This window comes from Magnolia sinica, chromosome 18 (genome assembly GCF_029962835.1).
Source record: "Magnolia sinica isolate HGM2019 chromosome 18, MsV1, whole genome shotgun sequence".
In the NCBI taxonomy this organism is placed as follows: Eukaryota; Viridiplantae; Streptophyta; class Magnoliopsida; order Magnoliales; family Magnoliaceae; genus Magnolia; species Magnolia sinica.
This window is the reverse complement of record NC_080590.1, coordinates 31,203,591-31,275,679: the sequence shown is the minus strand read 5'-3', so window position 1 is coordinate 31,275,679 and position 72,089 is coordinate 31,203,591. Positions and strand designations below refer to the sequence as shown.

General features: G+C 38.6%; 1 protein-coding gene and 1 long non-coding RNA gene across 5 annotated transcripts; one reads left to right on the top strand and one right to left on the bottom strand.

Annotated features, from left to right (window-relative positions):
- The first annotated feature begins 27,585 nt into the window (after positions 1 to 27,585).
- LOC131233034 (MADS-box protein SOC1-like) lies at positions 27,586 to 71,476 on the top strand. Its single transcript, XM_058229600.1, has 7 exons — positions 27,586 to 27,765; positions 43,480 to 43,561; positions 70,063 to 70,124; positions 70,262 to 70,361; positions 70,457 to 70,498; positions 70,632 to 70,673; positions 71,131 to 71,476. The coding sequence occupies exons 1-7, from the start codon at positions 27,698 to 27,700 to the stop codon at positions 71,272 to 71,274; spliced, it is 540 nt and encodes a 179-aa protein (XP_058085583.1). The 5' UTR covers positions 27,586 to 27,697; the 3' UTR covers positions 71,275 to 71,476.
- Positions 69,424 to 71,349, bottom strand: LOC131233035 (uncharacterized). 4 transcript variants are annotated; one of them, XR_009165045.1, is made up of 4 exons: positions 71,121 to 71,259; positions 70,426 to 70,486; positions 70,252 to 70,304; positions 69,424 to 70,078 (listed from the first exon to the last, which is right to left on the bottom strand). It is a non-coding gene; the product is annotated as an uncharacterized LOC131233035 (long non-coding RNA). The 4 variants fall into 4 exon arrangements; XR_009165044.1 differs by lacking the exon at positions 70,426 to 70,486 and having other exon boundaries at positions 71,252 to 71,349; XR_009165047.1 differs by lacking the exon at positions 70,426 to 70,486 and having other exon boundaries at positions 70,252 to 70,337; positions 71,252 to 71,341.
- Positions 71,477 to 72,089: the final 613 nt, after the last annotated feature.

Here is a 72,089-nt window from a genome sequence, read left to right as displayed (position 1 = left end):
CAACAGATTGGATGTCAAATAAACAATACGGTGGGCCTTAGGAGGATTTTAATGGTGGATATCCAATCATTATTGTTTTCTTTTGGTGTCGTCCACCTGCGATTTATATCCCTATGATTTTTTGTATCAATCCCTAAAATGATCTGTAGAAATGGATGAAACAAATACATTATGGTGCGGCCCACAGAGCACTGACCACCAGCCATGAGGCCGGTGTTAGGGGGAGTAGCCAATCCGTCTCCCCGTGCGCAGAAGATACTGACGGGTTGCATAGCCAGACTCGCTACTGAAGTGACGCACCAAGTTCTGTGGGGCCCACCATGATGTATGTGTTGTATCTACACCGTCCATACATTTGGGTATATCATTTTAAGGCATGAGACAGAATGAGTCAGATCCAAATTTGGAGTGGACCCCACCACAGAAAACAATGGGGAGAGGGACGCCCACCATTGAAACCTTCCTAAGGTCCATTATGATGTTTATCTGAGATGCAGCCTGTTTATAGTTTATAAGTTCAGACAGACATGAAATAAAGGAAAAAACAAATTTCAGCTTGATCGAAAACTTTCGTGGCCCTTACAATTTTTTAATGGTGGGCGTCACTCTCTCCACTGTTTTCTGTGGTGGGGTCCACTCGAGCTTTGGATTTGACTCATTCTTTTTCTCATGGCCTAAAATGATATCTTTAAATGGATGGACGGTGTGGATACAACACATACATCATGGTGGGCCCCACAGAACTTGGTGTGTCACTTCAGGGTCCACCATGTCATTTACTTTCCATCCGACTTGTTGATATGTTCATATACACGCCTGTATGAAGTGAAAACATGCTGGGAATAAAACAGTCACAACTCTATAGGGTAAAACATGCTGTAAATGTAATATCTACTATTCATCCGATGATCCGTACATACAAAATATAAGCTTGATTAAAAAACTATTGTGGGCCACACCAATGGGAACAATGTAAAACTTCTTCCAAATTGATAAGTTCACGTTGTGAGGCCCACCTGAGTTTCTTTTATCAGGATGAATTTTGTACCTTCTCTTTATTTTAATGAGTTACACCTAATTAACGGCTTTGATTGAAGGTCCACATCATTGTGGCCCCTAATTACTAACCTATTGTTGGCATCAAATCTCATTGTTTCATATGGTGTGGCGCATCCGAGTGGTGGATCTATCTGATTTTGATATATTTATAAATATCATGCATTCAATTTAAATCTAGTTGCATTAGTTCAGTTAAACATCGCATAGTTTAGGTCCCTATACAAAGGAAATTTATTATGTGCGTATTTTTTTTAAATTATAAATGTTATGATTTAAAAGTATATATTAAGGGCCTTTTTAATAATCTCCAAAGTTTCATTAAAAAAATTCAACCATTTTCCCAATGTTTCCCCATGTTTCCCAAAAAGTGCGATAAACTGCACGATACAAACGATATATCCCGTGCGATAACCGATACGTATCTGTATCCCAAGGGTGCGATACATTGTGCAATACCGATATTTCGAACACTGTCTACAGTTGATATTCATCAAGATGATATGTTATCTTGCGAGCAGCTTAGCAACAAGAACCAAAAACTGAAAATTTAAGTGATATATAGCTCCCCTTCTCTCTTATTGTTCACATGGAGGAATAAAAGACAAATTTCAAAACCAACTATGGCTCTCATATGTGAGATGACCATTTATCAATAAGATAAATATGAATATCCTTCCAAAGGATTATGTTTATTGATAAAAGACTCTTAACTCTATTAATGAGTCATAAAAATCTTCTTAAGCTATGGAATAATGAAAATGAATATGACAACTAGTAGAAAATACAACGTGTATCCCTTCACACCATCACCACAGACAACAAACATACACTCCTTAACGCTTTGGTCTAACTTATCTCTCTCAATTGGTGGTACATAAGAGTAAGCATCGCCAGCAAAAACTCGTAGGCCCAAGTAATCAACATCATCTTTTTTAAAATAATTTGATTTATATATTGAAACTTTGAGGCAATTATACAAATGCAGGACATTTTGGGTTGGCCCATCGCAAAAAGAAAAAAAGGAGGTTGAGCCAGCCTTTTGTAACCTCTAACTCTGCTTAATTCTCCCTAACCGCCCCTAGCGTCGACTGGTCTAGGACGAGCTCCCCTCAAGAAAGAAGCGGAAGGGCCGAAACCTTAGTAAATTCCCTATCGAACTGATTGGCACTAAGTGGGCTAGGCCATCCGCCACACTATTGGCCTCCCTCGGAATGTGCTCAATCGTGACATGGGCGATGCCTCGAATAGAATCAAAACGTTTCTTCTAGTAGTAGATATTCCATGGGACTCGACCTTCCTTTGAGAACAAGGACACCACCGCTAGCGAGTCACTTTCCACTTCAACTCTGCTGAACCCGCGTTCCGAACGTAGATTCAGCTTGTCCACCACTACTTTAGCTTCGGCTAGAAAGTTGGATCCGACACCATAGCCTTTGTTGAAGGCAAATATAAGATCGCCTCCTTCATCTCTATAAACACGCCCCCGAAGGGCCCGGGTTTCCATGTGAGGACCTGTCTACATTCAATTTCACCCATCGCTCCTTCGGCCTCCTCCATTTGACTATTGACAAGAATGGCCTATTGTTTTTCCTTGTCCGAGTAATCAACATCATGACTACTCCACACTTCTTATAAACTTTTACAACCGATTGGCGTAGCAGGCCGTGTTAACAACCCCGGTATATAATTCCTTAACATAGCATTGCTCAACCTGCTTTGGGTTATCTCCAAGAGATTTTGATTCATCTATTTTGGTACACCACTCTGCTCTAGTGTATACTTGATTGTATTATGCCGCATGATCCCTTTAAATTCATTAGAAGTGAATTTACCTCCATTATCTGTTCTTAACTTTCAACTCCTACCCTCATTATTTTTCCACCATCTCCTTCCATACATTGAAGGTGACAAAAACGTCTAACTTGTACTTTATAAAGTACCTCTACACCTTTCTAGAATAGTAATCTATGAATGATACAAAGAATGATGACCCTCCAAAAATAATGGGTGAAGGCCCCCATACATCTGAATGCACATAATCTAAAGTATCCTTACTAATGGTTTTCCAGACATAATAGATAACCTTGACTATTTAACAAATATACAATGCTCATATATGTTCAAATCAATCCTTTTAAATGCATGAATCAATGAAGGATCAAAAAGTACCTTCATACCGCGCTCGCTCATGTTGCTTAGACGTGCATGCCACAAACGTGTCGATGTGAACGCCACTACAGACACTACAGCTCCACCCAATACAATATTCTAAATTAATTTATGAAGGTTACCATTCCTCTGTGCCTTCATCACTACGAGTGCTCCTTTTGAAACCTTCAAGATACGATTAAAACTGGTGAATTTACACCCAATTGCCTCGAGAGCTTCAAGAGAGATCAAATTCTTCCTTAGGTTAGGAACGTGTCTCACATCCATTAGGATGTGTTTCATCCCATCAGACATCCTGATGTGCACCGATTCATTTCCAATGACGTTATAGATAACATCATTGTCTGTAAGCACCTGGTCACCATCATGCTCGTTGTACGTTGTGAACTAATCCCGATGCGAGGTCATATGATATAACACCCTTGTATCCAAAATCTACTCATCGCTGAGGTTGTTATATTTAGATGCGGTTAGAAAATCACTGGTATCCATATACTCACTCGACTCCACTGCATTGGCCTCTTTCGATGCTTCATTTGCCTCATCTCCCTTTTGGACCTCCGGATTCAAGCAATCCTTCTCTATATGTCCCTGTCTTCCATAGTTCCAACACTTCACCTTTCCCCTGCTCTTATTCTTGGACCGTGAATGCAACAAATTACCCTTCTGCTGCTATGAATTCCTTCCCCTACCTACCAACGCATCTGTGGAGGAACCTGCTCTACTGTCCTTCTTTCTCAACACCCTCAATTGAAGGGCTGAGATGATAGTCTTAAGATTAATGGTCCCTCTACCAAGGCCCATAGTATCTACAAAGCAATCGTAAGACTCTGGAAGGGAGTTCAATAGGATTAGGGCTTGATCTTCCTCTCCCATCTACATCTTCAGATTATAGAATTACTTCTTCAGATATAAAAGATTCAACAACGATTTCGTTATGTACAAGCTATCTAACTTCTTCCAAAGTCCTATGATAGTCTTTTGATATAGGACATTGTGGACATCGTCTGCCAAACATAACTGGACTAAGGTTTTCTCTCCTTTATCCAACTATTTCCATTCTTTATCGCTCATAGACATTGATGCTTCTCAATACCAAGGAGTGCATGTTGTAAACCTTGCTGAGCTAGAAGGCCTCTCGTCTTAACCTTCCATAGTTCGAAGTTGTTTTTCCTGGTGAACATCTCTATTTCATACTTCACATTTAATCCCTTAATCGTCATGATGCCAATCCAAACTCAAATCCCAACGTATGCTCTAATACCACTTGTTGGGAATCCGCGGAAGCAACCTTGAATTTAGATCACACGAGATTAAACAACGTAAACAAGCTATCTTAAAGAACACACTATTTTATGTGAAAAACCCTTGCGGCAAAAAACTACAGTACAAAACGACAACAAATCATAATGAAAGCAAAAATACTAGAGATGGAATCACTTAGAATAATCGAAAAACACTCCTTTTCACCTTCCCCAAGCCCCCAAGAATGATTAGCCCTCCTTAAAATACCTTAGGTTTACTTAGAATTACCCTAATCTCACAATTACACTTATATATAGTGTCACACCTGAAATAGGAAACAATTCCCATAATTTTGCAAAACCGTGCGCTTCTATCGATGGGATCAATTGCCATCGAAGTCTCTTTGATGAGAGCGAGGCCACCTTCGATCAAATCGATTTGGATCCGAAAATAGTCCACTGAGCAATTCGAATAAATCGGGATTTTCTCAATGAAATTGAACGGGCTGTCGATGGGATCGAGGTGTCTGTCAATGCCAATGATAGACCCAGTTATAGACAAAATGTAAGACATCTGATAACATAGGGTTCATACTTGGGAGAGTGCAGCAATAGAAACAAGGAGATATGCATAGATGGTGACCATACCTAAACACACAATCAGTCCGATTGAAATGCCGCAACCTATCCATTCATGACAACACCTCTTATAATTGAAAAAAAAAAAAAAAAACTATAGAAGTCGGAGGGACACATTCCCTCCCACTTGGGTCTCTAAGAGATGTAGTCACCAACTAAGAGTTTACACGCAATATTTGGATAGATTCACATACTAAGCAACGACATCGCCACACAAGATGCCATCCACATGAGGGGCCATTGAAACCACTAGGCCAACAACATTTGTTGATCCTTGTAGCACCCGACTCCACCCTTAACAATCCTAAGGGGTCGTTTATGTGCTTGTAATCCTTTTAGGCCTAACAGGCCTATTAGATCCCGTAATCCACTATATCTTTAGGCCCCATGTTGATGTCGGCATTTTATCCACATTGTCCATCCATATGTACCCTTTTACACATGACACCAGAATTGCTTATGAACATAGGTGATCATAATCATCACATGTGAAATCTGGTCCATTAGTTACAATTCCAATGTCCACCAAATGTTGGTTTCACATAATATTATGTTTTTCCCAAAGGAAGAATTCAATCCCAAACAAGGAATTTGATGGTTAACATACCATGGTAAAGTTGTTTTATAGAAAATTTAGGGATGAATTTCCTTCCCCCTTTTCATTCTTTTACAAATATGGTATGTGTGTTAAGCAAATTTGGTATAAAGGCATATTTGGTAGTATAAATTGTAATAGTGGCCCATAGGACCACACTTGTATACATTAATACTCCCCCTCAAGCTGGAGCATGAATGTCAAACACACCCAACTTGGATACAATGATAAACAGATAAGGCCAAATAACTTCTTTAGTAAATATGTTGGCTAGTTCGTTTGATGATTGGTAAGGTATACAAATAACGCCACTATACAATTTTTCTCGTACAAAATGACAGTTGACCTCAATTGTTTGGTACGTTCATGAAACATGGGGTCGGAGGCAATATGGATGGTCGCTTGATTATCGCAAAATAAAAGAATAGGAGATGAGGTGTCGATGCAAAGTTCTCGAACAAACGAACAAAGCCGAAGAATTTCACTAGTACCATGGCCCATAGAACTATAGTTAGCTTTGGTAGTCGAACGTGCAACAATAGACAGTTTCTTGCTTTTCCATGTTACGAGATTACCTCTAATGAATGTACAAAAGCTGGATACAGACTGGTGATTGGTCGCACCACCTGTCTAGTTAGCATCACAGTAAGCACGAATATTAATATGACCATGATCAGAATACAGAATGGCCTCCCCTAAAGTTGTTTTAAGGTAAAGAAGGATGCGGTAGACTACCTAAAGACGGTGAAAGCATGGTTGTTGCTTGAATTGACTAACAACACCCACAACATAAGTAATATTTGGGCGAGTGATCTTAAATAAATAAGCTTTCCAACGAAGCGTCGATATTGTTCTGGATGATCGAGAGGATGGATTGCGTTACAAACAGTTGATGATTGGCTTCAATTGGAGTCTCTGAGGGACAAAAACCTCACATGCTTATTTCTTAAAGTAGATCTAAAAAGTTCTTTTAAGAGATGTAGATGTCACAGGTAGACCAAGCACTCTTGATGCCAAGAAAGTATCACTAAGCATCCAAATCTTTAATTTCGAAGTCATATGCAAGAAAATGCTTGACTAAGGCTATTTCTATAGAATTACTGCCAATTGTACAATATCATCCACATATACTACAATAATTGTAGTAGAACTTTTTTTTTTTTTTGGCTTTAAAAATATAGAATGGTTAATGGAATATTGAAAAAAAATCTAGTTGAATGATAGAAGCACTAAAGTGGTCAAACCATGAACGTGGAGATTATTTCAGATCATAAAATGGTTTCTTAAGGTGACACATTTTTCCTTGACTACCCTATGGAAGGAATCCAAGAGACAAATGCATATAGATTTATTCATAAAGATTGCCATGGAGAAAGGCATTCTTTGTTGTATTTGAAGTCTTAAATCGAGTAAGATATAAGGTTGAATCTAAAGGATTAGTATAAATGGGAAACACCAAGTATGATATTGAGAAGTACTTGGATAAAAATAAAATTGAGTTATGAAAGGTTAAGATGATTAGCCTATTAACTAAGCAAGGTAAAGATGGGGCTCTTGAGGAGTGACGACTGTCTATGAGTGACGATGATTGGAAAACTCTTGATAAGAAGGCCAAATCCTCTATCCAGTTGTGTTTAACGGATGAGGTTCTTTACAATATTATGAGGGAGAAAACCGCAACGGATATGTAGGCGAAATTATGTCTATGCTGAAACATGCCTAAAAAATAGCTTACACTTGAAGCTACAGTTGTTCAACTTTAGGATGACAGAGGGTGGAGATGTGGAGGTCCACATCAGTAATTTTAATAAGTTGATTTACAAGTTGTTAGACATGGAGGAAGTGGTCAAAGATGAAGATCATGCATGTATTTTGTTGAATTCTCTTTCGACTTTGTATGAGTCATTCAGGGACTCATTGTGCATTGAAAATTCGTCCCTGAGTGTCGACGTTGTTATCTCATCCCTTTAGGGTAAGGCCATGATGAAGATACACGGTACCATAGGGGTCTCTTCTGATGCGCTACTTACGAGAGGCAGGAATATTGAACGAGATACAAGATCTTCAAGGTCGAGATCCAAATCCAAGGGTAAGGGTAAAGGCAAGTTAAAGTGCTGGAACTGTGGGATGACTGGACACATGAAGAAGGATTGCACAAATCCCAAGTCGAAGAGAGAAGACTCTGAGGCTTCTTCCAGGGAGGCTTACGCTACCATGTCTTATGAATATACAAGTGGATGCAACAATGATATTTTGTTTGTGTCTATGATCGGACACTTATACAATGATCATAGAGACCAGTGAATCCTTGACTCCTCATCGGAGTTGGTTCTCCAGTTATAGAGAGTGCGATGGTGGACAAGTGTTTATGGGCAATGATAATGACTGTAACATTGTGGCTATTGGTACGGTGTGTATCAAGATGTTTGATGGGAAAGAGCGTACCTTGACTGAGGTGAGGCATGTTCTCGACATGAAGAAGAGTCTAATTTCTCTCGGTGCACTTGAGACAATAGGATGTAAGTTCACCGGATTTGACGGTGCCCTTAAAGTATTTAAGGGGCACTTGTAATCATGAAAGCACAAAGGCTTAGAAACATTTACAGGATGAAGGGGAGCACTTCAACAGGTGGAGATGCAGTGGCTGTAGCGGATTCCACTTCTGCTCATATGTGGCATGCTCGTCTAGGCCACATGAGTGTGCGGGGCATGAAGGTTGAGACAGATACGCTCATAGAGATACAGAAGCAGGTGAAGCAGCAACCTGTAAGAAGAAACTCACTGCGTGATCACGGCTTACCGGCAAGATACAGGGACGACTCTAATATCGCATATACCCTTGTTACGGATGAGGGGGACTTGCCTACTATTCAAGAGGTGCTTGATGAGCCTGCTGTAGAAAAGTAGAAGGCGATAATAGACGATGAGATGGACTCTTTATACAAGAACCACACATGGGAGCTAGTGGAGCTTCTAGTGGGCCAAAAATCGATCGGATACAAGTAATTATTCAAAAGGAAACAGGATAGATACAAAGCGAGGCTGGTAGCGAAGGGTTATGCTAAAAAAGAATGAATCAACTTTACAGAGATATTTGTGTTTGTGGTTAAGAAGGTGTTTATTGGATTCGTGTTGGTGCTGGTTGCCCAATATGGTCTCGAGCTGGAACAGATAGGATGTCAAGACTGCATTCCTGCACAGGGAGTTGGAAGAGCAGATTTACAAGAAGCAACCAGAGGGCTACAAAGTTAAAGGGGTAGAGAACAAAATTTGCAGGTTAATGAGGTCATTGTACGGCCTGAAACAGTCACCTCGGCAGTGGTATAAAAAATTTAATTCTTTTATGTAGAGTCAAAAATTTACTAAAAGTCAATACGATCACTGTGTCTATTACAAGATACTGAGGAATGGCAAGTTCATCATCCTAGTATTGTATGTTGATGATATGTTGATCGCCTGTCATGACATGTCTAAAATCGATGTAGTAAAGACTCATTTATCAGATACATTCGACATTAAAGATTTGGGGGCTGCGAAGAAGGTTCTCGGCATAGACATTCATAGAGATAGGAATAGGAGCAGGCTTTAGTTATCACAGGTAGAATACCTTGAAAATGTGTTGATCAAGTATGGGATGGACCGGGCAAAGCTAGTGAGCGTTCCTTATGTGGCTCACTTTAAGCTTTCCTCAGAACAATGTCATAAATCAAATGAAGAAAAATAAGTTATGTCTCATGTGCCTTATTCGAATGCAGTTGGTAGTTTAATGTATGTCATGGTCTGTACAAGACCGAATATTTCACAGGTAGTCGGTGTTATAAGTAGATATATGTCAAACCCCGACAAGTAACATTGAGAAGCAGTGAAATGGCTACTTTGATACATTCATGGTACAAAAGATTACGTCTTAACTTTTAAGAAGACTTTCAAAGTTGGTAAGGTATGTGGATTCAGACTACGCAGGCAGTGTGGATTCCAAAAAGTTGACTTCAAGTTACTCATTTATACTAGTGGGTGGAGCAATTAGTTAGATGTCGAAGCTTCAATCTGTGCCGGCTTTTCCCACAATTAAAGCTGAGTATATGGCAGTGATGGAAGTGTTAAAAGGTGTTTGGTTAAAAGGCATGATAAATCAGTTGGGGCTTCGACAGGAGGCCGTGCCGGTTAACTGTGATAGCGAGAGTGCTAGCAATTTGGCTAAAAATTCTGTTTAGCATTCTCGTACTAAACACATTAATGTTCATCACCACCTTATCCGAAATATGCTTAAAGGAAGAGGCGTGACTCTAGAGAAGATTCACACCAGCGTGAATTCGGCGGACATACTCACCAAGGTGGTTCAAGTAGAGAAGTTCAAGTTTTGTACTACTTCTTTAGGCTTGGTGATGGTATAAAAGGAAGATGGAGTGTGCACCAGAATTATTGATGGAGTTATGATGGAAGGCAGAGATAACAGAAGATGACAAGAAGCTACATGTTTGATGATTGAAGACATGGTGGAGATTGTTGTATTTGATGTCTTAAATCGAGTCAGATACACAGTCTATCAATGCCATCGATAGTCTGTTCGATGTCACCTTCGATGGCATTGAATAGTTCTCGATTCCGTCGATATTTTATGGATTTTCTTCAGTTGGTTGTTGGACTAATTGGACACCTTTTCGATGTCATCAAGATTTTTCGAAAAATCATGTTTTGTCTCTGAACAGTTAAGGTGTTAGTTAGATGTCATTGATGCGTGTTTGATGTCATAGAAGGATTAGTTTTGATGTCATCTATGAGTGTTCGATGCCATCAACGGATTCTGCGTAAATTTTTTGTAAAGCTGCGAATTTGCGGGATTTGTTTCCGATTTCCTTTGGGATTCTTTCCAAGGCTATATATATGGGTGTAAACAGGATTAGGAGGTATTATAAAGATTTCTAAATCGTCTTAGGGTTTCAAAGGGTGCAATAAGGGTGAGATTCGAGGTTGTTCGAATTGAGTAAGCTCGTTCTCTTTGTAATTTATGCTTTCATAGTGATCATCTGTCGCTTTGTGTTAGGCTTTTTTTCCTGAAAAGGTTTTTCCATATTAAATCTGTTGTCAAAATAGATGTCTTAAATCCGTCTTGCTCGACCAGGTCGAAGATCTATTCGACCAGTCGAAGCCCGTTCGACTCGAAGTCCAACGACTATGTATTTTGGATGTCCAGGATGCTCGACCAGTCAAGGGACAAGCTTGACCATACGAAGGGGTCCTTCGACCAGTCGAAGCCCTGGCTCGACTAGTCGAGGTTACGCAGACTGCGGAAATTTGAGGCGGTTTTCGGACTTTTCAAAGTCAGTGCGTAAGTGGAGTTTCTTAAACTATAAATAGGGGTCCTAGGGCCATTCTAAAGTATTACAAGGCTTCCTAAAGTTATTCTAAGGGTTTCCAAAAGGGTTTTCGAGTTATCAAAGGGTGTAGCAAGGTTCAGATTTGAGGTTGTTCGAATCGGGTAAGTCCTCTCTCTTTGTAATTTTTATTTTCATAGTGGATTTCTGTCGCTTTGTGCCGTGGTTTTTTCCCGCAAGGGTTTTCCACGTTAAATCTTTGTGTTCTCTTGTGATTGCTTGGCGTTATTGGATTACTATCCTAGATTCATATGTGTGATTTCGTAACACAAATCCCAACAAGTGGTATCAGAGCAATCGTTGGGGCACAGATCTGAATCTGCAGGATTAGTAATAAGTGGAAACAACAAGTTTGATATTGAGAAGTACTTGGAAAAAAATAATTTTGAGTTATGGAAGGTTAAGATGATTAGCCTATTAACCAGGCAAGGTGAGATTAAGGCTCTTGAGGAGCAGAAATCTACCATGAAAGATGAAGAATGGGAAAACCTTGATAGTAATGCTTTAGCCTCTATCCGTTTATGTCTCACGGATGAGGTTCTCTATAATGTTTTGAGGGAGAAAACTGCGGCTAGTGTGGGCGAAGTTAGAGAGCATTTATTCTAAGAAGTCCTCTGAAAATCGCCTACACTTGAAGCTACAGTGTTATACCTTCAAGATGGCAGAGGGTGGAGATCTGGAGGCCCACATTAGCAACTTTAATAAATTGATGTATAAATTGTTGGATATGGAGGAAGTGGTCAAAGATGAGGAACAAGCATGTATATTGTTGAATTCTCTTCCTGCATCGTATGAGTCATTCAGGGACACAATGAGCATTGTAAATAAAACCCTGAGTATCAACACCGTTATGTTAGCCCTTTAAGGGAAGGCTATGAGAAAACTAAACGGCGACATGGGGGCATCTTCCGATGCACTGATTACGAGGGGCAGAGATTCTGAACGAGGTACATGATCTTTAAGACTCAGATCCAAATCCAAGGGCAAGTGAAAATTAAAGTGTTAGAACTGTGGGATGTCTGGACACATGAAGAAGGATTGTAGAAATCCTAAAGCGAAGAAAGAAAATTCAGCGGCTTCTTCCAAGGATGCCCATGTTGTCACATCTGATGAAGAAACAAGTGGTGGTGATGTTCTGTCTATTTCTATAATTGGTCACTTTCACGACCATAATAAAGTCGAGTGGATACTTGACACAGTGGCATTATATCACATCACTCATCGGAGTTAGTTTGCTAGTTACAAGGAATGTGATGGTGGACAGGTTTTTATGGGCAATGACAATGCCTGTAATGTTGTGGCTATTGGTACAGTGAGCATCAAGATGTTTAATGGGATGGAGTGTACCTTGACTGATGTTAGGGATGTTCTCGATATGAAGAAAAGTCTGATTTCTCTTGGTGCACTCGAGGTTATAGGGTGTAAGTTCACCAGTATTAATGGTGTCCTTAAAGTTTCAAAAGGGGTACTTGTGGTTATGAGAGCGCAAAGGTACGGAAACCTTTATAGGTTGATTGGGAGCACTTCAGCAGGTGGAGTAGCAACAGCTATTCCAAACTCCACGTCTCTACGTATGTGGCATGCTCGTCTGGGCCACATGAGCGAGCGGGGCATGAAGGTACTTTCTGATCGATGTTTGATTCTAGCTTTTAAAAATTTTAATTTAGATGTATGCGGGAATTGTATATATGGTAAACAATCTAAATTGTCTTTTAAATCTGGAAAACATGTATGCAAGGGAGTGCTTGATTATGTGCACTCTGACGTATGGGGGCCATCGTCAGAAGTTTTCATTGAGGGGTCATCATGGTTTGTTTCATTCATTGATGACTACTCCAGGAAAGTTTGGGTTTACTTCAGGAAAGTTTGGGTTTACTTTATGAAACGTAAATTTGAAGGTTTCACCATAATCAAATGATGGAAGACAATGATGGAAAAACAGTTAGCTAAAAATAAAGGTTTTAAGGACTGACAATGGTGGAGAATTTACTTCCACTGAGTTTAATAATTATTGCAAGGATGAAGGGATCATCAGGCACAACACAATGCACCACACGTCCGAGTAAAACGGTATGGCTGAGCGAATGAATCGGACTCTCTTGGAGAGGGCCAGATGTGTGTTAAGTAATGCTGCGTTGGGCAAGGACCTATGGATAGAGGCCGTTAACACAGCTTGTTATTTGGTGAACTGGTCTCCTTCAACGACAATTGAATGTAAAATCCTAGAGGAAGTATGGAGTGGTTAGAAAATCGACTACTTAGATCTACGCATATTTGGTTGTGAGGCTTACTCTCATGTTCCGTCAGTTGAGAGAGATAAGCTAGACCATAGAGCCAAAAAGTATATCTTTGTTGGTTATGGAATTGGTGTGAAAGGTTACATGTTATTTGACAAGATCACATGCAAGGTAATCACTAGGCATGACGTCAGATTCGATGAAAGCTCCCTATTCTGTAAGAATGATCAATAGGAGTAACAGGAACCTAAAAGGTTAATCGTAGACGTCCAGATTGATACAGATGATACTCAGGTAGAGAGAGATGCGCAGACAAAGGTATAGGATCAAGTGGAGCAGCCACCTGTGAGAAGAAACTCACCGCGTGATTGTAGGTACCAATAGGATACAGGGACGACTCTAATATTGCATATGCCCTCATTACAGATGAGGGGGACCCGTCTATTATTTAGGAGAAAAGTGGAGGGTGGCTGTGGATGACATGGACTCGTTGCATAAAAATCACACATGAGAGCTGGTGGAGCTTCCAGTGGCCCAAAAAGCGATCGGATGCAAGTGGTTATTTAAAAGGAAACATGATAGATACAAAGCAAGGTTGGTAGCAAAAGGTTATGCTCAGAGAGTAGGTATCGACTTCACAGAGATATTCACACCGGTGGTTAAGCAGGTGTCTATCAGATTCGTGTTGGCGTTGGTTGCCTAATACGATCTCGAGCTGGAACAGATGGATGTCAAGACTGCATTCCTGCATGGGGATTTAGAAGAGCAGATCTACATGAAGCAACCAGAGGGCTACGAAGTTAAAGGGGCAGAGAAAAAGGTTTGTAGGTTAATGAGGTCATTGTATGGCCTGAAACAGTTGCCTAGGCGGTGGTATAAAAATTTTGATTTTTTCATGGTGAGTCAAAAATTTACTCGTAGTGAATACGATCACTGTGTCTATTACAAGGCACTGAGTGATGACAGATTTATCATCCTAGTATTGTATGTTGACGATATGTTGATCGCCAATCATTATCTTTGAAATTGTACTGAAGACTCAGTTATCAGGGACATTCGAGATGAAAGATCTAGGGGCTGCAAAGAGGGTTCTCGGCATAGATATTCATAGAGACAGGAAGAAGAGCATGTTTTGGTTATCACAGGTAGAATACCTTGAAAAGGTGTTGATCAAGTATGGAATGGACCAAGCAAAGCCGGTGAGTGTTCCCCACGCGGCTCACTTCAAGCTTTTTTCATAACAATGTCCTGAATCAAATGAGGAAAAGCAAGTTATGTCTCATGTGCCTTATTTCGAATGCGGTTGGCAGTTTAATGTATGTCATGGTTTGTACGTGAACAGATATTTTACTGGCAGTCAGTGTTGTGAGCAGATACATGTCAAACCTTGGCAAAGAACATTGGGAAGCGGGGAAATGACTACTTTGATACATTCGAGGTACGAAAGAGTACGTCTTAACTTTTGAGAAGATGGATAAAGTTGGTAGGGTTTGTGGATTTCGACTACGCAGGTAGTGTGGATTCCAAAAAGTCTACTTCAGGATACTCGTTTATACTAGCAGGTGGAGCAATTAGTTGGTTGTCGAAGCTTCAGTCCGTGGTGGCTCTTTCCACGACCAAAGTAGAATATGTGGCAGTGACAGAAGCATTTAAAGAAGGTGTGTGGCTTAGAGACATGATAAATCAGTTGGGACTTCAGCAAGAGGTCGTGTCGGTTAACTGTGATAGTGAAAGTGCTATCAATTTGGCTAAAAATTCTGTTTATCACTCACATACTAAACGCATTGATGTTCGTCACCACTTTATCCGACAGGTGATTGAAGGAGGAGGCGTAACACTTGAGAAGATTCACACTTGTATGAATCTAACAGACATGCTCATCAAGGTCATTCCTAAAGAGAAGTTCAAGTTCTGTGCAACTTCTCTGGGCTTGGCGATGGCGTAAAAGATGGTCAGAGTATGCACGGGAAGCATTGATTGAAGCTATGATGCGATGCAAAGATAAGAGAATAGGTTAAGAAGCTACACGGTTAAAGATTAAAGACATGGTGGGGATTGTTGTTAAAATAGATGTCTTAAATCTATCTTGCTCGACCAATTGAGGGGTTGGCTTGACTGGTCGAAGATCCATTCAACCAGTTGAAGCCCGTTCGACTTGAAGTCCAGCAACTATATATTTTCGATGTTCGGGACGCTCGACCAGTTGAGGGACAAGCTCGACCAATCAAAGCTCTGGCTCGACTAGTTGAGGTTGCGCAGACTGCGCACGGACTGCATAAATTTGAGGTGGTTTTCGGACTATTTCAAAGTCGGTGCGTAAGTGGAGTTTTCTAAACCAAAAATAGGGGTCCCTAGGGCCATTCTAAAGTATTCTGAGGCTTCCTAAAGGTATTCCAAGGGTTTCTAAAAGGGTTCTAGGGTTATGAAAGTGTGTAGCAAGGTTGAGATTCAAGGTTGTTCGAATCAGGTAAGTCCTCTCTCTTTGTAATTTCTATTTTCGTAGTGGATTTCTGTCGCTTTGTGCCGTGGTTTTTTCTCGCAAGGGTTTTCCATGTTAAATCTTTGTGTTCTCTTGTTATTGGTTGGCGCTATTGGATTGCTATCCTAAATTCGTATTTGTGTGATTCCACAGCACAAATCCCAGCAAAATCGCCGTGTTCTCTATTTTTGCTTGGTGCTATTAGATTGCTATCCTAGATTCATCTCTGTGTGCTTCTGCGGTCCCCCAACATTCTTGGTGTCTAATTGATGAAGCGGCCAATGTCGTTAAGCAACAAGGGAAAGAGTAATGCGGATTGAGTTGATCTTTACAACAGGGAAGAATATATCTTGATAATTAATTCCTAATTGTTGTGTGAAACTTTTGACAAATAATCATGTCTTATGACGAGCAATAGTATCATCAAGGTTATACTTGTTGGTGAAAACCTATTTATAGCTAATGGCAGATTGACCCTTAGGGAGAGGACCTAACTCCTAAATCCCATGTTGTCCTTTGAGGCTTCTACAACAAAGGATGGAACAGAAGAAGAAGATAGATGAAAGAAAAGCCTGAAAGGATAAAGACAATCAATGATTGGAAACATAATTACCAATTGGATAAGCCACAATAGGATCAGCATGATAATGGGCAAGAGGAATGATTGTGCATTTGTCTTTTCAAATAGCAATGGGAGTGTGAAAAGAAGTTGAATCACTAGGATGTTCTAGAGGTTGTGCTTCGGAAGGTGTGAGATTAGATAGTTTGTTCTATCGTCGAAGTAGATTCTTCTTCTTGTATGTTATCAAGATCCAAAGTTAGAGGGGAGTAACTCTAGCCATGGCCAAAGAGGCGGGTGCTGAAAAGTAAGGAATTTTTTCTATGAAAGTGGCATCTTTTGAGACATACTTGCATTGATTAATAGGAGAGTAACACTTGTAACTCTTTTGAATATTAGAATATCCAAGGAACACACACTGAACTAACTGAGGTTCATGTTTATCATGAGGATTGATGACACGGATATAACAGACACACCCGAAAATATGAGGGAGATTGAAAAAGGTTCAACTTTAATGAAGGTCTGTATTGTGGAAAGGACTTCGGTTTTGATTTTCATAAGGTATAACCATGTAAACTTGGAGTAGTAATTAATAAAAGTAATAAAATATATATAACAAAAAAAAAGTAATGGGAGCAAGTCCCCAAACATCAAAGTGAATCAAATCAAAAGGTAATGCTGAGTTATTTTCATTGGTTGAAAAAGGAGTACAAATATGTTTTGATAATTGACATGCTTCACATTTAAAAGAAATATTATGAAATTTATTTAGAAATGAAAGAGCAATCGATTGTGCTGACATGTCCTAAAAGGGAGTGCCAAGGACTGAGAGACTCCCCTTTATTAGACCTTGATGCGGCTACACAAGATGAAGAGAAGTCACCAACATTAAGTAGATATTAGGGGTCTTTTGGATGCCTATAATTTTTTTAGTTGTAATTTTTAAGGTGTAATGAATTTATGTGCTATTTCGTTTAGCTTTTAAGTGGCAATTTATTTACAGGTAAACAGATTGTGTATTTGGCTAGCTTGTAAAGTATTTACAATGAATAAAGTAGGTATTTATACCAGAGAGCTTGGGCGGTGAACCTTCCAAAATATGCAAATCACATAAGAAAGACTTGATTTTTATTTTTATTTTCTTAGGGCCCTAAGAGAGCATTAAAGCATGCAAACACTAAACAGATTGGATGTCTTCCACCCTTCACGGTCGGCCCCAAATGCAATGTAGAAGTTTAATCCTTCCTTAATGTGGTCCATTTAATAATGGGCAAGCTGTTTTTTAAGGGCACATGAGAGCATCAAGGGAAGTACGTGATGGATAGATTGGATGTACAATACACATTACGGTGGGCCTCGCATATCATGAGTGTATATTAATCATTGTGTTCTAATATTTATAATGCCTTTTAGCTGTAAAGACTTTACATGTAACCCGAAACATGACTTTTTACCAAGTTTCAGATTACAGCTGAAAGTTGTAATATTTTTACAGCTTGTAACGCCTTTACATGCAAATACATACATCCAAACAGTCCCTGTAATCCCTTTGCAATTTAAGGACTTTGTAGGCATCCAAATGACCCCTAAGTTGTTAAAATCATGCCCCCTACCAATCTTCGAACCAGTCTGCAGATCTTCAACAACACGTGTGTGGAAAGAATATGATAGAATGCTTTAGTTGTTTGGTTAATAAACTTCAGAGAGAAGATTGGAAGGAAAAGATGACACATGAAAAACAAAAGAAAGAGTCAATGAAGAACTAAGGTGGCAAGAGCCTTTTCTAGAAACAACAACATATAACCCATATGTGAATTTAATGTTATCGTGAAAAGAAGAATAAGTGAGGAAATGACTTTTGATTCCTAACATGTGATCTGTTGCACAAGAGTCAATGATCCATGGCACATTAGACTGAAAGGAAGAATGGGAGACATGATTAGCAGATATACCTAAATAGTCCCCCAATATGAAAGGTGTATAAATATTGAAAGGATGGGCAACAAATATAGGATGATCAATGGGAGATGGATTTGACATAGCGATTTGATTCTCCCCCTCAATCATGAAACTATTGACACTTCTCTTGGAACAGGGTTGAAGGTGGGGATGCAGCTTAAAACAAGTGTCTTTGGTGTGTTGTTGAAGCCCACAATGAGTGTATACTCGGTTGTCATGATCAGTGTTTCGTTGAGGGTAATAGAGGCATTCATTTGTCTATCCCCTTGTAATGTATGCTCCCTTATTGATTGGGTGTAGCTGTAAAGACAGACCTTTTAGTAGGGGAAAGCACAGTCAATACCCATTGATTGGCCTCACTATGAATATATTTGTAAATTTCCTCGAGTGTGGGCATGGATTCACGTGCTAAAACTTAGACCCTTTAGGCTCAAAGTCAGCATTGGTTCTCAAAGAAACTAAATAGTCCTACCTTTCGAGCTACTTCTGTATTTCATTATGAATAGGAATTTGTGGCATATAATGTAATGTTTTTTCCATCATTGACATGAGGAAGCATAATAAGCTTCTACTAACATTTCTCCTTATTGCATTGTCGATATTTCCCATTGTAGCTAATGTGTTCAAGTAAAATCGTTGTAATGATAGTACATGTTCATAATAATGTCTCATATTTCTTAGTTTGTTTTACACATTAGTAATGTCCCATTAATACCAAGCTCCATTAAATGAAGGAATCATCCCATTACCGTAAAATTGTCACTCAGCCAATCTTCATATGATGAGTTAGTGGATGATGGTTTGGGTTTACTTTCTATAATAAAACACAACTTATGTTCCCCTCCAAGATAGATTTTTGCAGATTGGAACCACTATAAATAATTTTGACCATCTAATTTCGTTGTAGTAATGCATAAACTTGGATACTAGTCTAATTTTTTTACTATCCATAGATGACCGTTAATATAACAATCTTAATCAATATGGAAGAGAAATGTGGAGAGGTGTTAACCGACTTGTTGTGATAGATGGAGCGATTCTATTAATGTGAGTGATTACGGAGAAAGTATCACGATCCAAAATTGCCTCGAAGGGCACTGGAGAAGGCATGATAATTGCAAACACCGTAGATGATAGAGAAGGATAACAATGATTTAGACCATGATAGGGAGTGTTGTTGCGACGACATAGATGGTTGTCATGCTGAGGATGTAACAATCCGTGGATTAGTGTCAAGAGAGAGGGCTACATCAACAACAACAATTAATGGAGAGTGGTATTTTGGCAACCATCAGAGAAGCACATTTTCGTAAACAATGTCAAGCGAGGCCGGAAGCAGAGACACAAACTAGTAGAGAAGTGGTGTTCCATCAATCGTCACAGAGCAGCTGGACCACCAGATTGGTTTCGGGATTGGAGGCACTAACACCAGTGATGGTGGAAGAGGTGTTGTCATTGGTGATGGCGAATGGCAACAAAGGGGTTTCAGTGTGGGAGTCCACGGGAGGGTTAAGATGGGATTTGGGGTTTGGTTTTGGAGCAAGTAGAGACAACATCAATGAGAGACAGATTTGAACAAGGGTTGGGGTCGGAGACAGGATCAACTGTGGAATTAGGGTTGGGTTTATCAAAGATGGTGAGGATGTTGCAGGTTGGTATTGAGACGGGGCTAGTGATGGGATTTGTGGTGACGTAATGGAGATGGGGAGGTGTTGGTGATGGAGGTCATAGGGCCAATGATGGTGGTGGGGTTGTCAATTTTGGGTTGGCTAAAGATGACAATGGGCAGGGTTATGTGGATGTGAGGGTTGCCAGAAAAAGATCAAGGCACACTGTAAAGTCTTGCCAAAACAGATGGAGGTCAACAGAAAAACAAACTAGAGAAGGAACCCTAGCAATGGTCCTCATGATCCATTAGTTTTAATGAGGGTCACATGATGGAGCAAGGGCAATTTTATAACCTTAAATGATTCCAATGATAGCCTTACGATGTGTTGAATTAAGAGCATAAACAAAGTTGATGGTTCCTCTCGACCCTTGTCTCTTGTTGCAATTGTTGCCTGGATAACATTAACTGCAAAGAGGAATCGTTGGATTACCTCTTCATCAGTGGAAATCTGGCCAATAGGTTATGAGCCCACTTTTCCTCCTTCCTCTCGATCTAAGTCCTTGAAGGCCAGTCCGCCTCGGCTTGTGCGATACAATGGTGGAACTTGGCCAATGACAAAACAAGCATCGAAATCTTTCAAGGTCTGGCCCCAATGCTTATTTTCTAGGAAATTTGACTCGTTAGAAATGGTAATCGCTTTGAAGATTCTCAAATCAAAGTGGACTATTCCATTGTCAGAATTCGCAGATGGTTCTCCAATATTGTGTCCTCCTTCCTGCTGCCTAAAAGTGATATTTACAGTACAAAAGCATTATGAGATTTGGGCATCTTTCTCCCCCATAACAGAAAACCACGGCCGTTAATCATCCAATGGATAAAGCGGACCAAGGGATGGGTGAAATTGAACATTGATGGTTTCTCTCGAGGTAATCTGGGCCCATCGGGAAGTGGGGGAATCTACCACGATGAAAAGGGGGATCTTATATTCACTTTCTACAAAGGATACAAGGTAGGATCCAATTTTCTAGCAAAAGCAAAAGTGGTAGTGGATGGTTTGAACTTATGCCTAAGCCAAGGTCTAAACAAGATTGAAGTGGAAAGTGACTCCCAGTCAGTAGTGGACCTTCTCTCAAACTCAGATAGGGCCTCATAGAACATCTACTATTGGAAAAGGAGATTTAAATTCATCCAGGAAATCGTTTGTCTCATCCAGCATACTCCTCGGGAGGTGAATAGTGTAGCATATGGTTTAGCTCGTCTGGGAAGCGCAAATCAATTGGATAAATTTTTTTCTCAGGTTTCTGACTTCCCTTTGCAGCCCAAAGGGGAGTTCATTCTCGATCGAACAGGCCTAGGTTCAATCAAAAATACACTTCCTTCTATTGCTAATTTTTATTTTCTTTCCATATGATAGGCAGGATCCTCCTCTCCTTTTTGTTGCTGGGGGTCCCGCCTGAAATGTGATTCCTGTAAAGGTGGTTTAATTGAGAATATATTTGATTTAAATTTAAAAAAAAAAAGAGCATAAACAATGATGGCCGCAAGGGAATATTCGTAAGGGATAATGGCAGCCTCCTTGGCTTTGTTTCTCGTTTTGTTTTGTTTGGGTATATGATAGGGAGGCCCGACACCTTTTTTCTTGCCTTGGGGCTATAGAGAATGCTAGTATATTGTGTATGTGGTTAGTGGCCCCTTTTAGTGTAAGTGCATGTGCATACTTTCCTCTTCTCCTGCGGTGTACTATATACTTTATTATAATAAAATATTATATATTAGGGCAAGCGAGCTTAACACAACATCTCTCCCAATCTCTCCTTCTCCCTCAATATTCTCCTCTCTTCTTCACATTATCATCATCAAATCATTCTCTACTTGGTATCAGAGCGTAGATCAAGGCATTCCGCATCCAACAGATTGAGAGGCGACACGTCACCTTGCTGACATCAGCAGCCGTACGACTGACGTCAGCATTGTACGGAAACATGGACTCCGTTTGAGCTAAAAGTTTAGGGGTTTGATAGATCTTTATTTTAGAAGATTTGTTATGATTTTTTCAGAATTTATTGGACCTCATTTCATGGTATTTTGGGCGAAATAGATAAATTTGAAAATCGGGCCCAGCTTCTGTTTTTCTTCGATCTACCTCAAATAGGTAAGCTTTTCTTTAGTTTCTTTGCTCAAGATGTACCGAAATCTTCCTCCCAAGCTACCCATGGAGGTTTTTTTTTTTATATACTTAAGATCAATGTTTGAGAGGTGTTTAACCTCAAACGGACGTGCAGTTGGGTCGTTTTTCACTTGGTTAGGCATTTTTTTTTTCTGCGTTTCATGGTATTTTGGATGATTGATATTTGTTTGAGGTTTATCTCTTATTATCTTAAAGGATTGAGTAAGATAGAGTTGTTTGAATCAATCTTTCTTGGCGTAGGGGCTCACTTGGCACAGGTTGATCTCTCTTGGACTCTCCTATGGCTGACAAAGGGCCCTCATCTCTTGGCCTAGGGTCTCTTAAATCCACCCCCTTGTAGATTACCTCCACTAAGTTGAATGGTGACAACTATCTTCAATGGGCACAATTTGTAAAAGTATTTTTAGGAGCCCGTGATAAGTTGTCATATATTTTGGATGATCCCCCAAGCTCTACAGATGTTACCTACAAGTCTTGGACAAAGAAAAATTATTAAGTTATGACATGGTTGTTGAATAGTATGGATTCCTTGATTAGCCACTCAGTGATATTTTTATCCTCGGCTAAAGGCATTTGAGATACGCTTCATGATATATTCTCAGAATCTCAGAAATTTTCACTGGTATTCCAGCTTATTCAAGAAATTGGTCGGTTCCAACAAAACTCCAAATCCTTAAAAGATTACTATTTGACGCTTTGAGGTATGTGGGGTGAGTTGGATATGTATCAGCTTCTTCCTTCCACATGTAAAGAGGATCATGAACATGCTTATAAGCAGCGGGATGATACTCGTATCATGCAATTCCTAGTTGGGTTAAGTTCTGATTATCTTCATGTTCGAGATCAGGTTGTTATGCAGGATCATCTTCCCCCATTAACGACAGTCTATGCCATGTGTCAGCGTGCTGCTGTCTCTACTCTTCTTATTCATTTGTGCCACCCGAGCGTTTAGCACATCTTGCTGGCGATCAATCCTCTCTTGATCTTAGGGTACCATCCTTGAGTTCAGGGCGCATTTCTGGTCTTGGTGGTCGTGGTAGAGGCTGCGAGGGAGATCGCAGTTGTGGCGGCCGTAGTCTTCGTGGTCGTGGTGGACGTGGACGAGGACGTGATAGTTCCCGCATTTGTTCACATTGCGGTGGAACTAATCACACTATTGATTATTGCTGGCAGATACATGGTCATCCTACGTATGCCGTTGCTTCTATTGCATCCACTGTTGCTTCTGAGACAGAGTCTTCCACCTCGACAGCTGAGCAGTCTACTTCAGGGGAGTCTCTTATCATTTCTCGGGCTGCATATGATGCCCCTATGCGTCTTCACATTCGTGATATTCACGTAGCTTCGGCCCAGTCAAGTACTGCCCTTTTTGCGTCATCCTCTCTTACCTCCTGGGTCATCGACTCTGGAGCTTCCTCCTACATGACTGGTAAGTTTCGATTTTTTTCTTCTTATTCTTCTTCTCCTCACACTCAGTATGTCACAGTCACAGATGGAACCCAATCTCCCATCTCTGGGATTGGTTCCATCCCTCTCTCTTCTTCCTTATCTTTGTCCTCATTCTTGCATGTGCCTCGTTTTTCATCAAACTTATTGTCTGTTAGCTCTCTTACTAAATCATTCAATTGTTCTATTACCTTCTTCTCTTATTGCTTGTTTCAGGACCTATAGACGAAGAGAGAGATTGGTGGGGGCATGAGCGAGGAGGCATTTATCTTCTCCATGATACACCTGTTGCCGCTTCTAGTACCCTTTCTCTAGATCGAGAGTCCATGACTCGGTGGCATTGCTGCTTAGGTCACCCATCTATAGCTAGATTGAGACTTTGTTTCCCTCCTTATCTGTCACTAAACCATTATGCTGTGATATTTGTGAATTGTCTAAAAATCATTATGCTACGTTTCCTCCTAGCTCTTCTGGGAAGAAATCTCAACCTTTTCTTCTGGTTCACTCAGATGTCTGGGGACTAGCTCCAGTTACCTTGACTTTTGGATTTAGATATTTTGTTACCTTTATTGATGATTATTCACGCATGACTTGGATTTATCTTTTAAAATCTAAAAGTGAAGTGTTTGATGTGTTTAAAGTGTTTTATCATGAAGTGTGCGCTCAATTTCATTGTTTCATCAAATCCCTCCATTCTGATAATGAGGGGCAATACATGTATACTGCCTTTCTGTCCTTCTTGAAGGAACGTGGTATTTTATCTAGGACGTCATGTGCTCGCACACCTCAACAAAATGGTATTTCAGAATAAAAGAATCGTCATCTTCTTGAAGTTGCTCGCACCCTTTTGCTTGGTATGCATCTACCTAAACTTTTTTGGGATGATGCTCTTCTAACTGCTAATTTTTTTATTGATCGTATGCCCCCACGTATCTTATCTTATAAATCTTCATTTACTGTATTGTATCCTCATGATAATCCATTTCCTCTATTACCTAAAGTTTTTGGTTGTATATGCTTTGTTCAAATTTTGGATGCGAGTAATGATAAACTTAGCCCCAGGGCAATTAAATGTGTCTTTCTAGGGTATACTCGAAGTCAGAAAGGGTATAAATGCTTTGACCCATTGACTCGCAAGAAATGTCTCTGTCGATGTAACCTTCTTTGAAGATATTTCTTCTTTTCTCCGCTCCAGGCCGATCCCTTTGTAATCCTCTTGCGAGTTAGGGGGAGTATGACTCTTATCCTCTTGCCACTAGTGATCATGGGAAAACTCCTCTCCCCTCTATTCAGCATCCTGTTGGTGATATGGGTGAGCCTAAGCCTTTGCAGGTGTATCATCATCGAGATAAATCTTCATACGCTCAACCATCCACCCTTCCGTTCACTTTGGATGTTGGCTCAGGTGTATCTTCTACCTCGAGTTTAGATCTTCTCATTGCCTTGCGTAAAGGGTCACGATCTTGTGTTCAACACCCCATTAGTAATTTCATTTCATATGATCATCTTTTACCGTCTTTTCAGTCGTTTGCAGCTTCCCTTTCATCACAGATTATTACTAGATCTCTCTCACATGCTCTTTAGAGTCCTGATTAGACGAAGGCGATGATAGAAGAAATGTTTGCTCTTGAGAAGAATCATACTTGGGACCTTGTGCCACTTCCTTTAGGCCATAAACCTGTTGGCTGTCGATGGGTTTATATGATCAAGTTTTTTTCAGACGGCTCAATTGATCGCTATAAAGCCCGTCTTGTTACTAAGGGTTACACATAGACTCATGGTGTGGATTCTTCGAAACATTCTCTCCGGTGGTTAAGCTTAATTCGATTTGCATTGTGCTCTCCTTGGCCGTTAATTTATCATGGCCCTTGTTTCAGCTTGATGTTAAGAATGCATTTCTCCATGGGGATCTTGCAGAGGAAGTTTACATGCACTCAACTTCTTGGCTTTGTTGCTTCTCACAACCCTGCACTTGTATGCCGGTTGAAGAAAGCTTTTTATGGACTCAAACAATCCCCACGTGCATGGTTTGAAAAATTTAGTCAGGCTCTCTTGGAGTTTGGCTTTGTTCGTAGTCATGTCGATCATTTTCTCTTTATATGTCGTCGATCGACGGGCATCATGGTTCTCATTGTCTATGTGGATGATATTGTTCTGTTCGGTAGTGATTCTGCTGGAATGAAGGAGGTCAGATTTTTTGAAGACCAAGTTTGAGATTAAGGATCTTGGTCCTCTTCGCTACTTTATCGGAATTGAAGTTTCTCGCTCATCATCCAGATTAGTATTGGCACAACGAAAATATGCGCTCGATCTTCTCATGGAGACCGGCATGTTAGGGTGCAAGCCTGCTACCACTCCCATGGATACTTCATAGAAGCTTCGACCAGATGATGGTGCTCTCCTTACTGATCTAACGATGTATCGACGACTTGTAGGCTGGCGTATTTACCTGACTATTACTCGCCCAGATCTCTTATTTGTAGTGGGGGTTGTTAGCCAATTCATACAAACTCCCCGAACTTCCCATCTCACGGCTGTCTACCACATACTTTGGTATTTAAAATCAGTCCCGGGTCTTGGCCTCCACTTTCAGTTGTATGGTCATCTTTATCTTTTTGGCTATTCCGATGTTGATTGTGCAGGTAGTACTTTTGATCGCCGTTCTACATCCGGCTTCTGTACCTTCCTAGGTAGCAATCTTATAACCCGGAAGAGCAAAAAGCAGCCAGTTGTTGCTCGGTCCTCGGCTGAAGCAGAATATCGTGCTATGACTCATGCGACATGTGAACTCGTGTGGCTTCGCAAACTTCTTGAAGAATTTGGCTATCCTTCTTCGGATCCTGTTCCTCTTCACTGTCACAACCAAGCGGCCATCCATATTGCTCGTAACGCAGTTTTCCACGAGCGAATCAAGCATATTGAGGTCGACTGTCACTTTATTCGGGAGAAAGTCGTTTCTAAGGAAATCGTCACTCCTTTTGTTCGAACTGAGGATCAGCTTATTGATGTTCTTACAAAGTCCTTGAGTCGAGATGCTGTTCATCGTGTTTGTGGCAAGTTGGGCATAATTAACATCTATGCTCCAACTTGAGGGGGAGTATCGAGAATGCTAGTATATTGTGTATGTGGTTAGTGGCCCCTTTTAGTGTAAGTGCATGTGCACACTTCCCTTTGTCCTGCGGTGTACTATATACTTGAGTATAATAAAATATTATGTCTTAGGGCAAGCAAGCCTAACACAACATTTCTCCCAAACTCTCCTTCTTCTTCTTCTCTCTCAATATTCTCCTCTCTTCTTCACATTGTCATCATCAAATCATTGTCTACCGCGGCAGCCAGAATGTAATCTCTGTTTCAGAGTTTTAATATAATTTTAAGTTTATATATATATATATATATATATATATATATATAAAGAGAGCGAGCACGAACAGTGAGCGACAACAGAAATTTTTTGAGAGATCTTGTGTTGTGATACCATGTTATTTCACAAAGATTTTGGGGATGATTTTCCTTCCCCTTATTTTCATTTGTTTATAGAGAGGAATAATATATAAGTATAGTATGAGTATAAGCAAATATGGTATACACGCATATATGGTAGTATGAAGCAATATTGGTATACATGCATATATGGTAGTATAAATTATAAAGGTGGTCCGTAGGACCACACATATATACAGTAATAAGTAATTATAGGAAGTAATCATTGTGTTATACATCTTTCTAAACAAGCCCTAAACACACCTAAAACTCTTTTTAAGTGTCAAGTGTCTACAACTTAAAACTTTACAGTATTCAAAATAGTAGCTTTAGCGTTAACCAATTCATTAACGGATAAAAATAGTAGCTTTAGTGTTAACGAACTCATTAACAGCCAATAAAAATACTAGTTTAATGAACTTAGTATATTAGCACATTTGAATGTGCAGCTACTGTGGGCCCCATTGGATGTTAAGAGACTCGTTTGAATGTCCAGCTTTGGGTGGTACGATGTATAGTAAGATTTTCAGCTCGTCTAACACTTGTAATGCATGCAGGTGACGTCCAGTTGGCAGCCAAGTGGTTGCATCTCACGTTCTGGGTCCTTAATTGTGATAGAGTTACCCTCCTTGGATTGCTAGGCATGGTGTCCGATGCTGCTGATGGGATGTACCGGTCAATCACGGTCACATGCGGGTGCGCCGAAGGCTGGTGGTTCTTGGTGAGAACAAATCTCTAAGGGCTTAACCCATATAATGCCTTAGTCATGGATCAACCCAGTCATCATAATAACAAGGATCAATGTCTCCAATGCAGTCAAGTTCCTTGAAAACTTAATTTCCACTTTGGGGCCAAATTTCAAGGAAATTATCCTGTTTTCATTTCCCTATTCAGACTGAAGAAATTTCTTTATTGAAAAATTGGAGAAAAAAGGGAAATAAAACAAGACTTGCTGGTAACTCCTACCTATATGGAGCCTGTCTGGGTAGGACCTCTATGATCCCATTGGTTGTCCGTGTGGCATCTATTTTGTCCATTAGTTTTACCAACACATGCTGGGACATAACCCCCAAAAATGAGATAGACCCAAAACTCAAATGGGCCACACCAAAAAAAAAAAAAAAAAAAAAAAAAAAAGGACCCCATTGCCCAACATTGAAACCTTCTTGCAACCTACAATATTTTTAAATGCGATAAAATCGTTCATGAAGTTATTCTCATTGGGTCATGTTGTTTAAATGTGATCAAAACCATTCTTGAGGTCATTCCCATCAGGGTGAAAAGAAGAAAGAAAACTTTTGTAGCCCCATGGATTTTTCAAAGAACACCCACACAATTTCCTGTGGCATGACCCAATTGAGTTTTAGGTCTATCTCATTTTTGAAGCCATGTCCTAACATGAGTAGGTGAAACTACTGGACATAGTGGATGCCACCAAATGTTGCAATGGGCACCCTAGATCTTTGGGTTATAGGAAAGTCTTGTTCGAAATTCCATGGGATTTTGAGGAGAGGTTTGTTTGAATACATCTCCGACGTGTTACAATAAGAAATGCCGGGACTCTAGTTGTTGATGTGGACCTTATTCAATGATTCAAATGGTTTATTTGATAAGGCTCCCCTTGGATGGGGATGGCAAAAACCTATCAGATTGTATATTTCAACCCATTGATTATGCAAGGATACAGTGACGGTTCATGTTCAAGGCAAGAGAGTCAAATTACTGAAGGGTTGAAATATTCCAATTGAAAGCTTTTATTTTTTGTTTTTCCATTGTAGAAAGTGAGACCTGTAAATGGTTTGGATCATTGGAAGTTGACCAGATGAAAATGCTAGTCTCAACTTATCATATTGCAATATGTTGGGGTGTATCTGACCAAGCCTCCTCTGTTTAAAACCCTTTGTGACCGTGTGTTCCTGGGGGCCATGAGGATTTGTTGATGTGAATGGATGACTTCATGTGGTTGAGATCCACCCCGTCCATCATGTGCCCCACCCCATTTTAGGTCTTGATTATGAACATCACACTGGTCAAAAACTCAAGTGGGCCTCACCATTGAAATAGTGCAAAATCTGTCTAAAGCCTTTAAATCCACGTGGTGTGGTAAACATGAGTTTCATAGTGTTATGACTTTTGGAGAGTACTTCATCTTGATCAGAAGACCTATAGAAATGGGTTACATGGCATATGTAAACAAAGGTGGGCTCATATACTACTGACTATGAGCATTCTAACCCAAGTCTTCCTTTTGGTGTAGCCTGCTCGAGGCAACTGCCCCGAAGTTTTGTTTTCCAGGTTAAACATGCGGCCAAGCATGGATTTCATGCATGTTCTCTGCCACATGTTGCTTGGTTAGTTGTAGGCGCACCCCTTTATGGTTGACTCAACATGAGTTGGAAACACGAAGTCTTGTTCATGTAGTGTGATTAGGCAATGACATATGGTTTGAAAATTAAAGATTCTAAAGGAGAGACAAGCCATTCTTGATTTAAAAACGATTTAAAATAAGTGTCGTTGCACTCCCATGCATGCAAGATAAAGGATCCATTAGAAGAAACAGTGTTTGCTTAGGAACTTTTATTGGTGGAAGAGTTTGTGGTTGTTGTTTTCTATAATTTTGATGCATCTCATGTGATCCCAGCATAACTATTGCATGGGCTTGAATTCTTGGGAATTGGTGTGATCTAAATAGGTCCATGTCAATGTATTTCACAACGGTAATGGTAGTGGCTACCTTTATGATACGAGTTATAACGGTTGTTATGGCTCTCGTAATGGCCCATTATACATAACAACCGTTATACATGTCTTCCTGAACGATTTTATCACATTTAAAAATATGAGTTATAACGGTTGTTATGGCCCGTTACAATCTTCTTCTCTTTTATTTATTTTTTATTGAAAAAAAAATAGAAAGACATGTATTAGTTCCATAATGGACCATTATGAGGTTGTTACGATCTTTACAAGGGATGTAACGGGCTATTACAGGGGTTGTAATGGTCATTACGGGTCATTATTTTCGTAATGGCCATTACAGTCGTTACGACCCTATAGCATGTAATGGTTGTTACGGCACACCATGGTCCATGTGGGTAGTTCGATAAAAGGGCAAAGGGAAAAACACGTTTAATCCAATAAATTCTAAGTTTGAACAAGCTTGGAGTGTGTGTTTGGTGGAACTTTGCTCTATTATAATGGCCCTTTAATGGATGCTTATCAATGAAGTAAGATCTTTATTCTTCTCTTCTTGTTCTTGTGAATTTTTTTGTATTTTACCATCTCCTCACCTTCTCTCCACTTCTCTTGTAAAAATTGGGTTTGTGGGATAAGTCAGTGTTGATTAAGTTTATAGGATAACTAAGCCCAGAACTTAGTAAAGTCATTCCATTTTTTCCAGTGGTGCTAGTTCTAAAGATTGACGAACCTTACGCAATGTCGTTCAGAGGAATGACGAAGCACAATGTAGCATGGAGAGTACGATGAAGTAGAATGCCATTCGGCATTGGGTCGCCATCTGCAGATGTTCTCCCCCCACCAGTAATTTTCTTAGATTATATCTCTTATCTCTATTATTTTTTACCATTCCTAGGGTTTTTATACTACTTGCTAATGAAACTGAAAGTTTGTTTAATTGGTCTTCCACATGATGAAATCTCTTGTGCCCTATCCCTCTTGTTTCGATGAGGGTGGGACTATTTCATACTATTTTGTCATATAAAGCCATATGGCCACATTCATCACCCACACGTGTCATCAAGATCCCTAGTTGAAATAGAGTTTATAGGATGACTCGGTTAGGCTATTTTTATAGGATAAGAACTTACTCGAGTCGAGTCACCAAGTTTTTCCATTGTTGTTTGTTCACTTGCGTCATCAATTGGCTTCGGCAACATTCACTTCCAACTACTACCAAGAATTTATGCTGTGTCTTCCTCCTCCCATGCAAGATGGGATCTTAAAAAGGCATTTTGATCTTGATGTGTCGCCAATGATGGTGCCAATTTGGAGCTACTCGTGTTGGTGGATCAATGAGGATTGGGCAATTCATGGTTAACGGGTCTTAAAAAAGGATTTTGATCTTGATGTGTTGCCAATGATGGTGCCAATTTGGGGCTATTACTATTGGTGGATTAATGAGGATTGGGGCAATTCATGGTTAATGGGATAGATAAAGACAAAAAATGGGTACTCACACTTGCTCTCCTGACTCCCTTTCCCTTGGCCGGTAGATTTATCCCTCAATTTAAATTTGTTGAGTTTTTCTACTAGTCACCAATGAGTCTATATCCACTAGAACCAATCAAGTCAATGTTGTAGACTTTCGACTTTTTGGAAAAACTTTGTAGTTATTGATAACCTCACCTTCAACTTTTAGGCATGAGTCACCGTTTCCAAAGGAAAGATCTTGTTACTCCATCCCTTCCTGTTATCAAGAAAGCGGACAAATGTGGAATTTCTGCCACCTTTCTCAGAAGCCAAATCAATCTGGCTTTTTCCATCCAATAGTTCTCATGTATATCCTAAGAAGTCTTGATACTTGGCATGGCAATCGAGGTTACGTTAGGGCATGTTTGATTTTTCGGCTCAACTGTAATAACCATGTAAATGGGTAATAATTATTTACCTAGGTAATTACCACATCTTTTCCAATGAAGATGTGATAACTTACTTTTTTAACACTTAAATCGAGAAATTTATGAAATCAATGTGGGGCCCATCGTCATGTATGTGACTTATCCACACCGCTCATTTGTTATGTGAGCTGAATTTAGGGCATAAGACAAAAAATGAGGCAGATTCAAAGCTCGAGTGGACCACACTACAGAAAATAGTGGGAATCTAAAAAATGCGAGCTTAACAATCTTTCTTTTTTGTGGGGGGGGGGGGGATATATAAATCAGAAATCTCAATAGTACTAGTATTGAAAAATTGATTCATACTTAGTTCATAGGACAATCTTATTTCACGAACGTTTGTAATGATCAAGATCTCAAACCAAGCAAGGGATAATAAAGATATCTATTACAAACATTCACCACTTTTGTATAAATAAAATTACAATCATTTACCACAAATGCAAAAAGTAAACATTCACCACAACATCAATAATTATAGTGGTTCGGTGTGTACACCAACTGCTCTCAAACAGCCACACCTACTCCACTCCCAATAATCACAACTCACGTGATATTGACTTTCACTATAAATAAGGTTTTCACGGGGTGACCTTAAAACCTAATACAGTTGTGATTTTAAAGGGCTATCACCACACTGAGACTTTCTGGCTATCTCAGACAAACCAACAATTGAGATTTTTTTGCTATCTCAAAGAAACCAGAATACAAAAGATAGGAATATACTTATCTTCACCTTGAAGATGTATCTCTTGATGTAGCCTATAAAACCGCTTCTCTTGTGGTAGAATGTTCAATGTCCAATCATATGAATGAGGGTTCTAGGTTCTAAATAGAATCAAACCAAAGGCTACTAGTTTGAATTCCTCAAGATCTCAAAGAAGAGTATCTACTCTCTTTATAAAATGAGATTCATGAAAAGGAGATCAAAGAATTAAAACAAAAGCTATTAAAGAATTAAAAATACTATGCAATAGCTTGACAATAGTGAGGACTTCTCTCTCTCTTGGTAAAGGCTTTTCTCAGCTTGAATTGATAATTTCGAATTGAGAGAAGACCTCTATTTATAGGTTGAAAGGTTGTTGCTTCGACTTGTCTAAGGTTTTCTTCGACTCATCTAAGGTTCAATAAATTTTCAAATTTTGAGCGCGATCAGATAAAATCGAACTATGACTGGTCAAAGGCCCTGCTCGATTGGTCGAGGGTGCCAAATTTCAGTTGCTGGATTTCGAGTCGAGCACCCCATGACTGGTCGAGAGCCACTCTTCGACTGGTTGAGCAATCTACTTGACTGGTCGAAGACGTAATGAGAAAATCCATTTTTCTATATTCAAAACTTGGACTAGTCGAATTTTTCTTAGACTGGTTGAGCCACAGCTTAGACTAGTCAAACCTAAGCCTAGACTAGTCGAAGTTAAGCCTATATAAAGTATAATGACCCATATATGATTATGTTTTGAAAGGACCTAAGCCTAAGATCATTCTAGGGTCTATTATACCTGAAAAGACTGAACATTGAAGTAGCTTGAACTTCTCATAACTTGTTCTTGAATTTTCGATAGAGCTTGGAACTTGTTCTTGAATCTTGAATAGATCTTGAAGTAGGAGTTTGATCTTCTACTAGTCTTTAGTAGAACTTGAACTTTCATCATCCATCTTGATTCTCTTGAAGGTGAACTTTCCATCTTGATTCTCTTGAAGGTGAACCAACTTCATAAGTTGTTTTGTCTCAATGAAATTTGACAAACAAAGGTGTGCTTTATACACTTTAGCACTTACAGAATCGAACATTAAAAACTTCTTAGGACCCTTAAAAGTTTTGGATCAAGCTGATATTCGTGTTTTCCCCTTATCCATGTCTTTGTGACCCTATAAACTAGTTAGATGATGAAAAAACGTCAATGTGGGGCTAGTGAAGGAAATAACTTTCAACGGTGGACGAATTAAGACCACTGTTTCCTTTCGTGTGGGCCATAAGAGTGTTGGATCTGCCTCATTTCTTGGCTCATGCCCCAGAAGGTTCTAATAAAATAGATGGATGGTGCGGATATATCATATACATTATGGTGGGGTCCACAGATTTAAGTCAACACTTTTGTATCGATTTTCGAGGTGGAATTACTCTCACATTTTAAAACCAGGTGAAAAGGCAATAATTACTTATTCACCAGGATTTACATGTATCATGGAAAATCAAATAGGTCGCTTTCTTCAGATTCTTGGACTTGAGGCATTCCTAAAAGTCATTGATTTTTCCAAACAGACTTCTTCATCACTTTACCAAATTACAAAAAGTTGGGCCACCCAATCAACATCCAAGGATTTCAATGGGCCAAGTTAATGGTCGCAAATGTATTCAAAGCTTTGTAGAAAATAATGATTGTCATGTATACAATGTGAGGCAAAGTGTTTTTATTTTATTATTTGAAAAGTGGGAGCACTCCACCTGAAATTTTATTCTTGTGGGAAAGGTATTAATGTCTCACAAGAAAGTTTAGTGATTAACCTCACCACAACAAACATAAAAGGCAACATGGACAACATAACAACAAAATATGAAACCTCACCAGCAAACATAAAAGGTAACATGGACAACATACCAACAAAATATGAAATAGGGTCCAAACATATAAACACCATACCTAAGCTGTTGGAAATATGAGAACAACAAACATACCTCTCATGACAAGCTTGAAAACCATGGCATGTTGAAGGAGACTTCTACCTATAAACACTTTGGTGGGTGACTCTATCAAGTCATGTTTTCCTGGGCTACTGCTAGATATCCCCATTTGACATTCCTCTTACTGCGAACTTGAAATATTTCAAGCTAAAAACCGTCCTAAGAGGATGAGATTCATCAGAACTTCCACAGAAATTTGACTTGAACTTTGGATGGAGAGGCGTAGGCAAAGAGGCATCAAAATTTCTTGTTATCACAATAGAACTTGGGTCCATAACATGGCGAGCACAAGAAAGAGAGTTAATCATGACACCAAAAGTATCTCCAAAAAAAAAAAACTTTTTTAAATATCAAAATTTCTTGTAAGCACGATAGAACTTGGGTTCTTCAACTTTCTTTTTTAAAAAACTTTCGTAAATTATTCTACAATAGATTTCAACCACTCTTACTATACTTTTATGATTAAAAATGTAGATTAAACGATTTGGGTGAATAAAAGCTCCGAAGGCCATTTTTTCAAAAAATTGATAAAAGTGGTATTTATGCTTTTCTTTTTTGACTTTTAGTTCCAATGTTTGATAGTGATGTGTAAATATTAGAGGCTCATGTCCATGTTCATAAATTTGGTAGAGAACTGGATACAACAATCTCACCAAATAGTAGACCGTTATGCTAACATAAACATGTTAAAAAAAATCAATACATATTTGAAACATTTACATTATTCTATGTTTTATAAATATTTTTTTCAAAATTTTTTGGGCAATTTTTTTCCAACTGTTATGGGAATCGTAACAATCGTTACGCCCTTGTATCGATAACAGTGATGACCATTACAGCCACCGTTACCAATATGAAATACCTTGTTTGATGTGTTAACTACCAAATTACCTCAACAATGGCAATGCCGGGAAAATACAATACCCAAAAACTTGACGCCTAAATCACCCTTTTTTTACGAGCACACCAAACCCCTAGATAGGCCTTCCTATTCGTCGACTAAGCCATGTCCCCACATTATTCATGGCAATCACGCCCTAGACCCCCCTAAGCATATCCTCTCATCGACTAAAGGAGTCTTCTTCTAATTTAGTACTCCCAAGACGAGCTAATTTATCCACCAGTGCATTACCTTTCCACGAGATATATAAAGTATGGACCTTCGTAAGGTCATAGTTGAATATGATTCCAAAGTGGTTACGAAAGCCATAACCAAATCCAAATTCACCATCCCATGGAAGATTTGGTATTTGGTGAGGAGATTCTTAATGAGGTATATAGTCTCAACTCCAAAGTGTCTCATATTCTGCTAAGGTCTTGTGGAAATTTGGATTCACCAAATTGTCTATCGATTTGTAGTCTTCGAACTTGTTGTGGAATTGGTTGTGTGGTATTAGTCTCCTGGAATGCTAGAAATTTGAATTTTATAAGGTAATGCTGACAAAAAGTATGGCTGAATCGATGCTAAGGTTGCCAAGATTGCCGTTGTGCCCTTTGACGCCGTATTATGTTGCCAGTTATGGGTCCCTATGATCCTATTTCCATGATATTTGTTGTGGGTGTGGTTGTGTACAATGAAGCTCTGCTTGCTAGTTATGTCCACATTTTTGGCGTGGCTCTGGTTCATTCTTTATATTTTCATTCCTTTTGTTTTGTTGTCATGAGGCAATATTAAACTATAAGTGAAGCCCCTGGTTTTTTGTGGTGCCCAATTGAAAGATTTTTTAGTTTTTTCTTTCATATTAACAAAGCTATATATATATATATATATATATATATATATATATATATATATATATATATATATAGGGAAAAGGTACTATGCGCTCGAGCTGATGGGAACGTCCCATGAGGTCGAGTTGTGTCGGCCCCACCGTGATGCGTTTCGAACATCTACCCCATCAGTCAGATGCACCATTCCATCTGGGCCTAGGTCTCAAAAATCAAGTCAATCCGTGACTTGTGTGGGCCACACCACATACAGAAGTGGGGAGGGGCCGTGCACCATTAAAACATTCATAATCATTTTTTGGGCCCATCGAGATGTGGTTTGCAAATCCAGCCCATCCATTATGTGTGTCCCACTTGGATGAGGGTTCAGACCAAGTTTCAGTAGCATTCTAAACTCAGGTGGGCCCCAACCAGTGCTTTTATATGTTTTTGGTATGTCTTCACATGATTTTAGATGGTATGGCCCACCTGAGTTCCGTATACGGCTGATTTTTGGGATATCCCATAATTTAAAGGGGACCCATCAAATGCACGGTGTTGATGGTCGACACGCATCACGGTGGGGCCCACACAGCTCGACCTCACAGGAGCTTATCGTGAGGTCGAGCGCATAGTACCTTTTCCCATATATATATATATATATATATATGTGGCTGAATGCTCACCTATGCCGTGTGAACTTTTTTGAGAACCCATCATATGTGATTTGACTCTAAAATCTGAACGGTCCACGTGAAGCAGCACCTCATGAAACACCCCAGGCCCAATTTTTTACTTTGATCCAAAACTCTAGTGGGCCATGAAAAATGAAAACAATTTCCTCCCTTGATTTGCATTTCTCTTTGTTATGGCCCAGCAAAATTGTAAAAATTGTAGATCAGGGTGAAAATTTGTCGCTTGGGGTTTCATGGGATTCCACATCACATGGACCGTTCAGATTATACACCCATGAAACGTGTGCAAAGGTGTGTAGGTGAGCATGACTCTGTGTGTGTGTGTGTATTATAATAATAATAAACCATGTTTGAGACCCTTCCATGAAAATGATCAAAGATAAAAATAACATTCTCTATGTGGGCCCCTATAAACCCCACCCCCACCTTCTCCCGGGTTCTCTCGAGATGATCTGTCTACATTTAATTCAACCTAACCTAGACTCGGCCGATTCCACTTAATCAAGCTTCTTCTCCCTTCCATCCTTTATAGGCCTAGCAAGTGTAAGCTCACCTCTTCTATGACTAAGCTGTCAAACTCACCTAGAATCCAACTTCCCACTTGATCTTAGCAATGGCCAATGAGTCCTCCGGCTAAGACCCTCCTTGCCTCTAATTTCTGATCATGTCTCCCAAGCCACAACTCCCATATTGTAAAGTACGAGACAATGCCCCTTAATAATTTGAACTTTGAGGTCTTCCTAGCTCGGCGGTACCATATTGGATGATTCTTTATTGAATGGACTGATTCAGCTCTAAACACAAATATATGACTGCAATGGGTCCATACTTGCGTCACCAATGAACCATGGCAAGAGAGGTGGTTCAAGTCTTCTTGCTAAACACAAAAATTAGAATTACTAAAAACAGTAAATTTTCCTAAAATCTCATTTTTGAACTGCCAGCATGTGTTTTCTTGCGAAATAGATTGACACAACCTGCTATGCCGGTCAGTTCACTCTGGATAGCATGTTATAGTAAAGACTGATAGGTTGTGTGTCACATAATGATACCCAGATCAAAAGTTATGGCCGATTTACGGTTCACCTTCTTTTTGTGCAGCCATGCTAGGAATGTACTTGTGCCATGTCCTACTTCAAGGAATCCTTCATGTGACACCCACATCTTCTGAAACTTGAAGGGTTTGAGGAAGCTATCTTGTTCATCCAATGTAGTGATTGACATCGATGAGTTGTACGAGAATATCCAAAATAGGTGCGCAACCTGAAAAGATGGGAGCTCTTGAAGTGAATTAATGTTGACTAAAACCTTATGAATCCTGGCTCACATCCTAATTCTCCGTTATTTATTATTGCACCATATAAATTTTGATCCATAAATCCTACATCTAACAATCCCGCATCACTTATGTTTTTTTGTTTTTTTTTTACTCCATTGCTCGCCAATTCAATTCAAGACCTCCTATTCACTCCTCTGTGTTTATCATCACATTGAATTCTCCACATGCAAGCCACGTGCTCACAACTACCCTATGATCCTCTGAATTTCCTACCATAAATTCCTTCTGCCCATTATCGCACATCACATACACTGTTGTCATCATAACCTTCTTATTTGTCCCCTCTAATAGGATTCTCACTATTGTGCATTGCGTAGTTACTGCTATTGTATTTTCCGAACAAAGCTCCTAAACATTACCCATAATTTGCCTTCTGTTTCTCCTTCTGCCATTGCCCCCTTGAATCCTAATTTACTTGCAATGTAGGGCAAGCTCAACTCATTCACCATGGGTTCTTGAATTAGGAGAAGGCAAATCTTGTGTTTCTTTCATAGAGGCAGAGCACTACTAATGTAGGGCTTGACACAGATAAATTCCTAGCATGGTTGGACCAAAAGAAGGTGAACCATAAATTGGTCATAACTTTTGATCTGGGTGTTGTTACAGGGCGCACAACCTATCAATCTTTACTGTAACAGGTCATTCGAGGTGAACCAACCCACAAAATGAGTCGCGCCTGTCCGTTTGGCCAGAAAATGCGTGCTTTCAGCTTAAAATTGAAAAATTAGGTAATTTTTTTAAAAATTATTTTTAGTAATTCTGATTTTTTTTTATATATATATAATAATTTCTTATTTTTAGTGTTTTAGATTTTTCTTCTTTTTTAGAAATAACTTGTAATCATGTTAGGACTCTGTTGGTAAAAGTTTATTTGGAATTTTTATTTTTAGAAATTAGGTTTTAGAAGAGTTTTACTAGAATTAGAATTTTTATTAGAGTTAGAATTTTGCCATTTTTGGTAATTACAAATTTTGATTTACTTTTTTTTTCTTTATTAATGGTGTAACAAAGACACGTACATATCAGACAATTATTAATCAATTTATTTTCAAATTTATTAGAATTATTTCTATTTTACTATTTTTCCTTGTGGATTTGAGGAATGAGGAGTCCAGAGAAGCTCCGTGGATTTGGAGTAGTTATCGTTGAGGAAGACAATGATCGACCTCATCACGTCCATTCCTACGTCAACTACCCATGTTGCTCACATTCTATGATAGCACACTAATCATTAGAAAGCTAGCATGTTTGAACACACCACTTTTCTAGGCTCAACTGCCTATGATCTTCCTTGTCCTCATTCTCTCTTTCACGCTAGTCTGCCCCTTACGCATCTTTTGTTCATGTTCTCTCTCTAATTCAGTAATCGCGTGAAAAGATTTCACTCCTTCCAATTCTCTGCCTTCTCGAAGGTCTACCCATGAGACTGGATTTTCAATAAACACCACCAGTAGACCGGATTTTCAATAAACGCCTCCTTATTTCTCAAGGGGTAACCGTTGTAAATGTCCCCGAGCTCCCTTTGGATTTTCTCTTCCCCTTCATTTTCCTCACTATTCCTGAAGCCCAGTATCCACTAACCAAGCCCGTCTCACCATCTGTTCCTCTATGTTTTCTTCAATTTTGACTGACTGGATATCCACTTCTTCTGTTGTTAATTTAGCCTAATTTCTATTATTTTGTACTTTGGCCAGTGATCCTTTAGGCTCTTCCTCACTCAGTTGTTGAACGCCCACTACTCATCCTTTCCACTCTAGTTTGTGGTAGAGTATGTAGGTTAGTTCATGTTTCAGTTATTTGAGGGGTCCATATTTAGTGATACAAACTGTCATTTTGATATGATCGGCCCTATCCTAGAAAGGCCCATCTGCGAAAATTTTAAAGATTAGGTACTATTTGTTGAAACATTGGCATTGTCGCAGTTAAATGTAAACCAGTGTTGTATATCTCTAAACTGTCGATTTGTTGGGTCGCCTATCTTAAGGTTAATATTTTATTTTTAGGATATTTTTAGTTCATGGTTCTAGGACATAATGTTGGCTCACATAAGAGGACAAAATGGTAATCCACTCAGGTTCAGAAGTGGCGAAAGCAACTATCTGTTGATTCAAGCACAACCATGATTGTTTCACTTGGCTGCTCGTCACGACTTGTGAAGTTCCAAGACGAGTCATATGCGATGAGTTGGGGTGCCTTTGCTACTTGGGCTGAATCTCCCCTTTTTTGTATTTTAGTAGGAAAAAATATATAAAATAGTCTCGTGCGAGGATTACAAAATATTATTATTGAATTAGACTCTCAAGTTATGATGGAGGCATTGTCAAACCCTCTCGCACGGTCCCCTTGGGCTATACAGTATTGTATGGGGGGCATTACTCACTTTAGACGGTCCCTCAACTTCAAGATTGTCCACTCGTTGAGAGAAGGAAATGCAGTAGAGGATGATATTGCTAGGCTAGGGAGTAGTGGGGAGCTAAATTGGTTTTTTAGTAGCAGAGCTCATCCAAAAAAGATCCACCATTAATTTCAGAATTGCACGTATGCTCCAAGAAGGTAATGCGGCAGCAGATGCACTAGCTAGAATTGGTAACGGGGGCTACCCTAACAGGAAATACTTTAGCCGAGCGGATCTCTGGCATCACATTAGAGGCCTGCTAACTATGGATTTGGCTGGGATAGGAGCAATCAGGACTCTCAGGAATTAGGGTTGTCTCTTTTGGGTAGGGTGTTGTTGGGTTGATGTTCAGTGGAGCTATATGATAGGTTAGTCCTGGCTTTTTGTGGGTCTTGCTTGAAGTTTGTGGCTTTACATTTGTTTTTATCAACAAAATTTTCTCTTTCCAAAAAAAATAAAAAATAAAAAAATCTAATTAAAATCAATGATAAGAGCGTGTTTTAAATATGGAAAATATAATTCTACTCTAAGATAACAATTTTGAACCAAGAAAATGATGTAGCTTAGGAGAGGGTCCCCAATGTTTGCCTTGAGCCCCTCTGCATTTAATGTTGGTCTCTCCCACCCACCATCATTTACTTTCTTCCTCTATAAATATCATTTTGTAAGTGAATGTATTTCCCATTTTTTATGAGACTTCTTGATTATCTTTGAGAGTAAGTACTCTTATATTTGGGTAAATGAATCCCCAAGCTATCTATTATGTATGGTCACCTACACTTACACAATCAAAGCAACCATCTTCTCTTTACCACTTTCTTGAGCTTTTTTTTTTTGCTTGCTCATTGGATTCATATCAGAAAATAAGAAAGAAAATAAATACTTTACCTTGTTTTTGGGATCCCCCAAACTTCCACTTTGGTCCACAAATGGCGTGTAGTTCTGATTCGATGCAAGTGGACTCTCGAAAATGCTTTTAGGATCCTAGATCTATGATTGGTGGAAAAGCCACAAAAAAATGGTCAAAATTTGCCTCGACACATTCAACTCATGTTCCTACCACGCCGTTATTGATCTACAATTTTCATCAAAGATTCGCTGTTTTACAAATTGTCCAAGCTTATCACAGCTAGTGTAGCTTCACTTCACTAAGGAGCCTATCAACTTGTTGAAGGCCGTTGATCCTCAGTCACATTGAGATTGGCAATGAATGAAGATGGATGAAGAGCTGAAAGACCTTCAAGAATGGAAGCCACTTACTAAATTGTACTCTGAACTTTTCCAGTGAAAACGGCTTGTCGAAGTAACTTGGTAGTTAATTGAGGTTCTGCAATGGAAGTGGCTTCTTGGCTACAAGTGGGTGTACAAAGCAAAATCAATGGTAGATGGATTTGTGTCCATGCATGCATGATCCCATGGAAGCCCCATTTAGATGGGTCTGCTTGCGCATCCAGCTCCATTTGGATGCCTGCTGGACTTGTTCAGCATTCATTCATGATCTGAGAATGGCTCAAATGAATGCCTGCTTATATCGCTGGGTGTCCATGCATGATCTGAGAAGACCGCATTTTGATGTTTGGACTTGTTGGGTGTCCATGCTTTACCGTGGAAAGCCCCATTTACACTCCCAGTTGACATTTTGGATGTCCATGCACTATTGCCGGGTGGAGTTGTTGAGCGTCTATGCATGATCTGAAAAAGTATCCAGGTTTTTTTTTTTTGAAAGGTTCTTAGAGAAGAGTCTGATAGCTCTATTTGGAGAAGAGAAGAGGGTAGCTGATTCTCTGTGAATCTTTCGGTGGAGGAGAATATATATAAACTGCAATCACAGAATGCCAGTATTAGTTTTTTCATGGTGGACCCTGAAATGTGGGATGAATTTAATGGATGGTCCAGACTAATGATTCACATGCCTAGAAGCACGCGGGTACACTAAGAATGTCAATGTACCTTGGGCATGCATGAGCTTTTCCCTGTTACTCAATAAATTAATTTTCATGTGCAACAAGTTGGGGTCCTGTGTTTTTAGTCAGTGTCAAGAAGAAACTATTGAATTGATTACAAACAGTTCCTTCAATTTCTATTACCTTTTTCAAATTCATATTGAGATATTAGCCTCCAAATTATGGTTAATGGAGTTGAAAGGAATGTGACCAGAAGATACTTGTATGTATACCTAGTAATTATACTATATGATGATATAATGATTCCTCTTTGTCGAAAAGTACCCTTGCAGAATGGGGTTAGATTGGTATTAAGACCTGTTTCAATTGGGGGAATCCTATTTTCTACCATGGAAAAGAAATTCTTTAAGAGTGTGATGTTTTCCTTCATTGTGAAAACAAAAACAGTTGTGGAAGTCGATTTCTATTTCCAGGGTTTTTCTCAAAAAATGGTGATTTCTATTTCCTCGAGAAAACCTAAGAAATAGACAATTTTCACCGTTTTTGAGAGCTCATGCCTTTTCACCATAGACCTATGCCCATTTCTATGTAAATCATGAATGCTAAAACAAACAGGTTATTAGCATTCTCTTCCCTAGATTTCCTCATATGTGACTTTTTGTTTTCAAATCTACTCTGTTGTCCACCAATCCAAACGGGCCCTTAAATTTTTTATGCGTGATATTCTGTATCGAATCAGAAACTGCACGCAAACATGTAAAGCATTATTATTATTGCACAAAGTTACATTCATATTGTGCCCCTCCTTATGCATGGTTAAATGTCGTACACTAATACATTTTGGTGGGACAGACAGGGCTGCATGTGAGCATTCACATACATGGGAAAATTCATATAGTATTTTCATGATATGATAATATGTTCCATCCAATTTGGAAATGAACTGATAAATTAATAGCTATTCTTAAAATCTTCTTTGTTTAAATCAACTGTAATGCAGATGCTTGCTTTCCTAATGTGGACTAGAAAGTGATTTGTTTTATTTTTCTTTTTGTATCTTTGGATGCTTTAGCATGCAAAAGACAATAGATCGCTATCTGAGGCACTCAAAAGACACTAACATCAACAAAGCGGCAGTGGAACAAAATGTCCAGGTCAGGCCACATCTATTGTTTTGCATATATGACTTCTTTTATTGCACTTGATCAGATAAAGCATCACTCAATTAGATAAAATCATGTGACATGTTTATGGTTAAAAATAATTTATTTGGTAGGAGTTTAGTTGCCATGATCAATTTTGTTTTTGAAAGATAACAAATTTTTATTAAAACATGCTTGGTGGGACACAAAAAAAATTACAACTAAGAAACCCATATTGAGGGAAAATATTACAATTTTCAAAGGTTGCTAGATAAGAAGCCCACCCCATGACATCCCACTTTGCCCTCTTAAAGACATCTGACACGATCCACTTCGATGACAAAAGCATCGATTTTTCCTCAAGCCCTGTATGGTCAAGGATCTGCCAACGGAACTAGCCTCCAAATCAGCTTCTTTTTTTCCCCTGCTCGACCCCCCTGCCTTAACTGACAAGAAATCTTCTATTGATCCTTGCATCACCCATGTCACACTAAAGGAGTTAAAAAAACTCTCTCAAACCTCTCTAGATAGAGGATGAAGACATGATCAACTGAATCCACATTCTGCATGTGCAATATATAAATGTTGAGAATTACCATTTTCCTCTTCTTAAGTTTGTCGATTCTTAGCATTATTTTTCTCTCCACCAGCCAGGTGTAAGCCTCCACCTTAAGAGGGCCTTCTTAGTACTACACAGAAGAAGTGTAACCTCTGTGCTCCCCATGAGCCAAGCAAGGCATAATATTATAAAACAGTTGATGATAAAATTGACCCGACCTCTCCTTATTCCAAAACATATGATTGCTCTCTCCAATGGAGGGGTGAACGTCTTGAATCCAATCCAATAATCACATGAAGTCAACCACTACCTCATGAGACAAATTTCTTTGACAAGGAATTTAAATCACTAGATTGTCGACCAAAGATAAACATTGTATTATGGAGATATTGTCTTTTGGAGATAGCCTAGCTCATTTTGGGAAATCGACTTTAAGCACCTTCTTTGGGTCCTTACTCATGGCTTAGTGGTTGATTTACAAGAGTTTCAACCTAAGGTCATGGGTTCGAGTACCCATTATGGTGTGTGTAGCATGTGTGATAGACTCCTAGAATTGAATCATCATCGCCCCATCCCCCATGGAGAACCCAATCCCCTCCTTGAATTTAGCCCACAACATAGCTACCGTCTTCAAATCACAGATGCCCTATATAGTGTTTAGTACACAATCCATACTTTCTGGCTATCACTTTTCTTTAAAGACTATCTTCTTCTAATTCAAAATGCCACAATTACTTTCCTAACAATGTCGAATTCATACCCTCCAGTTTCCTTATTCTTGCTCAACCTCCCCTATATGGTCGCACACATCTTCCCACTTTAATAGATGAAACTTTTCTTTCTTTCTTTTTTTTTTTAATGTCGCTTGCTATTAAAAAAATAATAATCCCAACTTACCCTCTCTAGTATGTCTAGCATTGCTTTAGGACACCTAAATAGAGCTATAAAATAAAGGGGCAAACTTGTCATAGAAGCTTTAATTAATGTTACTCCTCCCCCAAAGGATCATTGCTCATAAACTCGATGAGTGAAAACTTTTCCACCATGTTTTTTCAGCCGTGCTGACGGTTGACCCATGCTAGGCAGAGACATTTGTAACTTGAGTGACTCTAGCAACTTGGCCACGTTATCAATTGGTCACTTGACTCTGTTGAGTTTGATATGTTTTATTTTGAGCTCCAATTACAAAATTGTAAGGTGCATTCTTGTTTTTTTGGGTCTTAAATGCATGGTTTGAAAACATGCCGGCCAACTAGGGACTGCCGATTTGATTTTGATCACACAAAAAACAGATCAATTCATAGATCGGTTGTTGCTATTCCCTTTTCTCGGTTGACCGTTCCTCTAGTTCTCTTAACTAACCATGTGATAGAATCATAGGCAGTTTGAGGAGTTGGTTCCAGCATCATATATATATATATATATATATAAAACTGAAGATATGCGAGTTCTATTCAAAATCTGAGACTTATCCGTGTCACTCAGTCGACACGATTGAGTGTTGGCTCATTGGTTAACTGAACCCAATCTGAGTTCCTATTTTTCAAACAATGCTTAAAAACTCTTACTGAGAATCTTGCTAAAAATTTCAACTCATCTCTCTTCTCACAGGTAAGAGAAATGATATTTTTCATGAAATTCTAAATAGATTTAGGAATGAATCTATGGAGAAACATATGGAAGACATAAGGCTTTCATTCTAACATATTATTAACTTGGAAACTATGGATACATCTGTATGATCTATATTTTTTCATCTCAGGTGCCGTGAATATGAATATCTTTTCCTCCTTTCACTTTGGTTTTTCTTCTGTATCTTCCAATTTGTCGCTGAATATGATGGATACCAATATGTTTCTTTAAGTTTTTGTTTTAATATTTTTATCCACTCTTTACCTCTTTCTGAAAAAATTCATTTGTTTTTCATTGTTTTCTTCAAAAATTTAAAACCTGGACCCTACTTTTTGCTGGTCATCTGCCCCTCCAAATTCGAATGTCCCATCCATTTGCTATTTTTGGTACTATATATCTTTACTACGTTTAGCAAACTTATGTTTTGAGCCTTATGATCATCGTGATTTGTTAATGGTGTAGCATAGTATGATGGTTGACACACGGGAAATAAGAAATTGTACAACGGCATACAAGTCATTACCATCATCATCATCTAAGCCTTGTCCCAACTATTTGGGGTCAACTACACAAACCCTGCTTCGTAATTCCACTCTATCAACGACATATCTTTCGTTGAATCATGGGTTGAAATGTCACATTGCCAGATTCCTGGTAAAAGCTGTGGCATTAGATAAGCATTAGTGAACATGCCAATGAGAGCATCACTACATGGGGCGTCCAAATTAAACTGCCGAAATTGTCAATCATGGATCTAAACCCAAACTGATACTAATTTGATGACCCAGTTAGCCATTTGGTGGATGGTGAGTTGAAATGACAAAGAACAAATCGCTTGAATTCAGCATACAAGTGTCCATGAAAATGTGGTTTGGATGTTCAAATTACTTTGGAATTATTAACCATTTATAGTGCCAGTTTGTAGTAGGGACGGCTAATTTGAGTTATATATTGCATATAAATTTTTGACTGCCTGCACACATCGTATAAAGTGATTAGAGTAGCAAACAATACCATTCTTCATTTAGTAAACTATTCAAAGAAAGAAATTCTAACAATACTAGTACAAATATATAAGTGAGAATGGACCATTTGAATTTAGACTAAAGACAAATACAATTCGTGATCCACTACTGAACCTATTCCAAGTCCAACAGCCCAAACTTGGATTGTCGGGATCACTGGAATACTTTGTATCAACAGATAGTATATCAATATTGATTAGAATGAGCATTCTCAATGGGTCACTATTGCTGCATGAGTTGCATTTTGCACAAAAACTCATGGCTATGTTAGCATGTCGGCACCCTTGCATAACCACGGGGACTCCACTAGCAAGGGTTCATTTAAACGTTTTTCCCAGATATATTTTGGGAAATTGATGGGGTCACGACTTCCCCTCGCAATTCTGGAAACTGACTTGACTGGCAGGGCTTCCTAGATGTACTCAAATCACGGTCCTAGATCCTCTTTAAGTAGAGAGGAGAGCTGGGCAGTATACGTGTTAATGTGGCACGTGTGCTGGACCTAGGCCATCAATCACGTGGGAGCCAATGTTGAACATGGCTGTTATGGTTGCATCCATTCTGCACGTGGAGTCCATTATATGAGGGGACATTTTTTGGCAATGGGAATGTTCACAATGCTAACTGCTACAAAAGAGGTTAGATCCCGCTCACAACTGCTACAAAAGAGGTTAGATCCCGCTCACAAACGTCTACATATACTACAAGGCATTGGAGGCCATTTTTAAGTAACGAGGCATTGGCAATAAAACATGGAAGACCTTTTCATGGCAATAGAAACAAACTTAAGACCATTTGGGCATGAGCAGATTGGAGTATATAGCACCAGCAAAGTCATGCGGTCTTGAGTAGGCTATCTGAGTCATACTGTTTTGGGCTAGCCAATCTTGTTGTTTGTCAAACACCTAATACATGGAGTAAAGAAGAAATATGGGATGTGTGGGCAATTTACTATGATTAATGATAGATGTAGCATCTATAATAGAGTGAACACTAACGCACGTTACACATGTAAGGCACTTGAAGATTGATGGCGACAAGTACAAAACAGACAGTTGAACATGGGTGGTTATATTTTGGCAAATTTGTCATGTGATGAATGTTTGTAGGACATTGTGTTCTCACGTACACCAAACTAGAGATGAGCCATTCCCATGGCTAGTCTACCTGTTTTAGCAAGGTCGTACACTCGTACTAACTGTGATATTTTGGGGGACACATCCTTTATTCCATGTTCCTGTGCATAAATGACTTTAACATACTCTGGAGAAGCTGTCTACTTTGGATAGCTTGTGGACAATGGCTCCTGTAGTTTACTTCTAGCAATAAAATAGTCCAACTTTATCTTATTTTACCAAAAAAAAAAAGTGGAGGAGGAATGCATGGCAGGAACGATCTTGTCTTACAACGTTAGTTGTAATCTTCGGTTTAAAAAGCCTGAGAGGAAAGGTTGGTAGGACTTACATATTAGGGTCAGTTCTTTGTAGTAGTCGTTTCTGGATTTCGGCTCATTTGGATTTTCAGGTCGGTCTGACCAATTTGTTCTGGCAGTTGGACTGGTTTGGAATGGACTGCAAATGAAACATGTAAGGACTGGTTCCAATTTTAAAACATTGATTACAAGCCTTACATGGAATCGCGGTTAAAAGATTCGGGGACTCGGACTCACTTGTTCATTCCTGAATCAGACCAACTTGCCCCGGAGTCAGGGTTGATTGGAGGTATGAACTAGATCTGGTCTGACTGATTCCAAGTCAACTCGGATGAGTCGCATCAGATACACTTGAGTCTTAAAATCACCATACCTGGAATGGATCTGGTACCTCATGGAAGCAGCCATATCATTACTGTGCTTATCTTATATCCATGGACTATTTTAGATGTCTAATCGAAAACTGGACACCATGGGCTTATTTGGATCATAAGTTACTTTAGATAAACTACTTGGACCTTAAGTTATCTTAGTTTCTACTTGTTTAACAAATAAGTAAACATACTTGTTAGCCAAAAAGTAGAAAAATATATTCGGCTTACAACATCACATAGGTACTTATCCTTGAATTTTGTTTTGTATGCCCTTAATATCCATTATCCATCATGTGGGACCATCCTTTGATTTGGAAGGTTCGTTATGTTGGGACCACCTTGGCCCCGACAATCATGCACACCCTCCTTCAATGTGGACCATCCACCTTGTGAGGACCTCTAATGTGGGTTATCCATCATGTGTGGCCCACCTTGGATGTGGGTCATCCATCATGTCACACATTGGATTTGGGCCGTCCATCATGCAAGACCCACCTATAATGCCGACTGCTCACCATGTGGGGCCCAAATTCAAAGTGGGTTCTTCATTTTGTGGGCCCAACATTGAATTGGGCCATCCATTATGCGAGCCTGCCTTGGATGTGGGTCATTCATCATTAGGGGCCGGTCTTCAATGTGAATTGTCCTCATGTGGGGGGGCCTACCTTGATAGATGTCATCCTTAATGTGGGGCCCACCATCAATGTTATTGTCCATGATGTAGAGCCCACCTTCAATATCAACCGCCTATCATGTGGAGCCCACATTTGATGTGGACCGTCCATATGTGGGCGCTACCTTTGGCGTGGGCCGACATCATGTGGGTCCACCTTGTATGTGTCATTCATCATTAGGGGCCAACCTTTGATATGAACCATCCATTATGTAGGGCCCACCCTCAATTCCACTATGTATCTTGTGGAGCCCACCTTTGATGTGGATTGTCCATTGTGTGGGCCCCACCTTCAATGCGGGTAATCCATCATGCAAGGTTGCCTTTGATGTTGGCCATTCATCATTAGGGCCATCCTTTGATGTGGACCACCCATTATATGGGGCCCACCTTGATGTACACCAATCATATGGAGGTAACCTTTGATGTGGACAGTCCATTATGTGGGCTCCACCTTAGAGTGAGCGGTACATCATATGGGGTTACCTTTGACATGGATTGATTATTTAGAGAGAGAGAGAGAGAGATATTTGCTTGTGCATACCAAACTAAATTTAAGGCAAGCTTATGGGTGGATCCAAACACACCCTGAGTTATCCATTATTTTAGAAGAAGCTTAACCTGGGAGTCTCATCAAAACCGTATATTGAATAGGCCAAATGGCAAATTGGACATAGAGAAATCAAATTATTTTAGGATAATCTTAACCTCAGGATAGGTGGCATTCAAACGAGCACTAAAAAAGAAAGAGTGAGCCAAGACTGGCTTACATTCAGCTAGAAACAGTCCACCTTTTAAATGATTGGATAATCTAATCAAATCGAATAACGATTCGAGTCCAATCAGTGATGGGGACTGCAGGATTGCTTAACTTGGATCACCATACACATTGCACGACGCATGAACGCCCTAAAATGTACATTTTTCTCGATCATTCTTGAGCTTTTCTGAGTAAACCTAATTCGGCCTGTTTGGATGGGCAATCCTCAACTCCAATCTGAAAACCACGTTTTTCAAGCTGCCTTCAACTAACTTCCCTGAGTTACCACAAGGAGTTTGTGGGAAAGCATTCTGAAGGGAACCAGGTATGCGTACCATAGTTCCAGATTCGGTGGCTCTGCTTGAAACCTGGCTGACTCGAGTCGAAGTGACCGAAAAAAGTACTCAGGTCAAGTTTCTTGGAGTGTGTCAGTTGGGACTTCTTGAGCCTGCTTCAAAACTAGGTTGATTTAATACTACTCCTCGTGACTCGACTCAGTTAACTGCTTTCTAGTAATAAAATAAAATATGAAAAAAAATAAAATAAAATTGTCTGACTGTAGCAGAATCACTCCCTCGGTTTTATTACAGAAAAACAAATGGCATTTGATAGGAATTTTACTGGCAACCTTAGAACCATCCAGACAGCTTTAAAATTTTGTACCACAGCGAGTCTTCTAGCGGACTCATCCATCTAGGCATCTAGTTGAGTTGTTATTGTTCTTTTTTTTTTAATTTTTTTTATTTTTATTTTTAAAATTTAAAAATCTGAGTTTTAAACCTAGACGTCTGCATGCAAGATCTGGCTATCCATGAAGGATCATGCTGGTTTGCTCATCAAAAGATGGCCACACGTTGGTCATTATGATGGTGGGCCCTACCCAATTAAGAGCCCATGCATCACATGCAGCGCATGCATGCTGCAAGTATAGTGAGTCTCCGTCACTGCATTAGCATGGATTGTATGTAGGACTGACTAAGGGCGGGGGCCTAGAAAAATCAATATTTTGAATTGGCCCAGCTCGCTTAGACCGGACCAACCAAAATCCGGGCCTGATGCCCACCATTGCCAGACCTACTTGTAGGGTGCGGCCCAGTAGTTGGCTAAAACTAAGGGCTACATCAATGTGGGGCAACAAGTACCAGATAGACCACTGTCAGATTGAAAAGTCCTACTTCGGTTATATCTATACATTTGGACAGTTAAAGTGCGAGAGTTTATGACATTTTTGGACCATCTGTTCTGAATTTGAAAAGCTTCTATTTCCAACTGGCTCATTTAATCATCAAGGAATGGTATTGATCCCCACCACACAAGTAGCAAAGTGTGTAATAGTATTTTCGCTCATTGACCTGGTGGGCCACCATTCAGGTAGTCAGTCTTGAAGACCTACATGAATTGGACATTCCTGACCATCTGAATACTGAGTTCTGCAATGGAAAGCGACCTGTTTGGAAACCACCGAAAGATGATTAACTGCTCTTGATTCGCTTTCCACTTGAGCTTTGATGGCCCACAAAATCAAAAGTCCTGATCCCAAAGGGATTGGCACATGTCACTTTGCTGTCAATTGCTATGTATGGATGTGGGCTATGAATATGTAGTATTGGCAAAACGTCATCTCAAGCAGTTTAAACTAATATTAGACGTCTCTGCCGTTAAAGAAGTTTCCTGTCATTAAGCCAAGAGAGGCCAGTTTAAATCATACCACTTGTTTGGGGCTGTTGGGCTCAACAGGCCCACAAAATTCGTTTTCAACAGGGAGAGCCTGAAATCCCGGCCGGTGTTTCACTCTCGTGAGGCAGTGCTAACCCGAGTTTGACCTTCGTTAAAAATAAAAAATAAAAAATAAAAAAGACATTTTATCGCAAAATTACCAATGAATCTATATTTTATCAAATAATGCCTAAAGGTTTGAAATTGCATAAGAAGAGCTTTTTGAGGGACAAATTTACAAGAATGCTCTAGTTTTTTTCTTATTTTAAGTGAAATTCGAAACTTATAGGCCCACGTGTCCAATGTATGCACACCATGATGAGAACACGAATAAAACATCAGGCTGGTCTTATCATCAGATGGGCTATACTCGAATGGGCATATTTTTAATGGTGTATTTTATTTTTTATTGAATTAGCCCATATGATTAGATCTACCATAATTTTTACAATAATGTTGGTGCGCATCTGTTGAATGGGTTGGATGTGAGATATATACTAGATAGGCCGTATAATTCTTAACTCTCCACTTTGTTGTAAAGAAAAATCATAGGAGGGCGGTAACATAATTTTTTCCTCGGGAAGGCAATATCCAGGGATAACCCAGAGGTATTTTGGGGTAAAAAAATATCCTAAGAAAATATTTTTTCCATAGTTAAAAACTCTACAGGTGCTATTCATGTGGGAAGAGAACAACTGAACCTTGAAGAACCAGGAAAACATCTAGAGCGCAAAGGCATAGAAAAAGAATGAATGTAATCCCAAATTTAGAACTGAGAAAGATGTTAATATCATCATAATCATGAGCTTAAGATGATGATCACAATTGATTGGGAGTGGCTATGTGAATCCTGTCTTGCCTTTCTACTCTTCTCCATGATTTCAGTTACACCATAGGTCATTGAGTCTTCTGTTTTTTTTTTTTTTTTTTCTTAACTGCACTGGAGCTATTCATTTGGGAAGAGAATAACTGGCCCCTGAAGAACCAGGAAAACATTTAAAGTGCAAAGGCATTGAAAAATAAAAGAAATGAATGTAATCCCAATCTTGGAACTGAGTAAGATGTTAATATCATCATAATCATCGGCTAAGATGATCCCAATTGATTGGGAGTGGCTATGTGAATCCTGGCTTGCATTTCTACTCTTGCCCATGATTTCAGTTACATCATAGGTTATTGAGTTTTTTTTTTTTTTTTAACTAACTCTACTATTATATGTTCTAGCCTCTCTTGCCTTGTAGAGCTTTCACGTGTAGCAACTTATTCCTTCTAACAAGCTTTTCTCTTGCCTTTTAGAGCTTTCAACTTGTTCCCATTTTTTTGAATTATCTCTAATATTATTGAAATATCTCCGATATTATCTTTATCTCCCGTTCAGCGATACCGATAACACTGGTAGCGATACCGATAACGCTGGTAATATCTGGAATTCTAGGATTAGCAATGTATCGCTAAGTATTGCCAACGTATCAATATCACTAATATAATCGCCAATATTTTCAACTATGCAAATTCTAAGTGTCGCTTGTATTGCTAATGCATCAATATTGCCAATATTTTCAAATATGTAAATTCTAGGTAATGCTTGTATCATAAGTGTATTGACGCTATTTCAATGATATCACCAACGTATTGATATCATTAAAATTTTGTTTATTAGAAAATTTTCTTATTTCAATATATATATATTATTTTTCATGGGCACATGGTTGTATGTAGTGTTCAATTGTCATTGATAATATTGATAATATCTTGATCTTATCGATATTGCAACATGCCCGATATTGAGACAACAATCTTTCATTTCCTTTCCAATTGTTGATGATTTCTTAGTGAAATATCATATGTTGTTAATATTTTGCAATATCGATGGATGTTTGGAAGGAAGGTTGGATGGTTAAGTAGGCCGGATGGGATGGTTGGACTAATTTCTTTTAACAGTGCATGTTTTTAAGGCTCAATGGGAACTTGTTATGTATGCTTTCTTTTTGCAATTTTTTCTAATTTCTAAATATACAAATATGTACATTTTAGCATCTTCTGAAGTTTTGCTGAAAATTCCACTGTTTTTCTCATGTTTTCCTGCATTTCCGATTATCAGCGATATTAGTGATGATATCGATATTGTTTCTGTATTCTTGACCAGCAAAACTTGTAGCGATACCGATACTTCGAACACTACTTGTGCCAACTTATTCCTTCTAACAATCATAGTTCTTGATCTATATTATATATGACTTATCCAAATCTATTTTTCCTCATTTTGTTACCTGGTGGTGCTATCCTGAATTTCTTGAAATGCGTTCATTTCTAATTCTATACTTCTTTAACTTGCAATCATCCATCTCAACATCCTCATTTTAGTACATTCATCCAAATGAATGTGTGGTTCCTTATAGTTATAGGTGGATTCTTTTCACATGTAAAAGTGCTCCTAGATAGGTGTATTTTCATTACCTTTCATGTGTACTTATTCTTTCATTGTATATATAATGTATTCCTCTATATTTATACTCCATTTGGGATAAAACAATATATAGAATACAATTGAAGAATTCTCTAATTTCTCCTGAGCTATCATAGTATTAGCGTGGTCTATCTGGACAATTGATCATTGAGCCTATTCTCTAGCCTCTCTTACCACGTCGTCGCTAACCATCGCGGCCCATATTGTTGTTGTGGTTCTCATCATTGCCACCATCTGTTGATCTCTTTGGCTTTACCATTATCTTTATTCAGTGGAATCTCTGCATCGCACTATCCACCCTGTTGCCATCCACCTATTTCCACATCTCCACTGGCAGATCCTAACTAGCTCGCTGCCCCCATCACACTCTCCATGGTCTTAGATCGACAACTACCAAATCTAAAAAACCATGACATAGTCCCGCAACCCACAAACCACCGTTGTCATCCCTGTTCCGGCACCCCCATTCTTACAAGACCCACTAGAAACCAACACCACTATCACTACCAACCAACATCTCACCCAAAACCAGCAAGCCTCATAGCCCATGTAGGAATTTTTGGATATGTAAATCCGTAATTATGGAAATTCAAAAATAAAAAATTAATTGTAAAAAAGAAATTAAAACAAATTTAGAAATTTGAATAAGGAGGAATTTAGAAAACCTATTTGATTCAAGGCGCGATGAAAGCCACTCGGCTTGAAATTGATGTCCTCATTTGGAAGATGTCCGTAGTGTAACAGGAATACTAGACAACCAATCTCCAGGATAACCTTGCATGTTGTCTCGTCACACCGGCGCACTCGATGTACGAAGACCTGAACCGTTTTTGTATGTCTTAACCTGAAGAGTGAACCAAATTCATTGCAGAGATTCGAAGTGAGAGAGAGAGAGAGAGAGAGCTGAAAGATTGAATCGAATATAAAATTCGAAACCAGAGAAGTCCATTATATAGACTTCAAAGGTTGCCTCGAATGTGTATGTATGGACTCCTACCAACAGACATGGTTGTTGGGTTTTTTGGAAGAAGAAACATTTTCGTTTTTCGGCTCTGTTAGGAACTACAAAATAAATAACCATTGCAAATTGAAATTTCAAAAGGTAACAAAAACTTTTTAGTTTGCAAGAATACTTGTGCGCGTGCGCGCACACCACACCACATCATAGCCTGGCCCAAAGCATATGTGCACGTATGGTTCATGGCATAGATTGGGGTTGATGGCATACGTTCACAGCCCCAAGTGTAGCGTCGCGATGTAGTAATAATCTCGGCGAGACCAAGGCCGAATCCACAGGGACTAATCTCGTGTGTATTCTGAAAGCAATTAGAAGTAGAACTAGAAGAAGATGTGAATCTAAATCTAAAAGAAAGAAGGGAAATAGAAATCTGGAATTAGAAAGAGAGAGATAATTAGAAAGAAGTTACCAAATTAGAAGTTTTTATATTGGGATCCTACAAAAAAAAAAAAAAAGTGAAAGCAATTAGTTTCTAAAAAGGAAATAAGGAAAGCAACTAAAAAAGTTAGTTTCTAAAATAATTTAGAAAAAATCCTAACATAAAAATAGAAAGTGGAAAAATCCTAATCTTAACCCAATTCCAAAACTAGTCAATCTCAGAAAAATGCAACGGTTAATCCTCGACAACGGTGCCAAAATCTTGTTCACAACCCCAAGTGTAGGGTTGTGATGTAGTAATAATCTCGGTGAGACCAAAGTCGAATCCACAAGGACTAATCTCATGTGTATTCTGAAAGCAACTAGAAGTAGAACTAGAAAATGATGCAAATCTAAATCTGGAAATAAAGGGAGTAATTTGGGAAGGATTTAATTAGAAACTTAAGAATTTAAAGGTGGGAACTAGGGTTCCCAAGGATCCACTTATAGCAATCAGGGAGATCTATGCTTGATTCAAGGACACAACTGGAATCAGAGTCCTATCTTATCTAGTTAGAAGATATCTCAATAAAACCAAATCTGAACTTCCTTTGACCTAATTCTCAATGGATGAGAGTTGTAAGAACTAGAAGTGATTCTATCACCTAGCCATGTCCAGGAGACAATGGCAAACAACAGGATATATCAATTCCACAATCAAACATAGGAGAATTGTGAAGGTTAGAAGGGATTCCATCATCCAACTATGCCCAAGGGACGATGGTGAATAATAGGATTTCCTAATTTTACAATCTCAAGGCATAAAAAGAAGATACTCATAGCTATTGCAGATCTATTGTAATTTGAACCACAACAAACCATTCAGAACTGAAAGTATTCCTTAAATATCAAACTAGAATCGAAGAGAATTTAATATAAACATGAATCAAAGCAATAGAAACATCCCATCATGCTATAAGCTTCACCTCTTAACCCTAGCTAAGAGGTTTAGTCAACCATAGACATGATTGGATCTAAAACCCTAAAAGAAAACATGAAAACAAAGGAAGAAAGGAAGAAAAATGCTTGGCGACGGCTTTCCACCCTTATGCCTTGCTCCTCTAAACCCTAGATAAATGCCTAGGGATGCCTTGGGTACTCCTATTTATAGTTGTGCAACACCTCCTTTCGCACCTCCTTGGAAAAATCTGGAAACTGCCTCAAATTTACGCACTCCACGTAACTTTACATAATTTCATGCGATTTGTTTGATGACATCGAACTGCCTTCGATGTCATCGAAGATGTCTTTTATACGTGCTTTTTTCACGCTTTTGTAGCTTCATTCGAACTCTGTAACCTTCCAGGTCATTGAACCTACCTTCGATGTCATCGAATAGGCCTTCGATGGCATCGAGCATTGTTCGAGGAATCGATAATGCATCCAAAACAGTTTAGAGAGTTTATTCAATTTCTTCAATAAATTCGATGTCATCGAGAAAGTCTTCGATATCATTGAGGAAGTCTTCGAGTAATCGAACATGGTGCCCAATATGTCTAGCAAGTTTTGCCGAAAATCCACAGAAAATTCAATGTCATCGAGCATGCTTTGATGTCATCGAACAAAGCTTCGAGTCATCGAACAAGTTCGCCAGTCATCGAAAAATGTCTTCAATTTGTCTAGCAACCAACTCGATTTTCTTTCATAAATTTGATGTCATCGACCCGTGTTCGATGTCATCGAATGGTAGCTTCGATATCGTTGAATGGTAGCTTCGATATCATCGAATGGTGATCGATGACACAGTCAACGTTTATTCCTGCACTTGTTCTTTCAACTTCATTCATTCTCAGCTTAGTTTTCTTGAATCTTGGGACCTTGAAATCTTCAATCTTTATCTCCTAAGATCCATTCTTTGCCTTGGTGGTCTTTGAGCTACAAATCCATACTTTTAGCACCTTTTCTAATTGAAGCTCTTAAATTCACCTTGCAATACAAACATGAGTAAAATATTGATTAAGCAATATCATGTTCATAAAACCAAGATATAAATAGGGTTCAATATGCAATATTTGACCCTTAACAGCATAGCCTCTCCAAACAACCAAATTCACATGCCCCTTGAAAGGGGCCTAAGCCCTATGCAAATTCTTTATCTTATAAACTCATTTTTTTTTCTTGCCTATCCAATGTGGGATTAAACCCACAGCAATACAAGACAAAATGCCTTTGTTGTGTTTTTGAAAATTTGTAGGGATTTTTCAAGTCATTTATTTATTTATTTTAAAACTACAAAATTACAACAATCCCTGTATGTTTCAAAATAATTACTTTCGAGTTAGACAGAAATAATTGTGCATTTTATCGATGTTTATTAAGCTTGAATCGATACTTAGAATAGACAAGACAGGTTCGCAGGAGTCAACTGACAAACAGTCTTGAACCAAATTCATATTAATGTAAAACGGCTACACATGTCACTCACACAATTGTTCCAATACAGATCGTTCCATGGTTTGATACTTTTTGGCCATGCATCTTTACCTAAATTTCACTAATGCTTTAGAGAATTTATCCATGTTCTCATAGGAAGTGGCCTCATCTCCTTATTAGTATAGATGAATTCCATCAAGTGTATGTAACAACCGAATACACGACCAACAAGTATATGGCATATGGATTCATTAAGAGTTTGAGACTCAACTCTACTAATTGTTGCTTGCACCATCTACACCATAGAATGAGCTTCTTCTTCTTCTTCTTCTTCTTCTTCTTCTTCTTTTATTTATTTATTTATTTATCATAGTTCTATACATCTCTTAGTGTTTTGTTGTTTACCCATTTGAAGCCTATCGCATGTGATCTCCATTTGTATAGGTTAGGTTACCAACACTGGTAGCTCATGATATTGGACTCAGCCACATCCCCTTGGATGTATCTAGGAATAGTTGTTTAATGATATTGGACTCAGCCACATTCCTTAATATGTATCTAAAAATAGTTGTTTACTAAGTCCATTAGTCAGAGAATCTGCCAAGTTCTTCTCTAATCTCACAAAATCAATGGTTATTACTTCATCTTGTAGTAAATGTTTTACTATGTTATGTCGGAATCGAATATACTTATTTTTTTCATTATATATCTTATTATTTTCCATTGCTATAACAACTTGACAATCACAATGTAGAGATATAACCGAAAAAGGTTTTGGCCACAAAGGTATATTAGCCAATAGATTTCTAATCCATTCTGCTTTTGTTCCAGCCTTTTCCAAAACAATGAACTCAAATTCCATAATAGACCGAGCAATACAAGTCTGTTTGGTGAATTTCTAAGCGACAGCTCCTCCACCCAAAATGAAAATATATCCACTTGTGGATTTTGTTTTATCTGAATTTGTAATCTAGTTAGCCTCAATATATCCTTCCAATACAATGGGAAAGCCATTGTAATATATACCATATGTGATTGTACATTTTAGATACATTAGTATTCTAAATAAAGCATTTCAATGATCCTGATTAAGATTGTGAGTGTATTTACTACATAAGCTATATTAGGCTTTGTGCATTTCATTAGGTATATTAGGTTACTAAAGATTTTAGAATATACGAGTTGTGATACACTTTGACTTGTGTTTTTCTTTAAATATATGGAATAATCATAAGGAGTAACACTTTCTCAATGTAATGACATTAAGAGAGAATAAAACCATCATATTTTCTGATTACTTTTATTATAAGAATCACATTAACCTCGCCTAGATCTTTCATATCAAATTGTAATGAAAAGAATTTTTTAGTATAGTTAATTAACTTAAGATTAGTTACAAAAATGAGTATGTCATTTACATACAAACAAATAATAACTTATTCATTACCTGTGAATTCACTATATATGCATCTGTCTGCATTATTTATTCAATAGCCATTAGATTTCAAAGCATTGTTAAATTTCTCATGCCACTATTTAGGTGCTTATTTTAAACCACATAGGGATTTGATTAATTTACATACTTTGTTTTTTTGACCTTCAATTTTATAACCCTCAAGTTTATCTATGTATTTTTCTTCTTCTAAATCTCTGTTCGAAAAAGCTATCTTGACATTTATTTGATGTACAAGAAGTCTGTATATATACGCTAAGGTTATAAGGACTCTAATAGAAGAGTTCCTAGCTATAAGAGAATATGTATCAAAGTAGTCTATTCCTTCCTTCTGTCTGAAACCCTTAACCAATAATCTAACTTTAAGCTTTTAATCTTGTAATCTTTAGATATTAATAATTTTGTCTTCCTATGTAGGAAAAAAAATAAATTTATTTAGCTTGTATATGATCCACTTTTGAGAGTGATTAAATGTCCAGCCCATTTTTAAACTGTGTTTGTTACCGCTGGATTGTCTATATTCTCTCATTTAATCTCTCAAAACCATATTCCCCATGTACACTCTTATATCCTTTACCTTTATTTATTTATTTATTTATTTATTTATTTATTTTTATTTTTATATGAACACTTTGGTTTTCTACAAATATCCTCTCCGTTTAGAATTCTTTGCGTTAGTCCATCCATGTATTCCTAGAATTGTTTCTTTATTCTATTTTCTTACCCTGCCTATGGCACATATGCACTAATAACATTCATTAATTCATCTCCAATTCTATTAATAAAATTATTTCACTTGTTCTTTTAACATCTACAACTTTATCCTTTAAATTTTCATCTACCAACGTTCCTCTTTCATTTTTATTATTGATCTTTTCTATATGCCAAAGTTTTAGCCATCAATTTGTCTAGTATTGGTTGCTTTTCACTTGATCTCTTGAATGCAAGCTATGTTCAATTTTCTTTGTTTCATCGTATTTATTAACTCTGTACTTTTATCTATCAATTTTTCTATATTAGGCATGATGAATCTTATTTTCCTAGATTAGCTTCTTTACCCATGCGCATCCAAAATGGCACGTCCACCAATATTCATATAACATTTTTTTCAATTGGAAAGAATACCTGGATCCTTTACCACACGATTGGATCCTTCACTACATTTAATTCAAGATATAATCAAATCTAATTCAAGATACGGAATTGAGGATACTCAGACAAATGGGAGTTGATAATAGTACATATGGAACTGTCGTAGTGCGTGTATCAAGAATGTGTTTTTTCTCGAGCCACTATTAAACCTATTCTTTCTACTTCCACGATGATGCATAGGTCAAGCCTAGGTAGACAAGGTGTGTTTCAACACCGAGGACTCAACTTTTAGCTTAACTGACCTATTAAAAAAATGCTGCATCCATAAACTAGGGTGGTTTTAGATTTCAATTCCCATCTCTTCTCCATGGCCAGTCATGCCGTAAAATCGATCAATGCGATAGTTGTTCCATCAAGTATCTAAAGTGGGTCCTACAGTTTCGGCAGTAATTTCCGAGCACATGCATATGAACCATCACACAGAGGCTTATCCATATATGTGTACTTAATATTTGAACGAAGATCATCACACCCAACAATTTATGAACTTAGACAATGAATGTGATAATTGCAAATACGTGGGAAACATCAAAATGATCTACCTAGCATTACCATTACATGATTGTTGTTTCATCTTGAATTATATTTCACTCATCAACCAGTGGTATATGGGATAGATGATAGTGATAATCACTCCAAAGATCAATTCTTATTAAGATATATGTGCTATAACACACGTACTTTGGCATTATGTAAAAATTACTACTGATTTGTTATGGTTATCTTATTTATACATTTGTTATCCACGTGCAAGCACCATTATCCTTCTTAAGCGTCATGGGTACTATATGTGGTCATAGAGAAATGGTCTTCACCGTCCCCTTGAATAGGCTTGGGTGACACCTGATTCAACACTGATAACAACTGGAATTGAAATCCACACCATATACACCACTGGATCTCATGCAAAACTATCACAATCAATGGGCAACCGTACTCACAATGTAACGCAGCATGCACTCACGGCCATATCATTACAATGCACCAGTACTACATATTCCTTGCACTCCACAACACCGCCAGGTTTCTCGACTATCGTCTAGCATTCATGCTCATTTCTACATGGGTATTGCTTGCCGTTGATGGACACATTCGTAAGCCAATGGAAGGTGTTTTAGGCAATGTGTCGGGATATAACTCCTGCTTGCCTCTGAAGTCTATCTGCTCATCTTGCGGATTCACTGTTGGTCCATTTCATCAGTGGCATGATCACAGCCACCTTCGAGGAGCCATCCACATATTTTCCTCAAAAGCACCCCAGATTTGCACAAGGAAGCTTTGATTTCAGTTGACAAAGCTACTATTGATGCTTCTACATTAATTGATCCGTCAGCTGCTGACATTCTGTACCTCCAATCTCCTCTCCCATGAAGACTCATGCAAGAAATTGAGTAACTCAACGATCAAGTTTCCATTGAAATCCACTATGATACCGGCTGACATAATTTTAGATTGAACCAGTCTGTGCTCGATAGAGAAGTCGGAAATCCAATCTCACGCATGAAAGGGAAGGGAAATTAGGTAATTGCAAGTGAATGGAATCGCAAATGGCAAACCCAACCCAACCTAAACAAGAAAGGAGAAGGGCTTTTCATGCACTCTCACAATTCTTAGTAGCTCTCATTCATAATCTCTAAAAATCTAGCAATGATGTCGGAAACAAAAGTTTTATACAACTCTTGCAACTAAGCACCAACTAGTCTCCTATCTAACAAACTAATTCCTCGAAGGAAAAGACAAAGGGCTTGTTTGCTAAAACTTATTTCAGCCCTTTCAGTGATTTTTTCCTTATTCGCATTTTGTAAATCATCATAATTAAGTGTTTAATTTCTATTTCCACATAAAGATAGATTTTATTTTATTTTTTCAGCTCCCTCTCATGACTCATCATTTATCAATAATTTAAAATGACAACAATTCCCTTCCTCTTCTAAAAAAAAATGATCACTTTTTGAGCCACCTTATGAGGATTGATCGTAGATATAAATTGTTAATCTTGAAGTACCCGTCAAGCCATTCGAAACGAGTAGTTACTCACTTAAAAAAGAGATCAGAGCGCTGAGATTTTGGATGTCGAAGTTAGTGTAGCTACATATTCAGGTCACATGTGTAGTAATAATGATTTACCATTGTCACCCATTCTTGGATGTATTTCTAGACTCCTTTTATGAAGTAAACCGCATATCTTGTAGTACTCATTGATAGCTTCATGTTCACTACCCTAAGTATAGGGTTGCGATGTAGTAATAATCTTGGTAAGACCGAGGTCGAATCCACAGGGACTGAACCTTGTACATATTCTGAAAGTAACTAGAACTAGAACTAGAATAAGATGATATTTAAATCAGAAGGAATTAAGAGAAGAATTGTGATGTATTTAAACTAAAAGTTGTAAAATTCAAAGGTGGAAAACTAGGGATTCCAAGGATCCACTTGTAGAGAGCAGGGAGATCTATGCTTGATTCACAAACACAATTAGATTCAGAGTCCCATCTTCATCCAGTTGGAAGATATATCATTAAAATCCAAATTTGAACTTCCTTTGATCTAGTTTTCAATAGAAGATAGGTACGAGAATTAGAATTGATTCCATCACAAAACCATGCCCATGAGACAAAGCAAACAACAAAATTTAACCAATCCACAACCAATCTAAGAGAGTTATGAACATTAGGAAGGATTCCATCATCCAACCATGCCCGTGAGACGATGGTGAACAACAGGGCTTCCCCTCTTCACAATCTCTGTAATGAAAAGAATATGCTCAAAGCTATCGCAGATCCATTGTAATGTAAGTCACAATAAACCATTAAAAAGTAAAAGCATCCCTTATAATCAAACTAGCACCAAAGAGAGTTCATCACATGAATCAAAGCAATAGAAAGCGACCCATCATGCTACAAGCTTCACCTCTTAGTCCTAGCTAAGAGGTTTAGCTAATCATAGATATGATCAAGCTAACTAAAATAAAACATCAAGGGAAAAACTAAAGAAGGAAAAAAAAGAACTCCTTGAGCCGGCTGTCCTCTCTCTCTCTCTCTCTCATCCTTGCTTATTCACGGTCTGATGAGAGAGCCCTGGCTGTCTCTCATGCGTCCTCCTTCATTGGGATTTTCAGTTGGTGGCTGGGTGTTTTTAGAAACTGCCTGCAAAGGCTCTTTACGCAGCACCTATCGTGCATGCGAAACGTTCGCAGCTTCTTGTGTTGGAACGAATTTTTGGGGCGGCTAATCACCTTGTCGTCCATTCTGACTCCATGGTGAGGGTCGGCTCCACCTTTTACGTCTTCTGAACTGTCTGGATCATTGATCTGACCATGTCTATGAATGCGCAATGCGCTGGATCGTCCGATTTTCTAGGACGCAGGCCCTGCGCATGTTTCTTATGTTGTGGTGATTGGTGGGTCCCTGATCAGTGCTAGCAGAGAAATCCACTCCGTCCATTGAATTCTCCTAAAAAAACCGGTCGGAAATTGACGGTTTTGGATCAGATTTGGTGTGGCCCACAGAATCAATCACACTACACTTTTGAATGCCGCAAAACAGTCCTCTTGTGACCTTTGTAGCGGGCACGTGCGCGTGTGTGGTTACCCAAGGTCAACATGGGTTTGACTGGTTTTTGCCCCTCCGCATGATGGATGGCTTGGATTAACCACGTGGGCCATGATGGTGGCCCACATCAGCTCGCAAGGAGGTCGTGCGTCCGCACATCCTGCACAGGAGAAAACGGCAATTCCCGTTTTTTGGCTGGGAGTCGGGTCAGCGTACACTGACCGACTCCCTTGATTCGGTGCACCTCAGGTGCGTATGCATTGTGCAGGTACTCCATGTGCAAGGGGTCCACAGTGATGCTCATGAGAAATCCGCTCCGCCCATCCATTTTGCTAAAGGGGTTGAGACCAAAATTTAAACATATCCAGATATCAGGTGGGCCCCAATCAGTGATTTGTGGGCTGATTTGTCTGTTGGGCCACTTCCAGAGGGATTCAAGGGCTGAATTTCGATATGCACGGTTAATTTAGAGTCCTCAGGCCAGATATAAAGTTTCGAGCCAAACGGATTGTGGGAATCCTGTGATCTTGCATTCGGGATGACTTTCAAGCACTTTTTAGTGTGAATTGCTTGATTTTCTCAGATCTCTGGCGTGTACATTCTTCGATCTCGGTCCCCTGGGGTCCGTCCCTTGCCTTGGTGATTTTTGAGCGTTAAATCCATGTTTTTAGTACCCTTTTCAGTCTAGGCTCCTAAATTCACCTTGCAACACAAACACGATTAAAATAGGGCATTAAACAGTATCATGTTCGTAAAATCAGGTAATAACTGGGGTCTAATATGCAATATTTGATCCTCAACACTTCAGAGAAGTTGGTTTTTTGCTGCACATATGGGACATATGTGATGTAACAACGATTTAAAATTGTAGACCGCACATCTTGTAGTACTAATTGATAGCTACAAAACAAGTGGTTGCACGTGCCGAATGGAGATTAGAGCGTTGAGATCTTCTATATCAAAGTTGGTGTGTCGCCGCAAATTCGGGCCACATGCATGGCCTATTTTTTGAGGGGTTTCTAAACTCCTTTTGCAAAGTGGATTGCACATCTTGTATTACTCATTGATAACTTTGAAACAAATGGTCACATATCTCAAACAGAGATCATAGGATTGAGATCTTGTACATTGAAGTTGGTGTGTTACTTGCACATTCGGGCCACGTGTGTGGTAAGAACGATTTAACTTTGTGGCATATTTTGCAAGTCCTTTTTTGGACTCCTTTCATAAAATGCATTGCATATCTTATAACACTCATTGATAGCTTCGAAACAATTCGTTGCATGTCCTAAACAGAGATCGGAGCGTTGAGATCTTATACGTCAAAGTTGGTGTGTCACCACACATCAGTCCACGTGTGGTAATAACAATATGACTTTATGGCCTAATTTTTTTATGTGTTACTAATCTCCTCTCGAGATGTGGACCACATATCTTGCAACATGTGATTATAGCTTCAAAATAAGTAGTCGCATATTCCAAATGGAGATTTAAGTGTTGAGATAATGGACATAAAAAATTATGTCTCGTTACACACGTTGACAAAAAAAAAAAAAAAGAAGCAAAATCTAACGTTAGATGTTAATGTCCCATTTTTTTGCATTTTTTCTCTTTAGGGAGTATAAGTCTTCCATGATGTCCAACGCTTCGAGCTATATCAAAATTAAGGTATTCTGTTTTTGATAGATCTGATTCAATTCAAGTCAGATTGGGCCGATAATCATTCTCTAACCCAATTAGAGTTGTATACGAGTCGAACCGACTTGAGCTTTGCCCATCTTGGCTTGGCTCGACTAGCAGGCCACCCCAGCTCGAACTTGGCTTGACTCGGTCCTCGAGCCTAACTAGGTTGCTCAGTTCGGTCAGCAGTTCGAGCCAAGTTCGATCCGAGCTTAAGCTTGATCTTTCGAGCCGAGTTCGAGTTCGAGCCCATGAACGTGGTGGTTGGATATTTTTCACTAATATTTCTCCGATTTTTCATGTGGCTGTGCTTCTCAACCAAAAAGTTGGGCTGGTTAATTAATTTTCCTGGTGTTTTGAAGACCTCTTATAATCATGGTTCGCAAATTGGTTTTCACTTATCAAGTTATTCACCACACATACGGGGTCATATCGCCCTACATCACCTTTGTAATGGGATGCTTTGGGTTGATATGGCCCGATACAGCCTTATCGTTCATGGATGATACCATACATATCAGACGACACATCAAACATTGCTTACAATCCTACTAGTCTTTACTCTTCGTCCATGCAAATACCTTGTGGTGCCATGGTAATTGGATGCTACATGCTAGGAGGTTGGAAGGACCAAAACAGATCAACTTGCTTGGATAACAAATGACATAAAATATGGTTCAACATGATTTTATTTACTGTAAAGAGGTAGTGAGCAGTAGGATAACAGAATACAATAATATAAATAACCAACACAACTTGGAAAGAGAAAAAAAAAAAAAAAAAACAACCAAAGCCTAACAAACTTCTGGGAGCTCAATGGCTCAAAGCAGTCCTAAATAAAAATTCCAATGTAATTTTTATTTTTATTTATTATTATTATTATTATTATTATTATTATTATTATTATTTTTGTGTTTTCCAATAAAGAACACCCTAACTTTAAATGCACAAAATTTCACTAACTTCTCTACACTAATCAAATCCACAATAATTAAGTTCCAAACAAAAGAAAGAAGCTTCCTGAATAAGTTCAAGATCAGAAGATATAAGAGACTGCTCAAAAAGAGTCCAGAAAACACCATGAATAATGACTTCATCTGTTTGATAACAAATCATAATAATATATAAGTAGAGCCTTCTATTTATCAACTGTATCAACAGCTTGGACACCAACCAACACGATACGGTTCGACATGATTTTATTTACTGTAAAGAGGTAGTGAGCACTAGGATAACAGATTACAACAACATAAATAACCAATGCAACAACTTGAAAAAAGAGAGTCAACAAACCAAAGCTTAACAAACTTCTGGGAGCTCAAATGGCTCAAAGCAGTCCTAAATAAAAGTTCCAATGTAAAAATTATTTTGTTTTCCCCTATAAAGAACTGAATAGTACACACCTTAATTTTAAATGCACAAATATCACTAACTTCCCAACACTAACAAATCCACGATGATTAAGTTCCAAATAAAAGAAAGAAGCTTCCTGAATGAGTTCAAGATCAGAAGATACAACGGACTGCTCAAAATAAGTCCATAAAACACCATGAATAATGACTTCTTCTGCTTTTTAACAAATCATAATAAGAAAAAAGTAAAGCCTTTAATTTATCAATTGTATCAACATCTTAGTTTTTGAAAGTGAAGAGCCAACTAATCACATATTTTATGTGGCAAGTTTACTAGCTCCAATTATCACTTGATGGAAGGTATTGATTCTTCCTTTATATAGCTTGCAGCCACTAAGCTTGGAAAGAAGACTGAGAATTGATGCAACAATTGGATGGGCATGAAGGAATGTGAGAAGTACATAGGACTGAGAAATTACATGGAGAGTTAGCAAACCATGCAAGTATAGAACCAAGGATACCTCCTTGGCAGTAATAAGAATACAGTTTTGTTGTCACCATGATGATTTTTAAGGATTACAGTTAATCTTGGTGGGTCCCACATGCATGTGGGTCCCTTTGCTTACGAGTCATTAGGCTTTTGGATAGTGTGTTGCCTTTAGCTTTTATAGTCCCACATTGGAGTCTTCTGAAAAAATGCTAACTCCTATTATATAGAGTGGATCAGCACATTGAGTGAAAGTAAATTTTCTTGTAATAAAGAGTTTATTTTTCTCTCTTGTGCTCATTTCCTCTTGTTCACACATGTGTGCATGGTTGTTTCACACTATGGTGTTGTCTCTTGTACAAGCATGTGAGCATGGTTGTTTCACATAATAGTGTATTCTTCGGGTTTTGCTATAAAAACCTGGCAGAGTTGGCATGGAAACCATGAAATATGATCCTTGTTACACATGTAGGAGACCTATGAAGGCATTTGCAAATTATACTATGTGTGTTGTGTGATCAATTGCCAACAAAACATTGCATGTTTGCTCCATCTTCCATGTGAATGCAACAATGATGACATGGAACTATTCCCCACTCTCAGATATGAGAGGAATTATCTGTGTCAACTCATCTATTGCTGCTTCCATAGCATCATAATATGGAGGATTCCTCGTACAATTCTTTGAAACAAACTGGGAACGCCAAAGACATACTCAAAATGAAGCATAAAAGATTCAACAAAATCCACACCACAGCAACTTGTAGCACTGAAATTTCTACTGATGGAAAAATGCTCCCTTCTAAATAGAAAGAATTGATGTATCATAAGCTGTGAGACAATTCCATAGTCTACAAAACTTTTTCTTTTGGTAGGAAATAAATGCATAAGTATTTATATGTAGATAAATATACATACATATATTCTTACATTATATAAACAAGCCAATTTAATTGAAAACATAGAAGACTGAAGGTTCCCTTAAGTAGAGAATAAAAGAGTGCTGCTAATTTTAATAATAGAATCAAGTGAAGCGTGTGTTGCAGAACACTATTGACGTTGAAAATGAAGATCAACAACTCCTAGATGCTATCCAAGTAACTTCAACTTTCTGACACGTGCAACCATAAGCAATATTTTGAACATTTCACCTTTTCCATTACACAATCTCAATCTTGATTTATCAAAATATACATCTATAATATCAATGTTTACAGCACTTCTGACATGAAAAAAATTAAATTAGGCTTTTTAGGAGGGAAACCAATCCATCCATGCAAAACTCCATCCATACAATGCCATAGGCTCTTGAGGTTAGATAATATTCGGCATTTAAACTAGGATGGGAGTGCCTTGCCAACAATACCTATAATTGACTTGCCATCTTCATATGCTGCACCGAAAGTAGTATCAAAATAGAACAGAAATCTTCATATTAAAGCATAATAAGAGGAAACACCTTGACATCAATGCTAATAAGATGATAAGGAATTCGAGTGACCTCAAGGAGGTTCGGTTGGATTACGCACAAACAGATGTGCCAATCCCGTCGAAAAAGTATTAACAAGCATAATTAGTGGTCAAGTATTACAAGAATTCCAACCATGTGATAGAACTTCATAGGTCCTCGATCCAATTTTCAACATCATTCATCAAAAAACAGTTCAGACCAATAGGGGACTCTATGGGTCTGCTCCCCAATAACATAACCCATTAGAGAATATCTATGGTATATTTGCATTGCAGAAAAATATAGCTTTCCTTGCTCGAACAAACAATCCACTGATACTGTTGAAATTCGTCGATCATTGGGCTACCAAATTGGTGCAAGTAAGAAACTTCCATCTCCTTTTAGATAGAAATTGAGTTTAATAACCAATAAAAATAATTTAATAACTCACAAGTTGGTTGAAAGTATATTGATAGAGAGAAAATTAGAAAAGATGCTAATGTTTATGACGATGGCTTCTTTACGGACTCATTATACCGGGTACAGCAAAACCGCAAGCTAATAATAATCATTACTCATCAACTAAGCCTTATCCTAACCAATTGGGTCGGCTGCATGAATCCTATTCCGCCTTTCCATTCAAGCTAATAATATTTATGTAAACAATTCATCTTCAAGTCTATTGACATCAAATAAATCATCAATATTTGTTCACTTGAAAATGCAATGCTCCCAACCTATAAAAGCCTTCTATATATTTGACCACAATTATGACTTAGAATATTCCCTTTCTTCCATGGATTTGAGAACATGGAATATTAAGGTTGCCATGTTTATGTTTTCGAACATCAACACTACTATGCAGTACCTGCACATAGGTCTCGTCTGATAATGTTATGTCCACTTGGAAGCAATTCTCACAATAGCTTGTTTGGCATGCAGCTCTGGAAGTATGAAGCTGCACACATGTCTAAGAAGATTGAGATTCTTGAAGACTCTAAGAGGTGTGATAATTTACTCTGAAATATTCATACCAAATGCATCCTAAACTTGAAAGTAAAATTCAGATTCCATAACTTATCAAGAAAATTTTGAGTATATTTCTCAGTTCTTTAAAGTAGGGAACCGTACATCTTCGCAGGAAGCTTTTGGGAGAAAGCTTGGAATCATGTTCAATAGAGGAACTGCAACACATAGAGAACCAGTTGGAGAGGAGCCTAAAAAACATTCGAGGAAGGAAGGTATATCATAAATCCCATGTATCCAATCATTCTGCAAATACACATGATAGTAAATTCTACTGACATTGAGCACTTGCTGTTTCTCTATCCTTCAGTCTCAGCTGTATGTGGAGCAGATTAAGCAACTAAAAGAAAAGGTAATTCAAACAAAGGAAGTTTCAATTTTACAAACTCAAATCGCAATAGAATCAAGTAGGGTCCATTCCAAGAAAATTTTGTCAAGTACTTTGCTGATTAGAAATGCTAACTGACATTTTTCATTGAATTTAGGAGAGAATCCTATCAGAAGAAAACACCGTTTTAATCAAAAAGGTGAATGATTTATCTGTCTATACTATGAGAAATGCCATCATGCAGTTAACAACATGGAAGACCTTTGCAGCTTCCTCACGGTACATATGGCAAGCATCTGTGTGAGCTAGGATAGTTGATATGGTGGGCCTCACTGTGGGTGGACTATATACCAAAATCACGGAGAATCTGACTATCCATCTGTTGTTTTGCTGGTCGAATGTAGCCTGCTGCTTTAGTAGTTCCTTGTGTAGAACTGATTGGTTGGCTGCCAAAATTTAATGACTTGGACATGATCTATCCATGTGGCGGCTGACCAGATCAACAGAGACTATCATGTCACCACATGTACAGTGAGGGATCTGCTGGAACTTCAACAATGTGAGCTGCGTAGTAACATTTCATCCCCATTTTGGTGTCCTCGCATTTTGGATCCTCTTAACAATGCCTAATGAGAATTTTGCATACCATTCATCAGTGTGGGTTGAGGCCACAAGAACCATCAACCATTCAGAGAGAAATTGTCCATTATGATCATGGTACTCAAGATCAAGAGGTGGAAACTGAATTGTACATAGGGAGGCCTGAGAGAGGAATACCACGCTACCCATTGCAAGGTTGATAAGTGATGTAATCCTGCCATCGAAGTCATCACAAGCTTAAAGACCACCAAGTGAAGTTGAGTTCTGTTTATGTGAGAAATAACCACACAATGTAAGTAACTTCGTGTGCAGACAATAAATCAGCAGATGATATGATGCAGTGTATGATTTGATCTTATTGAATCTTCAGAAAACATGAAACTTGGAAGATTGTATTCAACACCTCTCTCTCTCTCTCTCTCTCTCTCTCTCTCTCTCTCTCTCTCTCTCTCTGTGTGTGTGTGTGTGTGTGTGTGCGCGCGCATCAAATCCTATTGATTTCTGTTTTCATATTGAATCCTAGAATCATTGATCAGTCGCTGGTAAAAAGAACAAAAAAACTTTCACATCTTAAATTAGCTATTTGAATGAACTGCATCCAAAATGTGGCCCACCGAGTGGATGGTCTGGATCCATTGCCATATGCATGAATCAGCACTTTGTAATATTCAATGATGGAGCTTTGCTAAAGGCCAATAAGCATGCCTACAGAGCCACACATGGTCTCTTAGCACTTCTCTAGACATTTGAGGCATGAATCAGGACCCCGCACGTACCAAAACAATGGACTATTCCAGTAACCATTGCTGCACCCATGCAGAGGTACACATTAGCTTAATAGAGCTCAAACTAAAGAAAACCATACAATGTTTGGCTGACTAAAAACAGCATTTTTCTTAGCCTGCAAACAACCATAAAGGACCCATCATTACAATGGCTCAAACCATTAATCAAGAGATGCCTACTATGGACGGGTCATGCATTAAAAATTTCCCACATTAAAAACAAATCAGAT

Bases quoted from the DNA above. Each gene is read 5' to 3' on its own strand.
- LOC131233034 (XM_058229600.1), top strand. From the start codon at position 27,698: ATGCTGCTGATGGGATGTACCGGTCAATCACGGTCACATGCGGGTGCG. The intron at 70,125-70,261 runs GTGTGATAATTT...ACATCTTCGCAG, and splicing joins ATTCTTGAAGACTCTAAGAG to GAAGCTTTTGGGAGAAAGCT. The intron at 70,362-70,456 runs GTATATCATAAA...TCTATCCTTCAG, and splicing joins AAAACATTCGAGGAAGGAAG to TCTCAGCTGTATGTGGAGCA.